The 72,089-nt window shown below is 47.3% G+C and overlaps 1 long non-coding RNA gene and 1 pseudogene across 1 annotated transcript; one reads left to right on the top strand and one right to left on the bottom strand.

Moving 5' to 3' along the window:
• Positions 1-30,711: 30,711 nt before the first annotated feature.
• LOC129514183 (uncharacterized) lies at positions 30,712-57,345 on the bottom strand. The gene is made up of 5 exons (XR_008665359.1): positions 57,268-57,345; positions 56,482-56,543; positions 47,290-47,409; positions 39,298-39,505; positions 30,712-34,434 (listed from the first exon to the last, which is right to left on the bottom strand). It is a non-coding gene; the product is annotated as an uncharacterized LOC129514183 (long non-coding RNA).
• Positions 57,346-59,218: 1,873 nt separating this feature from the next.
• LOC129514109 (ferritin heavy chain-like) lies at positions 59,219-60,897 on the top strand (annotated as a pseudogene).
• Positions 60,898-72,089: the final 11,192 nt, after the last annotated feature.

The following is a 72,089-nucleotide window of genomic DNA, read 5'->3' as shown; positions in this document are numbered from 1 at the left end:
GATCCAGGCGGTGTCCAGGCGCCCTTTGGGTCCCGGCGCCCTCAGCGGCACCCGCGGAGCTCGGGCACCTGCCCAGGGGCGAGGAACCGGGTCTCCCTGGCCCCGAGACCGAGACCGAGGAGCAGGGAGGACTTCGCTGGCCTAGTCTTGCTTGACAAGCGGGGTGGGCAAGGTGGGCGGCGTTGCGCTGACTCTGCGGGATGAGAGGTCCTGCAGGGCCGAGCGGTCCCCGGGCAGGGTACCCCCGCAGCCTCTGTCACCGGTCCCGCCCTGGGGTGCCGTGGGGCCCGTGCCCGGACTCTGATTGGCGAGCCGGGCGCGAAGCCCAGCCCGGCACCACCGAGCTAGGGGACGCCCGCGTGACCCTCCCTTGGCGCGGCCCCGTGCCCCGCCATCGACCGTCGGGGCGGTCGACTTGTGTGGGAGCCGGACCCTTCCTTGCCAGGGCGGCGCGCGCCCCTTCGGGGTCCTCGGTGGAGGACCGCCTGCTTGTGGAGGGTGTTCGGACCTGGGCTTCGTGGTCAGAAGGGAAGCCCCAGGGAGGCCGGTAGGCCTCGGGGAACGGACACTCGGTGGGGGGGTGGGGGGGGTGGCTTGGAGGCCCGGGCAGTCGAGGGCGTCCGCGATGGCCCTTTGGAGCTGAGTCAGGCCCGGGCCTTCCTTGCAGGGGTCAGGAGAGGCTAAGTGAAGGCGGCGGGGGGGGGGGGGGGGGGGGGGGGCGGCGCGAAGGCGACCCGAGACCGGCAGTGGAGGCAAGTCACCCTCACCCTCAGGCCGACCACCCGCCGCTTCTAGCTCCCTTCCCGTGGGCCCGGGAGGCGGACGGCCCGACAAGAGTTGCCTGGACCCGTGCTTCGGACTTTGCCCGTGCGGGCCTGTCTTGGGGGAAACGTGTCCCTTTGCGGGGCCTCTTGGCTCCAGGTTTAAAGATCACGCCCCCCGCCCCCACCCCCACCCCCCCACCCCCACTCCCACCCACCCCCCAGCGTCTTCTTGCTCAGTCTGGTCTGCCGCCGGCCCCAGCTCTCGGGTCGTGAATGGGATTTGTGTCCAGTGGGGCGTCGTTCAGCCAGGCTTCGTAGAACTGAAACGTGGGAAGCGCCACCAGAGGGACCCTCTGGAGGTGTTGGGGGGTGGGGGTGGAGTTGCATGCCACAGATGGGACCGGGACATCCCTCCCTGCCCTAGGAAGCATGAGGTCGTGGGCCTCTTGGGAGAAGCGGCCTCTCCCGTTTGCCAGAGGGCAGAAAGCACACCTGTTCCCCGAGGGTTGACGTTGGAGGAGCCTCGAGCCATTCGGGAGCGTGGAGAGGGTTCCCCGTGCGTGACGGGAGCACCGTTACACCCTTGGGGACGGAATCGGGGTCGAAACGGACACTGTCATCCACCCATTCGGGTGCTTGCTGTGGGGTGTGTGGGCCACCTCCTGAGGTTTTGAGAAGGGTGACCTCCAAGTGTGGTCTCCCAGTGTTTGGGTTTTGGGGGGGTGGTGGTGCGGGGAGAGTGAGTGTATCTGCTGGAATATGTGTGTTCACGTGAATGAGCGTGAGCGGCCGTGAGTGAGAGACCGTGTGACCGTGTGTGGGGGAGGGTGGGGGGGTGGCGGGGGCGTATGTGGTTCTTCTGGCTTCTACTGGGGCCCTGGCACAAGAGGCGGGTTGTCAGGGTGCGCCCGTGATAGGGCCCTGAGGTGTTCTCCGTAGGATCTGGGCCGATTGATGGGCAAGAAGGGGCAAAGAGCAGCAGCGTCCGGCGTGTGCTGGCCTGAGCCCGCTAGGCCGTGACGGGCACGGGTCCCCGGGAGCCCGGGCACACGCGTGGGTGTGTTCCCCCCTCGCTGGGCTTCCTCCCGTCCCTTGGGAGCTGTCCAGAGGGGGCGCCTGCACCGGGCACGGGGCCGCTTTGGCGTCTGTGCTGCGGCTCCGGGCTGCCCTCCACAGTGACCCGAGTGGGCCTGGATCCACGCCTCAATTCCCGTGGCGGCTGGGGGGGGGGGGGGCATCATGGGCGAAGGGCCGAGTCCTCGGGACCCCTCCGTCCCCTGGCCGCGGGACGTGGACCTCACTGTCGACCCCACGGCCAGAGCCGACCTTTTCGTCCGGCCGCTGGAGGCCTGAGGGGTGAGGCTGGCCTCTCGGGGGAGTCCTGATCCGGGATCGGGCGCCCGCTGAGCCGGGGCCAGGCCGGGCCGGGGGCAGGGCTCTGGCCCCACCACCAGACCGGTGTGTCTCCCGAGGGCGCCCGAGGGCCTGCGGGGGTCCTGAGGGCGCCTGGCGCCTCGCAGGGTCCCGGGGCCGCCGCCGAGGGAGGCCCACGGCGGGCCCAGCCGGGCCCCGCCCGACCGTTGCGATCCCCAAAGCCGGCCGAGGGGAGGCCGAGGGCACCGAGGCTCCGCTGGGCTCCGCTCCAGGGGGCCTCAGATGCCTCAGGAGCCTCAGGAGCCTCAGAAGCCTCAGAAGCCTCAGAAGCCTCAGAAGCCTCAGAAGCCGGCGCGCTCCCCTAAAGCGAAAGCGGCCCAGACACGGGAGCCGCCATGTTGGAGCCCGGGTGGCCAGCGCTTGGCCTTTTTTCTTCGGCAAAGGGCGGAGGGAGAGGCCCTGGGGGAAGGGCCGGTTGGCATTGCTGGTGCAACACTGCCATCAAGCGGAATGCGTTGGCGATCCCCTGAGCCGCCGCCCGGTGGCTTCCGGGGGACGACTGGGCCCTGGGTGAAGTCAGAAGGGGCCGTTGGCGATCGCCAGGCGCCTGGCCCTTTTGGCAGGCGCTCCACGCTGGTCCGTTGACGACCAGCTCTGGAGCGAGCGTTGGCATTGGGACGCAGAGGCAGGAGTCAGGCAGCCGTTCCTTGACTGTCGTTGCCCTGAGGGCTGTGGTGGGACGTTGGAGAAGGTGGCCCAGAAAGGGAAACGGGGCGAGCTCAGAGGCCTGGCCCGGCCCGGGACGGGACGTGGCGGGGGTGGCGGTGGTGGTGGTGGTGGTGGCGATGGTGGCGGGAGCCGGCGGGAGCGGGCGGGAGCGGCGGCAGCTTGGCCTGGACTTGGCTGAGGGAAATGGGGGCACTGGGACCAGGCCTCCGCCAGAGAAGGGAAAGCCGCGGGACGTGGCAGTGCCGCTTCCCGGTACCCGTGTCAGGCAACAGCCTCTTGGTGGGCCCAGGCCGGGTTTTGGGCGGGGGGCGCGGGGGCAGGCGGCGGCGGCGGTGGCGGCTGAGGAGGAGGAGGAGGAGGAGGAGGAGGAGGAGGAGGAGGAGGAGGAGGAGGAGGAGGAGGCCGCCCGCTGGTGCTGCTGCTGCTCCGGCTCCCATCGGGGCCCGTCCGTCCCGGACTCTCTGCTCCTCCTGGGGAGCTCCGCCACCACCTCCTCCCCCGCCCCTACCCCTCCGCCGCCGCCTCCCAAGACCGCGCCTCAGGCTCAAGGCCCCCCCCCCCCCCCTTGACACCGGGTGGCCCGGCTCCACACCCGTTCCCCTTCCCGGGATCCGGACACGGGGACATCAGGGTCCCCGCCTCCGTCCGCACCAGCAGTGGCGGCAGTCCTCCAGGTTCCCGTGCGCGTCCTGGCGGGGCTGCAGGGGGCACGCGGCCACAGGCCCGGCACCCCCTGGCCCGGCCCGGGTGTCTGAGTCACCCCGCTCCAGTCCCGCCCAGACGTGGCTTGGGGCTTCCCGGGCCCGACCGGCCAGGCCCCCAGGCCCCCGGACTGGACTCCCTCCACGTCACTCCCGGGGCCCCTCCACGCGGGACAGAGAGCACGGCGCCGGGCTCCCGGATCCCCTCGAGAAGTTTCCGCTTGATGGCAGTATTGCACCGCGAATGCCAGCCGGCCCTTCCCCCAGGGCCTCTCCCTCCGCCCTCTGCCAGAAGAAAAAAAGGCCACGCCAGAGAACTCGGCAGCCAAGCCAGTGTCCGCTGTCCCTCGCCCCAACATGGCGGCGCTCGTGTCAAGGGCCGGGCCCCTCGGGGTGAGGGTGGAGGGGTGGCGGGTGGCGGGTGGCGGGTTCGGCCGCGGGCCAACGGGCCCGCGGGCGAGCAAGCAAGCACCCCCGCTTCTGAGGCTCCCGGGATCGGAGCCCCGTCCCCTGGGCTGGGGGGCCCAGCTCCGTTTGCCCCCGTGGGCCAGTCAATAGTCAGGCACGCATCTGCCAGTCCAGTGCCCCGAAGGAGGCTCCCGCTCTGGCTCTGGATCACGCGGACCGACCTCCGTGGAGGCCCCGGCTGTCCCGGTGGCCCACACACGGGTGGAAGAAGGTCCGGGATGGGTCGTGCCTTCCCGTCCACACGCGTCCACGAGCAGCCCCCGAGCGTCCGCGGGTGACTCCCCGCGCCGCCGCCGCGTGCCAAAGGCAGCGTGAGCGTGTTGCCCCTTCCCCTCACACACGTCAGCTTCCCGGAAGGCCCCTTAGTTTGTGGGGGACGGGGGTGGCACGAGGGGCTGTGCACGCTGTCCCCTTCCTTGGTCAAACCTGGCCCCGGGGCACCGAGGAGGCGGGCTGCATCTCCTGTCCCCGGTCTCCCTCCGATCCCCCCCCCCCCCCCCACGCCTGAGATCCAGGCGGTGTCCAGGCGCCCTTTGGGTCCCGGCGCCCTCAGCGGCACCCGCGGAGCTCGGGCACCTGCCCAGGGGCGAGGAACCGGGTCTCCCTGGCCCCGAGACCGAGACCGAGGAGCAGGGAGGACTTCGCTGGCCTAGTCTTGCTTGACAAGCGGGGTGGGCAAGGTGGGCGGCGTTGCGCTGACTCTGCGGGATGAGAGGTCCTGCAGGGCCGAGCGGTCCCCGGGCAGGGTACCCCCGCAGCCTCTGTCACCGGTCCCGCCCTGGGGTGCCGTGGGGCCCGTGCCCGGACTCTGATTGGCGAGCCGGGCGCGAAGCCCAGCCCGGCACCACCGAGCTAGGGGACGCCCGCGTGACCCTCCCTTGGCGCGGCCCCGTGCCCCGCCATCGACCGTCGGGGCGGTCGACTTGTGTGGGAGCCGGACCCTTCCTTGCCAGGGCGGCGCGCGCCCCCTTCGGGGTCCTCGGTGGAGGACCGCCTGCTTGTGGAGGGTGTTCGGACCTGGGCTTCGTGGTCAGAAGGGAAGCCCCAGGGAGGCCGGTAGGCCTCGGGGAACGGACACTCGGTGGGGGGGTGGGGGGGGTGGCTTGGAGGCCCGGGCAGTCGAGGGCGTCCGCGATGGCCCTTTGGAGCTGAGTCAGGCCCGGGCCTTCCTTGCAGGGGTCAGGAGAGGCTAAGTGAAGGCGGCGGGGGGGGGGGGGGGGGGGGGGCGGCGCGAAGGCGACCCGAGACCGGCAGTGGAGGCAAGTCACCCTCACCCTCAGGCCGACCACCCGCCGCTTCTAGCTCCCTTCCCGTGGGCCCGGGAGGCGGACGGCCCGACAAGAGTTGCCTGGACCCGTGCTTCGGACTTTGCCCGTGCGGGCCTGTCTTGGGGGAAACGTGTCCCTTTGCGGGGCCTCTTGGCTCCAGGTTTAAAGATCACGCCCCCCGCCCCCCACCCCCCCCCCCACCCCCACTCCCACCCACCCCCCAGCGTCTTCTTGCTCAGTCTGGTCTGCCGCCGGCCCCAGCTCTCGGGTCGTGAATGGGATTTGTGTCCAGTGGGGCGTCGTTCAGCCAGGCTTCGTAGAACTGAAACGTGGGAAGCGCCACCAGAGGGACCCTCTGGAGGTGTTGGGGGGTGGGGGTGGAGTTGCATGCCACAGATGGGACCGGGACATCCCTCCCTGCCCTAGGAAGCATGAGGTCGTGGGCCTCTTGGGAGAAGCGGCCTCTCCCGTTTGCCAGAGGGCAGAAAGCACACCTGTTCCCCGAGGGTTGACGTTGGAGGAGCCTCGAGCCATTCGGGAGCGTGGAGAGGGTTCCCCGTGCGTGACGGGAGCACCGTTACACCCTTGGGGACGGAATCGGGGTCGAAACGGACACCTGTCATCCACCCATTCGGGTGCTTGCTGTGGGGTGTGTGGGCCACCTCCTGAGGTTTTGAGAAGGGTGACCTCCAAGTGTGGTCTCCCAGTGTTTGGGTTTTGGGGGGGTGGTGGTGCGGGGAGAGTGAGTGTATCTGCCTGGAATATGTGTGTTCACGTGAATGAGCGTGAGCGGCCGTGAGTGAGAGACCGTGTGACCGTGTGTGGGGGAGGGTGGGGGGGTGGCGGGGGCGTATGTGGTTCTTCTGGCTTCTACTGGGGCCCTGGCACAAGAGGCGGGTTGTCAGGGTGCGCCCGTGATAGGGCCCTGAGGTGTTCTCCGTAGGATCTGGGCCGATTGATGGGCAAGAAGGGGCAAAGAGCAGCAGCGTCCGGCGTGTGCTGGCCTGAGCCCGCTAGGCCGTGACGGGCACGGGTCCCGGGAGCCCGGGCACACGCGTGGGTGTGTTCCCCCCTCGCTGGGCTTCCTCCCGTCCCTTGGGAGCTGTCCAGAGGGGGCGCCTGCACCGGGCACGGGGCCGCTTTGGCGTCTGTGCTGCGGCTCCGGGCTGCCCTCCACAGTGACCCGAGTGGGCCTGGATCCACGCCTCAATTCCCGTGGCGGCTGGGGGGGGGGGGCATCATGGGCGAAGGGCCGAGTCCTCGGGACCCCTCCGTCCCCTGGCCGCGGGACGTGGACCTCACTGTCGACCCCACGGCCAGAGCCGACCTTTTCGTCCGGCCGCTGGAGGCCTGAGGGGTGAGGCTGGCCTCTCGGGGGAGTCCTGATCCCGGGATCGGGCGCCCGCTGAGCCGGGGCCAGGCCGGGCCGGGGGCAGGGCTCTGGCCCCACCACCAGACCGGTGTGTCTCCCGAGGGCGCCCGAGGGCCTGCGGGGGTCCTGAGGGCGCCTGGCGCCTCGCAGGGTCCCGGGGCCGCCGCCGAGGGAGGCCCACGGCGGGCCCAGCCGGGCCCCGCCCGACCGTTGCGATCCCCAAAGCCGGCCGAGGGGAGGCCGAGGGCACCGAGGCTCCGCTGGGCTCCGCTCCAGGGGGCCTCAGATGCCTCAGGAGCCTCAGGAGCCTCAGAAGCCTCAGAAGCCTCAGAAGCCTCAGAAGCCGGCGCGCTCCCCTAAAGCGAAAGCGGCCCAGACACGGGAGCCGCCATGTTGGAGCCCGGGTGGCCAGCGCTTGGCCTTTTTTCTTCGGCAAAGGGCGGAGGGAGAGGCCCTGGGGGAAGGGCCGGTTGGCATTGCTGGTGCAACACTGCCATCAAGCGGAATGCGTTGGCGATCCCCTGAGCCGCCGCCCGGTGGCTTCCGGGGGACGACTGGGCCCTGGGTGAAGTCAGAAGGGGCCGTTGGCGATCGCCAGGCGCCTGGCCCTTTTGGCAGGCGCTCCACGCTGGTCCGTTGACGACCAGCTCTGGAGCGAGCGTTGGCATTGGGACGCAGAGGCAGGAGTCAGGCAGCCGTTCCTTGACTGTCGTTGCCCTGAGGGCTGTGGTGGGACGTTGGAGAAGGTGGCCCAGAAAGGGAAACGGGGCGAGCTCAGAGGCCTGGCCCGGCCCGGGACGGGACGTGGCGGGGGTGGCGGTGGTGGTGGTGGTGGTGGCGATGGTGGCGGGAGCCGGCGGGAGCGGGCGGGAGCGGCGGCAGCTTGGCCTGGACTTGGCTGAGGGAAATGGGGGCACTGGGACCAGGCCTCCGCCAGAGAAGGGAAAGCCGCGGGACGTGGCAGTGCCGCTTCCCGGTACCCGTGTCAGGCAACAGCCTCTTGGTGGGCCCAGGCCGGGTTTTGGGCGGGGGGCGCGGGGGCAGGCGGCGGCGGCGGTGGCGGCTGAGGAGGAGGAGGAGGAGGAGGAGGAGGAGGAGGAGGAGGAGGAGGAGGAGGAGGAGGAGGAGGCCGCCCGCTGGTGCTGCTGCTGCTCCGGCTCCCATCGGGGCCCGTCCGTCCCGGACTCTCTGCTCCTCCTGGGGAGCTCCGCCACCACCTCCTCCCCCGCCCCTACCCCTCCGCCGCCGCCTCCCAAGACCGCGCCTCAGGCTCAAGGCCCCCCCCCCCCCCCCTTGACACCGGGTGGCCCGGCTCCACACCCGTTCCCCTTCCCGGGATCCGGACACGGGGACATCAGGGTCCCCGCCTCCGTCCGCACCAGCAGTGGCGGCAGTCCTCCAGGTTCCCGTGCGCGTCCTGGCGGGGCTGCAGGGGGCACGCGGCCACAGGCCCGGCACCCCCTGGCCCGGCCCGGGTGTCTGAGTCACCCCGCTCCAGTCCCGCCCAGACGTGGCTTGGGGCTTCCCGGGCCCGACCGGCCAGGCCCCCAGGCCCCCGGACTGGACTCCCTCCACGTCACTCCCGGGGCCCCTCCACGCGGGACAGAGAGCACGGCGCCGGGCTCCCGGATCCCCTCGAGAAGTTTCCGCTTGATGGCAGTATTGCACCGCGAATGCCAGCCGGCCCTTCCCCCAGGGCCTCTCCCTCCGCCCTCTGCCAGAAGAAAAAAAGGCCACGCCAGAGAACTCGGCAGCCAAGCCAGTGTCCGCTGTCCCTCGCCCCAACATGGCGGCGCTCGTGTCAAGGGCCGGGCCCCTCGGGGTGAGGGTGGAGGGGTGGCGGGTGGCGGGTGGCGGGTTCGGCCGCGGGCCAACGGGCCCGCGGGCGAGCAAGCAAGCACCCCCGCTTCTGAGGCTCCCGGGATCGGAGCCCCGTCCCCTGGGCTGGGGGGCCCAGCTCCGTTTGCCCCCGTGGGCCAGTCAATAGTCAGGCACGCATCTGCCAGTCCAGTGCCCCGAAGGAGGCTCCCGCTCTGGCTCTGGATCACGCGGACCGACCTCCGTGGAGGCCCCGGCTGTCCCGGTGGCCCACACACGGGTGGAAGAAGGTCCGGGATGGGTCGTGCCTTCCCGTCCACACGCGTCCACGAGCAGCCCCCGAGCGTCCGCGGGTGACTCCCCGCGCCGCCGCCGCGTGCCAAAGGCAGCGTGAGCGTGTTGCCCCTTCCCCTCACACACGTCAGCTTCCCGGAAGGCCCCTTAGTTTGTGGGGGACGGGGGTGGCACGAGGGGCTGTGCACGCTGTCCCCTTCCTTGGTCAAACCTGGCCCCGGGGCACCGAGGAGGCGGGCTGCATCTCCTGTCCCCGGTCTCCCTCCGATCCCCCCCCCCCCCCCACGCCTGAGATCCAGGCGGTGTCCAGGCGCCCTTTGGGTCCCGGCGCCCTCAGCGGCACCCGCGGAGCTCGGGCACCTGCCCAGGGGCGAGGAACCGGGTCTCCCTGGCCCCGAGACCGAGACCGAGGAGCAGGGAGGACTTCGCTGGCCTAGTCTTGCTTGACAAGCGGGGTGGGCAAGGTGGGCGGCGTTGCGCTGACTCTGCGGGATGAGAGGTCCTGCAGGGCCGAGCGGTCCCCGGGCAGGGTACCCCCGCAGCCTCTGTCACCGGTCCCGCCCTGGGGTGCCGTGGGGCCCGTGCCCGGACTCTGATTGGCGAGCCGGGCGCGAAGCCCAGCCCGGCACCACCGAGCTAGGGGACGCCCGCGTGACCCTCCCTTGGCGCGGCCCCGTGCCCCGCCATCGACCGTCGGGGCGGTCGACTTGTGTGGGAGCCGGACCCTTCCTTGCCAGGGCGGCGCGCGCCCCCTTCGGGGTCCTCGGTGGAGGACCGCCTGCTTGTGGAGGGTGTTCGGACCTGGGCTTCGTGGTCAGAAGGGAAGCCCCAGGGAGGCCGGTAGGCCTCGGGGAACGGACACTCGGTGGGGGGGTGGGGGGGGTGGCTTGGAGGCCCGGGCAGTCGAGGGCGTCCGCGATGGCCCTTTGGAGCTGAGTCAGGCCCGGGCCTTCCTTGCAGGGGTCAGGAGAGGCTAAGTGAAGGCGGCGGGGGGGGGGGGGGGGGGGGGCGGCGCGAAGGCGACCCGAGACCGGCAGTGGAGGCAAGTCACCCTCACCCTCAGGCCGACCACCCGCCGCTTCTAGCTCCCTTCCCGTGGGCCCGGGAGGCGGACGGCCCGACAAGAGTTGCCTGGACCGTGCTTCGGACTTTGCCCGTGCGGGCCTGTCTTGGGGGAAACGTGTCCCTTTGCGGGGCCTCTTGGCTCCAGGTTTAAAGATCACGCCCCCCGCCCCCCACCCCCCCACCCCCACCCCCACTCCCACCCACCCCCCAGCGTCTTCTTGCTCAGTCTGGTCTGCCGCCGGCCCCAGCTCTCGGGTCGTGAATGGGATTTGTGTCCAGTGGGGCGTCGTTCAGCCAGGCTTCGTAGAACTGAAACGTGGGAAGCGCCACCAGAGGGACCCTCTGGAGGTGTTGGGGGGTGGGGGTGGAGTTGCATGCCACAGATGGGACCGGGACATCCCTCCCTGCCCTAGGAAGCATGAGGTCGTGGGCCTCTTGGGAGAAGCGGCCTCTCCCGTTTGCCAGAGGGCAGAAAGCACACCTGTTCCCCGAGGGTTGACGTTGGAGGAGCCTCGAGCCATTCGGGAGCGTGGAGAGGGTTCCCCGTGCGTGACGGGAGCACCGTTACACCCTTGGGGACGGAATCGGGGTCGAAACGGACACCTGTCATCCACCCATTCGGGTGCTTGCTGTGGGGTGTGTGGGCCACCTCCTGAGGTTTTGAGAAGGGTGACCTCCAAGTGTGGTCTCCCAGTGTTTGGGTTTTGGGGGGGTGGTGGTGCGGGGAGAGTGAGTGTATCTGCCTGGAATATGTGTGTTCACGTGAATGAGCGTGAGCGGCCGTGAGTGAGAGACCGTGTGACCGTGTGTGGGGGAGGGTGGGGGGGTGGCGGGGGCGTATGTGGTTCTTCTGGCTTCTACTGGGGCCCTGGCACAAGAGGCGGGTTGTCAGGGTGCGCCCGTGATAGGGCCCTGAGGTGTTCTCCGTAGGATCTGGGCCGATTGATGGGCAAGAAGGGGCAAAGAGCAGCAGCGTCCGGCGTGTGCTGGCCTGAGCCCGCTAGGCCGTGACGGGCACGGGTCCCCGGGAGCCCGGGCACACGCGTGGGTGTGTTCCCCCCTCGCTGGGCTTCCTCCCGTCCCTTGGGAGCTGTCCAGAGGGGGCGCCTGCACCGGGCACGGGGCCGCTTTGGCGTCTGTGCTGCGGCTCCGGGCTGCCCTCCACAGTGACCCGAGTGGGCCTGGATCCACGCCTCAATTCCCGTGGCGGCTGGGGGGGGGGGGGCATCATGGGCGAAGGGCCGAGTCCTCGGGACCCCTCCGTCCCCTGGCCGCGGGACGTGGACCTCACTGTCGACCCCACGGCCAGAGCCGACCTTTTCGTCCGGCCGCTGGAGGCCTGAGGGGTGAGGCTGGCCTCTCGGGGGAGTCCTGATCCCGGGATCGGGCGCCCGCTGAGCCGGGGCCAGGCCGGGCCGGGGGCAGGGCTCTGGCCCCACCACCAGACCGGTGTGTCTCCCGAGGGCGCCCGAGGGCCTGCGGGGGTCCTGAGGGCGCCTGGCGCCTCGCAGGGTCCCGGGGCCGCCGCCGAGGGAGGCCCACGGCGGGCCCAGCCGGGCCCCGCCCGACCGTTGCGATCCCCAAAGCCGGCCGAGGGGAGGCCGAGGGCACCGAGGCTCCGCTGGGCTCCGCTCCAGGGGGCCTCAGATGCCTCAGGAGCCTCAGGAGCCTCAGAAGCCTCAGAAGCCTCAGAAGCCTCAGAAGCCTCAGAAGCCGGCGCGCTCCCCTAAAGCGAAAGCGGCCCAGACACGGGAGCCGCCATGTTGGAGCCCGGGTGGCCAGCGCTTGGCCTTTTTTCTTCGGCAAAGGGCGGAGGGAGAGGCCCTGGGGGAAGGGCCGGTTGGCATTGCTGGTGCAACACTGCCATCAAGCGGAATGCGTTGGCGATCCCCTGAGCCGCCGCCCGGTGGCTTCCGGGGGACGACTGGGCCCTGGGTGAAGTCAGAAGGGGCCGTTGGCGATCGCCAGGCGCCTGGCCCTTTTGGCAGGCGCTCCACGCTGGTCCGTTGACGACCAGCTCTGGAGCGAGCGTTGGCATTGGGACGCAGAGGCAGGAGTCAGGCAGCCGTTCCTTGACTGTCGTTGCCCTGAGGGCTGTGGTGGGACGTTGGAGAAGGTGGCCCAGAAAGGGAAACGGGGCGAGCTCAGAGGCCTGGCCCGGCCCGGGACGGGACGTGGCGGGGGTGGCGGTGGTGGTGGTGGTGGTGGCGATGGTGGCGGGAGCCGGCGGGAGCGGGCGGGAGCGGCGGCAGCTTGGCCTGGACTTGGCTGAGGGAAATGGGGGCACTGGGACCAGGCCTCCGCCAGAGAAGGGAAAGCCGCGGGACGTGGCAGTGCCGCTTCCCGGTACCCGTGTCAGGCAACAGCCTCTTGGTGGGCCCAGGCCGGGTTTTGGGCGGGGGGCGCGGGGGCAGGCGGCGGCGGCGGTGGCGGCTGAGGAGGAGGAGGAGGAGGAGGAGGAGGAGGAGGAGGAGGAGGAGGAGGAGGAGGAGGAGGAGGAGGCCGCCCGCTGGTGCTGCTGCTGCTCCGGCTCCCATCGGGGCCCGTCCGTCCCGGACTCTCTGCTCCTCCTGGGGAGCTCCGCCACCACCTCCTCCCCCGCCCCTACCCCTCCGCCGCCGCCTCCCAAGACCGCGCCTCAGGCTCAAGGCCCCCCCCCCCCCCCCCTTGACACCGGGTGGCCCGGCTCCACACCCGTTCCCCTTCCCGGGATCCGGACACGGGGACATCAGGGTCCCCGCCTCCGTCCGCACCAGCAGTGGCGGCAGTCCTCCAGGTTCCCGTGCGCGTCCTGGCGGGGCTGCAGGGGGCACGCGGCCACAGGCCCGGCACCCCCTGGCCCGGCCCGGGTGTCTGAGTCACCCCGCTCCAGTCCCGCCCAGACGTGGCTTGGGGCTTCCCGGGCCCGACCGGCCAGGCCCCCAGGCCCCCGGACTGGACTCCCTCCACGTCACTCCCGGGGCCCCTCCACGCGGGACAGAGAGCACGGCGCCGGGCTCCCGGATCCCCTCGAGAAGTTTCCGCTTGATGGCAGTATTGCACCGCGAATGCCAGCCGGCCCTTCCCCCAGGGCCTCTCCCTCCGCCCTCTGCCAGAAGAAAAAAAGGCCACGCCAGAGAACTCGGCAGCCAAGCCAGTGTCCGCTGTCCCTCGCCCCAACATGGCGGCGCTCGTGTCAAGGGCCGGGCCCCTCGGGGTGAGGGTGGAGGGGTGGCGGGTGGCGGGTGGCGGGTTCGGCCGCGGGCCAACGGGCCCGCGGGCGAGCAAGCAAGCACCCCCGCTTCTGAGGCTCCCGGGATCGGAGCCCCGTCCCCTGGGCTGGGGGGCCCAGCTCCGTTTGCCCCCGTGGGCCAGTCAATAGTCAGGCACGCATCTGCCAGTCCAGTGCCCCGAAGGAGGCTCCCGCTCTGGCTCTGGATCACGCGGACCGACCTCCGTGGAGGCCCCGGCTGTCCCGGTGGCCCACACACGGGTGGAAGAAGGTCCGGGATGGGTCGTGCCTTCCCGTCCACACGCGTCCACGAGCAGCCCCCGAGCGTCCGCGGGTGACTCCCCGCGCCGCCGCCGCGTGCCAAAGGCAGCGTGAGCGTGTTGCCCCTTCCCCTCACACACGTCAGCTTCTTGCATGTCTGAGTCTACTCTCCCTGGCTTTCTTTCTCATTATCTGGCCTTTTTTTCAAAACCCTTATAGTTAATGCTTGGTTTTTTTTGTTTTGTTTTTTTACATTATGCTTTATTTTCCTTAATTTTAGAATAGTTTTAATATTCATGTTTTTCTGGTTTCCTGGGTCTGGAATTGGTGTAATTGGCCTTTCCTTCTGGCTCTGAATTTTACTCTGTTGTTTTTGTAATCTGCCCCTTCCTTAGGTGCTCAACATTTTGGCCTTGTAGTTTTCATGGCACTTCAAGCATTATTTATGTTCATCTCAGAATGTTTGTAGAAATTATCTGACTTTTGTCAACAAGTTAGTTGGAGTAAGAAGAACTTATTTTGTTTGAATCATATGTGTCCTTTATTCTTTCCCCATACTTGATTTTCTTTGCTATGTGTCTAGAGTGTTCACTTTCACGAGGCATATAGTCAATTATTCAATTTTTTTGGTACTCCCTTTTTGTGTCCAGACTGTGTCTTGTGTGCTGTTACTTATGCCGGAACCTTGGAGGCCTCCTGAGACTAATGGCATGTCTTTCTGGTCATTCGTCTTCTTCACAGGGTTGTTGGACTTCTTGTTTGCACTCTTGTTATTGGTCCCAACGTACTTGTGCCTGCTTTTTTGAGGCTTTGTGATCAGACTGGCCTTTCAGTGACTTCTTATAATTTCCCTTGTTCATAGTCCTCAACTAGGTTTGGTGGTAACTACAATACTGTGCTTACAGTCAGCATTTTTTCTTGAGGTCTTAGGAAACCTAGAATGTAAAGAATTTTCTGCAGTTCGGTTCTTGTAGATTTCCCTGGTGTCTCAATGGGGACTAATTGCATTTTTTTCATGAAGGGAGGCTAGGTGATTTTTTTTTTCTTAGCTATAGGTAGAATGAGAGGGCATTGAATGGAGAGATAGTTTGGCATTTCTGTTGCAATACTGCTCCCAATAGAAAGCATTGGATATCACAATAACCTTGCTCCTGGAGAGCATTGATAAGAATGAAGTGTGAGCCAGTGAAGAGAGTCCCTAGGATGCCAAGAGCTCTACTAGGCACTGGGGAAAGCAAAACCCGAGGCCATGGGGACTCCAGAGACCGGCACAATGAAAATCACAGAGCGTGGGTTCTTGGCTACCATAACATGGGAAGCCAGGCTTCAGGACCCTTGGGGCTGCCATGTGTATGCCAGTCTAGAGGAGTTCTCTCAGACGGAGCCCTGGCCAGCATCTTTGGTCACATTAACCTTTCGGTCAGTGCAAAAGCAACTTTGGCCTGTGTGTGGGCACAGTGTGTTGGATGTCTCTCTTGGAACTTGAAAGCCAAGCCAAAATGTACAGAGTGCTGTAGAGTGGGACTTCCTTTGCCAGTGTAGAGACAGGCCAATTGACAAACATTTTTTGAACTCAGGATTAGATATGGAGCCTAACTTCCCAGTGCCAAAGGGACCTGATACAGAATGAGAGCCCTCAGAGGCCAGAATAAAACTTCCCTCAGGAGTAAGGATTCGGGGTTGAAGGCATCCTTCTGCTGAGCCTAAAATGGAATCAACACTGATATATCATCACCTGGTGTCTCCAAGCATTCTAGTTCGGGCCTGGCTCCAGGGTCCTGGAGCTACCTCCCTAGGAGCAGAAAACAGGAAAGGAGCAGAGTAATGAGGACACCCTGGCTGGTCATTTGCATTCTTTGCTTTTCTTAGCCACCTTCCCCAAGAAGTCCTGAGTCTCACTGTGGAATGGGAAAAAATGGCCCTGGCTTCCATTCATCCTGGCTCTCCAGGCCTAAACCCTATGCTTGCCCTCACAGCTGGAGAATCAACAAGAGGTCCTAAGACACTGCCTAAAACTCAGAGCTATTGGATTGAGAGAACCCAATCCTCCTCTTCCCGCAGTGGGCCACAGATCAAGCATGTCTGCCCAGGACACAATCGAGGCTCATACTCCCAGGCACACAGCCTTTTCTTCTAAACCCTGATTGTCCTTACAGTCCACTTCGGGAAGAAACTCTGAGGTGGTTCATGCCCTTTACTTTTAGCTCTTACCTGTTGGATGTCAGTAGGGGAGCAAGTCTCCAGGTACTACTTCTCCCTCCACACATACTCCTTGTTTTCACCCCTGCTGGAAGTGTACCGAAACCTCCTTGCCTCTTCATTTTATGCTTGCAAGTCAGTTGAATGTTTGTCTAGTTGCCCTTATGTGGGCTTGTGCTTTTGGAATCAACCTTCTTTGCCACGCCTTGCATCTACATCTCAGCTTTTGATCTGATTGGTCCCCAATTTAAAGTGGTCTTGGGGAGCCTGGCTAGGTCAGTCAGTAGATTATGCAACCCTTGATTTCAGGGTTGTGATTTTGAGCCCCACCTTGGGTGCAGAGCTTAGGGCCAGGGGTGGGGGGGCGGGGGGAGGAAAATGTCCTTAGTGAGCTCCTCTGGACAGGGCCAATGGCTGCACCCACAAAACGTGGACCATGTGTGGGAAGTCTCAGGAGTCTTTTCAAGGAAGAGGACCTGAGTCATATACCCATACTCTGGGAGGGAGGCCAAGGAATAGGGTGCTTCTAGGCTACAGCATTTCTGACAACTAGTGCAGAAAAGAAATCTGGATCCACCCAGTCAAGGAAATGATATACTAAAACTTGTCCCATCTACTCCTCTCCCATTCCATCATATCCTGAGTATCTACACCCTGTGTCACATATGACAAGTTAGGCATTCTCAGGTACTATGGAGCATGGCACCCAGGCTATTTTAAATCAGGAGACAAAAGACAAAAAATATAACTCTAGCTCTAGCCTGCAATCTGAATTGCTCTTCCTTGTCTGGTTCTAATACCAAATAATAAACTTTTCCATCTGGCCTGCAAAATGCTGCCCCTGAGAGGGTGGCCACCTGCTACCCTTTCCCCAGTTAATGTGTTTTTTGAGCCTGAAGCTTCCAGTCCTAGGTTTCCCATGGCCCTGAGACCCCACACTGACGTGCTCACCTCTGCATCAAAGGCAAGGCTCCACAGGCTACACGTCTTGGAAGTAGGAGCCTCAACTCTTTGTTCTCTTAACATGGCAGCTCTTGAGGCCACGCTCCCACTGCCTGGGGAAGACTAGAGGCCTGAGGTAGACAGCCTGGAGCACTGGGGCTCCTAGTTAGGTGAGCCCAGCTCCATCTACCCTGTGTTGCTTCACCACCAATTCTGGAGGTGTGCCCATTCCCTATGTCCAGCCCAGAATCTTGTGGGTGCCCCAGACCCATCCTTCCTCCCATCACAGGCCTTTCTGAGCAGAAACATAGACTGATGCTACAAGCTTTGCTCAAAAAGATTCCACCTGATGACACTGTTGCTCCAGAAATTCCATCCCTGGTTGCTTTGGGGCCTTCCCTCCCCTCTTTAAATTCACAAAGAGGGTTCATGGAAACCCAAAAGCCATCTAACCCTAAATATGGTTGCTGTACTGGGGTGTTGGGAGGTGGTGTCTTTTCCTTTTGGGCTTATTGGTAGTAGGAATGTACCTATAATGATGGCCAGAGGAATACGCATGTGTGTAGATCCAGTTCCACAACTCTCTGGTTTTTTTTTTTTTTTTATGATAGTCACAGAGAGAGAGAGAGGCAGAGACACAGGCAGAGGGAGAAGCAGGCTCCATGCACCGGGAGCCCGACGTGGGTTTCCATCCCGGGTCTCCAGGATCGCGCCCTGGGCCAAAGGCAGGCGCCAAACCGCTGCGCCACCCAGGGATCCCTCTCTCTAGTTTTATATGCACGTTTCCTGGGAGCAGGGTCTTGGGGCTTGTTTTTCTCAGTACGCTTGCAGATGGACAATGTAAATGGATGAATGTAGACAGAATCCCCACTTTCCAAGGATATTGATTTATAGCAGTAGGGACCTGCATGGTCCCTTGTTCTCCTTAAGGTATTGCCTCTTTTCTGGTGCTTATCCAGGTACTGCATCCAGCTTAAGGGCTCAGGAGCAGGCCCTAGAGGGAGGAGGCCATTGTGGCAGCAAGAGGAACTGACAGGGTCCAGGTCTGGTTGGAAGAAGGGAGGTGGATTGCACAGACTTACCTCCAGGAGCCTCGGGCAGTCACACTGGCATTGTGTGTGCCAGGATGGTTATGGGCAGGTGCTGGGTATTGGGGTCCATGAGACAGGTGGAAAGCCCAGTGACTCCATCCACATAGATCACCTGGATGAGAGGGGCATTTTTCAGTAGACCCTGCTGGGAAGCCATCCTTGGTAGTGGGTATTTCACTCTCGGTATTCATACTCCCCATTCATTCATATATATATGTATATATGTATACATTTGATCCTTGAAGAACCTGAGTTTGAACTGCATTGAAACTGAATTGTAGGGCCCCATTTAAATATACAGATTGTTTTAAATAAATACAGTCTGGGGGGATCCCTGGATGGCTCAGCGGTTTAGCGCCTGCCTTTGGCCCAGGGCGTGATCCTGGAATCCCGGGATGGAGTCCCGCGTCAGGCTCCCGGCATGGAGCCTGCTTCTCCCTCCTCCTGTGTTTCTGCCTCTCTCCCTCTCTCTCTCTCTATCATAAGTAAATAAATCTTTAAATAAATAAATAAATAAAGTCCAGTACTGTATATGTGTTTTCCCTGTGATTTTTTTAATTTTTTAAACATTAATTCCAGTATAATTAACATACAGCATTATATTAGTCTTAGGTGTGCAGTAGGGTGATTGGACAATTCTATATATTACTCAGTAATGTAAGTGATAAGTGTGCTTTTAATCCCCTCCACCTATTTTGCCCATCCCTCCACCTACTTCCCTTCTGGTAACCATCAGTTGTCTATAGTTAAGTGTCTGGGTTTTTTTTTTTTTTCTTTGTTTTGTTTCCTAAATTTCACAGATGAGTAAGACCATATTATCTTTCACTAATATATTTTACTTAGCACTGTACCTTCTAGATCCATCCATGATGTTGCACATGGCAAGATTTCATTCTTCTTTATGACTGAGTAATATTCCAGGGTGTGTGTGTGTGCGCGCACATGCGCGCGCATGCACCACCTCTTCTTTATCTATTCATTTTATCAGTGGACACTTGGGCTGCTTCTGTAATTTGCCTATTGTAAATAATGCTGCAGTAAACATAGGGGAGCACATATCTGTTCGAATTCGTGGTTTTCTCTATTTTGGGTAAATACCTAGCAGTAGAATTACCAGATCATATGGTAATTCTATTTGTAAATTATTAGGAGCCTCCACACTGTCTTCCACAGTGGCTGCACCTGTTTGCATTCCCACCAGCAGTGCTTGAGGGTTCCTTTTCCTCCACATCCTCACTTTTTCTCCCCCTGTATTTTTGTTTTTAGCCATTCTTACTTGTGCAAGGTGATACCTCATTGTGGTTTTGATTTGCATTTCCCTGATGATGAGTGATGTTGAGCATCTTTTCATCTATCTGTTGGACATCTGTATGTCTTTTTTTGAGAAATGTCTGATCATGTCTTATGGCCATTTTTAAGTTGGATTATTTAGGGGTTTTATGTTGTATAAGTTTTTTATATTTTTAAAATACTAACCCTTTATCAGGTGTGTCATTTGCAAGTATCTTCTCACATTCAGTAGGTTGTCTTTTAGTTTTATTGACTGCTTACTTTGCTGGGAAGAAGCTTTTTATTTTGATGTGGTCTCATTAATTTTGCTTTTGTTTCCCTTGCCTCTGGAGACATATCAAAAAAAAATGTTGCTACAGTGGATATTGGAGAGATTACTGCCTGTGCTATCTTCTAAGATTTTTATGGTTTCAGGTCTCACATTTAAGTTGTTAATCCACTTTGAGTTTATTTTTGTGTATGGTGTAAGATGGTGGTCCAATTTTCCCAACACCATTTGTTGAAGAGACTTACTGTCTTTTTCCCACTGCATATTCTTGCTTCTATTGTCAAAGATCAATTGACCATATAATCATTTATTTCTGTGCTCTCTATTCTGTTCTAGGGATCTATGTGTATATTTTTATGCCAGTGCCATACTTTTATTGTTGTTGTTTTTGTTTGTTTTAGAGAGGAGGAAGGGGGAGAGAGAATCTTAAGCAGGCTCCTGGCCCCAATGTGGAGCCTGATGCAGGGCTCATTCTCACAATCCTGGGATCATGACCTCAGCTATTTAACCAACTGAGCCACCCAGGCACCCCAGTACCACACTGGATTACTGCAGCTTTTTGTAGTATATCTTAAAACCTGGGATTTTGATATTTCCAGTTTTGTTCAATTTTTTTCAAGATTACTTTGGCTATTTGAGATATTTTGTGGTTCACAAATTTTAGGATTATTTGTTAGCTCTGTGTAAAATGCTCTTGGGGGATACCTGGGTGGCTCAGCGGTATAGCACCTGCCTTTTGCCCAGGGTGTGGTCCTGGAGTCCCGGGATCAAGTCCCGTGTCAGGCTCCCTGCATAGAGTCTCTCTCTCTCTCTCTCTCTCTCTCTCTCTCTCTCTGTGTCTCTCATGAATAAATAAATAAAATCTTTAAAATAATTTTTTTAAATGCTGTTGATATTTTGATAGGTATTATATTAAATTTGTAGAATGTTTTGGGTAGTATGGACATTTTAATAATATTTCCCATTCTGTGAGATGGAGTACCTTTGCATTTGTGTCAATTCCTTATGATTTTCTTTTTTAAATAATAAATTTATTTTTTATTGGTGTTCAATTTGCCAACATACAGAATAACACCCAGTGCTCATCCCGTCAAGTGCCCCCCTCAGTGCCCGTCACCCATTCACCCCCACCCCCCGCCCTCCTCCCCTTCCACCACCCCTAGTTCGTTTCCCAGAGTTAGGAGTCTTTATGTTCTGTCTCCCTTTCTGATATTTCCTACCCATTTCTTCTCCCTTCCCTTCTATTCCCTTTCACTATTATTTATATTCCCCAAATGAATGAAAACATATGTTTGTCCTTCTCCATGATTTTCTTAAAACATTTTTTTCCAAAAAAAATAATTTTTTTCTAGTCTATTGTAAGTAACACATGTACAGAATATGTGTTAACTTATTGTTTATGTAATTGGAGAGATTTCTAGTCAACAATTGTTGTTAGTAAGGTTTTTAAGGAAGTAAAAAGTCATATCTGGAGTTTCAACTCCAGCGGTGGGGAGATGGGTCTGTGCCCCTAACCCTGAAGTTATTCAACAGTCAACTATGTATAAAATTTTCGTTCTGTATTATACACTCTAATCGCTTTGGAAATACCATTGTGGAAGGAAATTTCTCCCAGTCAAACCAGAAGCCCTTACCATTGAATGATGACCACTCTCAACTTGTCTCTCTGCCTTCCAAATTCCTCTGCACAGTGGGAACCACATGTAATATATGTCGTGTGGTTTGGGGGTTGAATACAACAAATGAAATCTAACAAATGTACATGGCATTCTCCATTTCCCCTGCTCTGATCCCATAAGGCTCCTGTGGTAGTAATAGTAACACTCTTCTGCATTTGGTTGCTCTCACAGCCCCGTAAATTCCCTGGCTTTGACACATTTGTACAGAGTAAATATTCTGTTTCATGTCCTTTTTTCTCTTGACAAGTATCCAGTGTGGGCACCCTGGTTTCCTCGTGGGGGCACAGGCCTCCATTATTTCACTTGTCCCTTCTCTTTGGAGACTAGGTTCTCTTCTATTCAACTTGGAATTTTGACATCTGTGATAGAAGGCTTGGCTACCCTCCCATCTCCCATGTATACCACTGTCTACACCTGAACTGGGGTCTACCACTTGAGAAGAGCTAGATCCTCAGGTTCTGTATATCATCTGTCTCAGGGTAGGTGACTCACCTCCTCTTGACTCCATTGCCAATGCCACTGGTCTGCCACAGACCTTTGTGTCTGCCTGCTTGAGGTTTCCGCATTCAGAGTTACCTCTCCAGTGACCAGGAAGAATGTCCAGGAAACATAGACCCTGCTGGGCACAGGTGGGAAATGGATCTGCCTCTGCACACATGCTCAGTGTTTCCCAAAGTCTAAGGCAATCATGGAGTGCTAAGGATGTAGCTATGGATACTTTCAGGTCCTCTGCTAGGGTGCTTAGATGGGCAGTCACTGCTTTTTGGTCACGAGGACAGGCTAAGAAGATGGTAGACACCAGGCTCTGCTGGATGGAGCACCTGACTTTGAAGTGTGACTCCAATCCCATGTGGTCAAGATGCTAAACTACCTCTGTGAGCCAGGTTAGACAAAGATTGGTGGTTTTTCTTTAGGAGAGTGTGGAGGGGTGGAGGAGTAGGTTGACATTTCTGGTGCAATACTGCCATCAAGAGGGAATACTTTACAGATTCCATGAACTGTGTATCATCACTTCCTGGGGAAGAGTTGAGTAGACAAGAGAGAGTATTCCAGGGAGGTCAGGAGATTGACTAGTCACAGAGGTAAGCATGGCATAAGGCTGAGTAGGGCCTTATGGAAGTTCCAGAGATAGGCACTAATTCAAGGATCATGGTCTAAGAGCCTAGTGGGTCTAGCACAGGAAGCCAGGGTTTGGAACTCTGGTGGCCACCATGTCTGAGCAGTGCTAGAGGAATTTACTTTAAAAGATCCTAGGCCAGGAGGCTATGGGCATTTGGCCACATGTCCCAATGACTCCTAGAGAAATCAGGTTTGATCTGCTTGAGCCCAGGGTCCTGGAAGCCTTATTGGGCATGGTGACACACAACCACAGCCCACCACTGGAGTCCTGCTGCCATTGGCAGCCATAGAGACTGGTTGAATGACAGTCCTCTGACCAGCTTAGAAATAGGATGTGGAATCTGGCTGCCCAGTGACAGCACACAGATTCCAGAAGAGAACTGCCCTCACTGGGACAATGGTGTGAGGGTTGAAAGAGACCTTCTCCAGAGCCTAAGATGAAACCAGCTATGGGGCTATCTCCTGGGGTCCCAAAGGACTCAGACACAGGCCTGTCTCCAGGGCTTCTGAACCTTCCTCACCAGCAGCAGAGAGGAACATTGCTGAGCAGAACAATGCAGACACCCTGGCCATTCATTTGCATACTTCAACTTTCTTGGCCACTTTCCCCAAGAGTCCCTGAAACTGACTTCTGCAATGGGAAGGAATGGCCCTGGCTTCCATTCAAGCCTAGTGCTACAGATTGCAACCCCATGCCTGCCCCCACAGCCAGAAAATCAACAAGAGGTCTAAAGACACTGCCTAAAACACAGAGCTGTTGGTTTGAAGGAACCCAACCCTTCTCTCCCCCAAAATGGTCAAAAATCAAGCATGTCTGCCAAGGACAGATTGAGGTGCATTCTTCCCGGCACACATTCTTCCTTTTCTTCTAGACCCTGAATGTCCCTATAGCCGACTTCTGGAAGATCCTCTGGGGTGGCTTGTGTCCGTTGCCTAGCTCTTACCTGTTGGCCATCAACAGGGGAACAAGTCTCTAGGCTCAGCTTCTCTCTCCACACACACCCTTTGCTTTCACCCCTCTTGGAAGCTTGCTGAAACCCGCTCCCTGCCCCTTAATTACATACTTGTGAGTTGCCCAAAAGTTTATCAAGCGGGCTCACCTGTTGTGGTCAGCTGTCCTTGCCAGGCCCAGTGTTCAGGTCCCAGGTCCCGACTTACATGATCTCATTAGTCTTCATTGTTAAGGCGGTCAAGGTTTGTGCTTGTGGCCAGAGCCAAAGGCTGCACCCATAAAACGTGGATCCTGTGGGGGAAATCGAAAAGGATCCAAGTCCTACACCTCTATACTGGGAGGGTGGCCAAGGAGTAGCATTTCTGGGCTGCTGCAACATACCTGACAAGTAGTGAGGAAAGCTGACCTGTATCTTCTCCATCTGGAAGATGATATCCATTTCAACATACTGATCCTTGTTCCATCTTCTGTCCTATCCTGAGTGGGTAACCATACCCTCTGTCATATAGGACTTGTAGGGCTTTTTTTTGGTGGGGGGCACTGTGGGACCTGGCATCCAGGCTCTTTTAAGTGGGAGCCAAAGTACAAAAAAAACATAACTCGCTCTAACCTGCATTGCACCTGAATTGCTCTTCCATGTCTGGGTCTGGTACCACATAATCAGGAAACTCTCCATCTTGCCTGAAAAATGACTCTGAGAGGGTGGCCACCACCTCCTCTTTCCCATTTCTTTGGTGGCTCGGCACCTTGGAGCCTGTGGTTCTTGGTTCCTAGTGGCCCTAAGACCCTAGCAACCCCACTGACCAAACTTGCCTCTGCACCAAGGGCAAGGATCCACAGTTATGAAGGCCCCTGAAGTTGGGGCCTCAGCGACCCCTGCAGCCTAGAAAGGCCTGCATCCCAGCAGCCTACTGTTTTTTTTTTAATACGTTTTTTATTGGTGTTCAATTTACCAACATACAGAATAACACCCAGTGCTCATCCCGTCAAGTGTCCCCCTCAGTGCCCGTCACCCATTCACCCCCACCCCCCGCCCTCCTCCCCCTCCACCACCCCTAGTTCATTTCCCAGAGTTAGAAGTCTTTATGTTCTGTCTCCCTTTCTGATATTTCCCACACATTTCTTCTCCCTTCCCTTATATTCCCTTTCACTATTATTTATATTCCCCAAATGAATGAGAACATACACTGTCCTTCTCCGATTGACTTACTTCACTCAGCATAATACCCTCCAGTTCCATCCACGTTGAAGCAAATGGTGGGTATTTGTCGTTTCTAATGCCAGCAGCCTACTGTTACTGGTTGGTGGAAACCATTTCCATCCACCCTGTGTCACTTTACCGCTAATTCTGGAGGTTTGCCCATTCCCTATGTCCAGTCCAGAATCTTGTGGGTGCCCCAGATAGGCACTGCAGGCTTTGCTAATAGAAGTTTCTTTTGATGGCACTGTTTTGGGCTCCAGAAATGCCAACCATGCTTGCTTTTGGGGCCTTCCCTCAGCTTCTGTGGATCAAAAAAGGCCTATGAAGGCTCAAGAGCCATCTAAGCCCCCAAGTGCAGTTGGCTCTTCTGGGGTATTGGGGGAGGTGGTATTTCTTCCTTTTGAGCTACTTGTTGGCAGTAGCTCATGCTACTTCATCCAGCTTAAGGGCTCAAAGCAGGCTCTAGAGGTTACAGGCCATTGTGGCAGCAGGAAGAAATGACAGGGCCTGGGTCTGGTTAGAAGGGAGGTGGCTTGCCCAGGATCACCTTAGGCAGTCACTCTCCTGTTGTGTGCCCCAGGATGGTTGTGGGCCAGTGCAGGGTGTTGGGGTCCACAGGACAGGTGAAAGAGCCCAGTGACTCCACCCACACAGTCAGATGACCTGGGTGAGGGCCAGGAGGCCCTGCTGAGAAGCCATCCTTTGGAGTATGTCTGTATTCCACTCACAAAACCCACATTCATTTACCCTTCATTTGTTCATTCATAAATACATACATCCACACAGAAGTGTGTGTGTGTGTTACAACTGTATATAGTTGATAATTGAAGAACTTGGCTTTGAACTACATTGATCTGAATTGTATAGGACACTTAAGTATGCAGATATGGGGATCCCTGGGTGGCGCAGCGGTGGGGCCCCTGCCTTTGGCCCAGGGCGCGATCCTGGAGACCCGAGATCGAATCCCACGTCGGGCTCCCGGTGCATGGAGCCTGCTTCTCCCTCTGCCTGTGTCTCTTGCCTCTCTCTCTCTCTCTCTCTCTCTCTCTCTCTCTCTCTCTCTCTCACTGTGTGCCTATCATAAATAAATAAAAATTTTAAAAAAAGTATGCAGATATGTTTCAACAAATGCAATACAGCACTGTAAATGTGTTTTCCGTAGGCTTTTCTTAAAACATTTCTTTCCAGCTTACTTTATTCTAACAATAAGTGACACAGATTGCTACAAAATAAGGTTTAATTGTTTATGTAATTGGAAAGACTTCTGGTCAACCATTGTTATGAAAAGTTGTACATGGATTTTCAACTAAGCGGGGGGCTTGTTGGCTTCCAACCTCCGTGTTATTCAGCGGTCACCTGCATTTAAAATTTCTCTTCTGTACTTTTCCTTCTGTCTTGGAGATGCTAGTGTGGAAAGAAATTTCTCCAATCAAAGCAAAAATCCTTATCTATGTGTGAGGACCGCCCCCAAGTTGTCTCTCATCCTCCTTCCCACAGTGGGGACCACATGTAATTTTTTTCATGAATTTTTTTGGGTTCAATGACAATAAAACCCAATGGACTCAGAGGGCATTCTCCATTTCCTCTGCTCTGACACCATAAGGCTCCTGTAGTAATACACTCTTTTACATCTGACTGCTCTCACAGCCCATTAAGTCCCCTGGCCTTGGCATATCCATACACAGTAAATGTCCTGTTATGCTTGATCCTTTATATTTCTTATATAATAATACCCAGTCTCAGGTGCCTTGGATTCTTCCTAGGGGCAGAAGCATAGGCTATTTCAGTTGTCCTTTCTCTTTGGATGCTAGATTCTCTTTTCTTTCTTCTCTCTTCAGCCTGGAGCTTTAGCATCTGTGGTACAGGGTCAAGCTGCCCTCCCATCTGACCTGCATTTGTCACCGTCCACTCCAGAACCTGGAGGGCATCACTGGAGAAGAGCTAGGTCCTTAGGCCTTGCCCATTGTCTCTCTTGACTCCACTGACAGTGGGCTTTGTGTCTGGCTGCTAGGTGTCTCCCATTTAGACTGCCTTCTCAGTGACTGGGGAGAATGTCCTGAAAGTATGTGCTCTGTTAGGCACTGGCTGTGCCTCTCTTCCTACCCTCATTGTGTTTCCAGATGTCGGAGACAAACATGGAGTGCTAAGGAAATAGCCATGGATACCTTTCAGATCTACTGCTAGGGTGCCTAGGTGGGGAGTCATTGCTTTTATGTCATGAAGACAGTCTAGGAGGATGCTTGAGGGAGCAAGCCTTGCAGGATGGAGTGCTGGACTTTGAAGCTTGTGCCCCTTTACCCCAAAATGGGCAAGATGGTGAGCCACCTTGTGTTAGGCTGAACACATGTTGCCAGTTTTTCTGTTAGCAAAGGGCAGAGGGAGGGGACTGGGATTGGAGCAGATCCACATTTCTGGTGCAATACCGCCATCAAGAAGAAATGCTTTTGTAAATCTTGCAAACCTTGTACCATCACTTCCTGGAGAGGAGTGACAAAGGAGTGAAGTATGAGAGAACAGTGTCCCAGGGAGGTTAAGATGCCCACTAGGCACAGGGGTAAGCATGACACAAAGTTGAGTTGGGCCACAGAAGCATCAGAGACAGGCACAAATGCAGGATCTTGGTCTCCAAGCCTGGAGGTCTGACTGGGAGTGAAGGTTTTTAGGACCCTGGTGGCTGCCATGTCTGGAGAGGGCTAGAAAAATTGGCTTTAAAAAAGCCAGGCCAGGGGGCTGGGGGTATTTGGTCACTTGGCCACATGTCCCTTCCATTAGATGACAGAGCACATTTGGCCTAGGTAGGCCTAGGGGATTGAACTTTTTGTACTCAACCTTTTCTCCTCACCTTGGGGCCAGAGCCTAACTAATCTATATGGTCTGATTTCTCCCTAGCTTAAAGTGGTCTCCATCTGGGGCACCTAGGTGGCTCAGTCAGTTAAGCATCCAACTCTTGATTTCGGCTCAGGTCACGATCTTGGGGTTGTGGGATCAAGCCCCACCTTGGGCTCTGTCCTGGGTGTGGAGCCAGCTTAAGATTCTCTCCCTCTGCCCCTTCCCCACCCCATTCCTGTTCTTTCTCTCATGCTCTCTCTAAAAAAAAAAAAAATTTTTTTTAGATTTATTTATCCATGAGAGACACACAGAGAGAGGCAGAGACACAGGCAGAGGGAGAAGCAGGCTCCTCACAGGGAGCCTGATATGGGACTCGATCCTGGACCCTGGGATCATGCCCAAGGGCAGACGCTCAACCGCTGAGCCACCCAGGTGTCCCTCTAAAAAATAAAATTTTTAAAGATTCTCTGCTCCTGTGGCAGGCCAATGGCTACACCACAGAACATATACCTCGTATGGAAAATCCCAGGAGTCTTCACAAAGAAAAGGATCCAGTTCATACACCCATATATTGGGAGGTTGCCATGGAATACCATGTTCCTGGGCTGCAAAGTTTCTGAGGTGTGTGAGGAAAATAGCTTGGATTCTTTCACTCTGGGGGACAGTGTCCACCTTAAGGTACTAATCCTGGTCATGTCTGCTCCCGTTCCCTTCCATATTCAGTATGTATCCATACCCCTTGTCATGAGACAGGTAGAGCTGTCTGGGATACTGTGGGCCCTGGGACTTAGATTCTTTTTAGCATGAACCAAAGTAAACAAAACAACCCCTACTCTAACTTGTGGTGCACCAGCAGTACTCTTCCTCATCTGGGTCTAGTACCAAATAATCGGGAAATTCTTTACCCTGTCTGCAAAATGCTGCTCTGACAAGGTGGCCATCGCCTCCCTGTTCTACTCCTGTGGTGGCTTGGCCTGGACACTCCAGTCCTGGGTTCCTTGTTGCCCAGAGATCCTAGGAACTCCACTGGCTGAACCTACTTGGACTGAAGGTAGGATCCTTGGCTCCCAACACAGATGCTACTGGGACCACGCCCCACAGCCTGGGGAAGCTAGCATTCTTGCAGTCACAGCTGGGCTCCATGCATCCTGTGTTGTTTCCTCATTGATACTGGAGGTTGCCAGGCTGCTGGATCTGGTCCAGAATATTCTGGTTGCCCTAGTCCCTCCTCCTTCTCATCAGGGGATCCACAGACAGCTTCTGCAGACTTTGCTTTAAAAACTATCCACTTGATGGCATTGTTGCTCCAGAAATGCCAACACAGGCTTCCAAGTGTGGTCTCAGTCTTGGGAAGTCTCAGAGGTTTGAGTCATCCATGCTCTTCAAGTGGGGTTGATTCTATTGGGCTGTTGGGGCATGTTTTTTTCTTTTGGGTTTCTTGCTGGCAGTAGGAATGTACATATAGACACCCAAGAAATACATCCATCACCACATCTCAGTTTTAAGTCTGCATTTCCTGGCAACAGGGACCCTGTTGTCTGTGCATTCTTGTGTAATTACATATGGGTCTTCTAGGGCAGAATCCTAGTTTTCCAAAGATTAATTTATAGCAATGGGTGTCACAATGAACTGGATGGTACCCTGTTCTTCTTGAGGTATTGCCTCTGTTATTTGCTCGGCCAGGTACGACGTCTACCTTAATTGAGGGCTCAGAAGCCGACCCTAGAGGGAGTAGGCAATTATGACAGCAAGAGGAACTGATAGAATCCAGGTCTGGTTAGAAGGGGAAGTGGATTGCCCAGGCTCACCTCTGGGAGTTTCAGGCAGTCACTCTGCTATTGTGTGCCCCACTCTGCTATTGTGGGTGGATGGGGGGTGCTGAAGTCCATGAGACAGTGGCCCCATGGCTCCATCTACACAGTTGACCTTGATGAGGAGCATTTGTTCAGCAGCCTTTTCTAAGAAGCTGTTCTTCAGAGAACGTCTGTATTCTACCCTCAGATAGACCCCCAGTCATTCATTCATTTGTACATATGTATGTTCAAGCACTAATACTTGTATCATGTGTATATGGAAATATCTATTTCCGAATTCCTATACTTCTCTGTAACTGCCTTGGAGATGCTACTGTGGGTAGAAATTTCTCCCAATGAAAGCAAAAGCTCTCACCATTGCTCAGTGATTGCTCCAGTTTGTCCATCTTCTAATCCCTTTATTGCATTGGGAACCTGTTTTGGTTTTTCATTGTGTATTGGTTAGTGTTGAATGCAAACAACAATGATTGAAAGCAGTGCGACCCAGAGGGCCATCTACATTTTACCTACCTTTGTCCCCACAGTACTCACAGAATAATAAACATTCTTTTGTCTTTGGCTGCTTTCCCAGCCTAATAGGTGGCCTTGGCACATCTGTACCAGCCAGAGTAAATGTCCTGTCCTGCTTAAAATTGTCCATTTCTTTTCTTCCTACTACTCTGGGCAGGGTGCCTGTGTCTCTGCCTGACAGAGGGCAGGAACATAGATTATTTCATGTGTCTCTTCTCTTTGGACATTAGATTTCTCTTTTCTTCCTCTTCTGTGACAGGAGTGGCTCTGAGGCGGTGTATACATTTCTATTTACCAGAGTTCGAGGGTGTATAACAGGGATACATTTTCCAGTGTCATTTCCCAAGTAGAGGAAATCAGTTGGTCAAACTGTAACTCAGTCACATCAGAGTAAATGCCTTTATCACCAGAAAGTCAGTGTGGTGGTTCTGTTTGGAGCCAAAGTTGGTGCCCACTTACCCATGTGTCACATGAGCTGCTGGTAGGTTGAGGATCTGTCACTACATTTGTAGAGGAGGATCCCTAAGGATACACCACTGATAGGGGGGTAGGAGGGTAGGTCTTGTTTTGTTTCTCTGCCTAGCTTACTTAAGCTTGTAGACTGGTACCTAGAAAAAGATAAGCCTTCAGCTGAGATGGAGCTTGCAAGCTGGTTCCAAAGGAAAATGGCCCTCATCATTACGAGCCAGTGTTTGGTGCTTGAAATGTCCATATCGTTTGTGATAAAATTGGGTTGGTAGGAAACGGGAAAACTTGGTAATGAGTCCGGAGAGGGGCGAGGCATTTCTTTCTGTCATGATGAAAATGTTCTAAAATTGATTTTGCTGATGTCTACACAACTCTGAATATGCTAGAAACCGTTGAATTTTTCACTTTAAAGAAGTGAATTATATGGTATATACTTAGTGAAAACAGCATTCAGAGGGAATTGTAATTGCATGAACATGTATTGTTAAAAAGAGGAGACCTTAAATCAACCTAATTGTTGATTTCTAACCTTAGAAATCAGAAGATCAGCAAACTAACACAAAACAAAAGCAGAAAGGAAATAATTAAGGCAGGGATAAAGGAACTACAAAATAGAAGAAGACTAATAAGAGTTCTTTGAAAAGATTAATTAAATTCTTAGCTAGACTGAATAGAGAAAATAGAAATAACTGAAGTTAAAAATATAAGGCAAGGCAAAAAAAAATATAAGGCAGGAAGACATGAACTATTTGAGAAGTGAGATGGGTGATTGAATTGTGTTCTGAACAACTATACCCAACAATTAAACAATAAAGTTATTAGAAACAAACAAGTTACCATAGATGACTCAAGAAGATATAGATGATCTTTTTTTTTTAAGATTTTATTTATTTATTCATGAGAGACACACAGAGAGAGAAGCAGGCTCCATGCAGGGAGCCCGATGTGGGACTCGATCCTGGGACTCCAGGATTACACCTTGGGCCGAAGGCAGGTGCTCAACCACTGAGCCACCCAGGCGTCCCCAGATAGAGATGACCTTAACAGACCTATAGTAATTACAAGTTTTGATTAAGTAATTAAAATCTAGCACATACAATTCCAGGACGATATATCATCATTGGTAAATTTTACCACTTAAAGAGGAATTGGCACTAATCCTCAAATCTTTACTAATAAATTGGGAACACATCTGTATCAGAGTTCCCCAGAGAAAAGGAACCATATACAGAGGAGGAGATACTTGTTTTATGAAATTGGCTCATGTGATAGTGGAGGCTGAGAAGTACAAACTCTACATAGTAGGCTGGCATGCTTGAGATCCATGAGATGGAGTGTTACAGCAGTGTGGAGATAGAAGTCCCTCTTCCTTGTGGGACTTCTATCATTTTTCTCAGATGGCCTTGAACAGATTGGATTAAGCCTACCTGTCTTGTAGATAGTAATCTGATTTAATTGCTGAAATGTTAATCTCATCTAAAAATGCCTTCACTTATACTGTCATTCATTTAGACTGGTGTTTGACCAAACGTCTAGGTGCCATAGCTTAGCCATGTTGGCACACATAAGACTAACTGTCATAACATCATAACATCCTATGTCATTCCTTGAGACAGCATTATTCTGATACCAAATTGGCCAGGCAAAAGTAACACAAAATTACAGACCAATATCTTATACGACTATACACATTAAAATCCCCAGCAAGATACTAGCAAACATAATCCAAGCATATATTTTAAAATTATACACCAAGAACAAGTGAATTTTACTCCAGGGATGCAAGGGGGGATGAACATAAGGAAATTGACCAATGTAATATTCACATAAATAGAATGAAGCTGAAAAAACTACATGATCATCTCAATTGGTGCAGAATAACCACTTAACAAACCCTTTTATGATAATAAGATAGGAATTTCCTCAGCATGATAAAGGACATATGTAAGGCAGCTCAGCAGTTTAGCGCCGCCTTCAGCCCAGGGCGTGATCCTGGAGACCCAGGATCGAGTCAGGTTCCCTCCATGGAGCCTGCTTCTCCCTCTGCCTGTGAAAACCCCACAGCCAATGTCATACTTAATGGTGAAAGACTGGAATCGTTCCCATGAGGAACAGAAAGATGCCCATTATTGCCACTTCAAAATTTTACTGGAAATTTTAGCCATAGCAAAATTAGGTGAGAAAAATAAAAGCCATTCAAATTGGAAAGTCTTTTTGCAGATGACATGATTCTAAGAACATGGAGTATCCCAAGAATACACACACATAAACTAGAGCTAAAAAATGAATTTGAAAAAAAATAAATAAATAAAAAATGAATTTGGCAAAGGTGCAGAGCATAAGATCAATATGCAAACATCAGTTGTGCTGGCCATAAATGCAACCACTTGTATCTACTTGTGGCAGAGGGAAGTTTACACACAGACACTAGGAAAAGAAGGCAATGCAAAGACAGAACAGAGATACGTGGCAATGAACCAAGGGATGCCAAAAGTTCTGGAAGGTGCAGAAGAAATTGTCTCCTATAGCCTCTAGAGAGTGTGGCCCTACCAACTCCTTGATTGTGGACTTCTGCCCTCTGGAACTGTGAGAAATTTTTATTATTACAAACCACTCAGTTTGTGGTAATTTGTTATGTCAGCCTTAAGGAACTAATACAATTATCCTTACACCACTTTAATTCCCTTTTACCTTCTACGTCAATTTCATAATCTTTGTGGAATTTCCAATTATTTAGATACTGTACTGAAATAGAAACATAAAATGGTGAGTTCATAAAGGAAAGGGAAAGAGTCAGCAATCATATTCTCTAATATAATACTGTACTTGTACAGAGTTATGCAGTTATTTGCACATTAATGACTACCAGTGGCTAGAAGATGCCAGAAACCCCTAGTTAGGGTTTCTGCCTTGGATTATTTGACTTTCTGTGGAGAATGTAGTACTGCTATTCAAGAACCAATACATAGGGCTCAGGTTTATACATTTATTTCTGCTTCATTTCATAATTTAGAGCAGATAATATGATTATGGAGCAGGAGATCCTCGAACAAAGATAATGGTGGTGGATATAGGATACCATTTAGTAGAGGTCAAGTAGTTGGAGGAAGAGGAGCAAATCCTATGGGTAGAGCTGGTGCTGGGGATGGCCCTCTATCTGCTATGGATGTGGTGGAGCAATCCTGGAATTTATGAGCAACCTGCAAGTCCGAGTCCATGTTCCCATAATATAAATACAGAATATACAGCTCAGAATGCATAGCAATAGACACTTGTGACTTTTTATAGATTATATACTGCTTATTTATCAGTGTTCAGTGATGGAACAGTATGTGCAAAGGACTTGATAGATATTTGATGAGCACTTTAAACAGTATACAATGACTATTTCTGCTAACACTCAGATACTAGGAGACTGGGCATCCTTATTAGAGACCTTGTGAAATAGTAGTCCAAAATAATGAAAACCTAGATTTCATGATAAACCTATGCAAAGGAGATTCCTCTATCTAGTTTGGACCCTTAGACTAGTTGGTTCCATATGGATAATACAAAGTCATGGGTTGATCCCTAAGGGAGACGAGCACCAAGATTCCGGGTCCACCAAGCAGCAGAGTCTGAACTGTTTTCCAATACCAATAACTAATAATAAGTGATATCCATTTGCATAAGAACAGTGCTTATCAAAAATTTTTCCTCACTTTTGATTCTCATTAGAAACCCACAACATGGTCAGGGTAAGGTAGTTTCGTCTCACTACTTACAGAAGAGTTACCAGACTCCAGAAATTTAAGTGACTGATAAAATGTCGTGGACTTAATCAGTTCTAAAGCTTAGAGCTCCTAATAAAGATTTTAAGTGTAATGGGATCTTTTGGCATAGATAACTTCACAGATCCACCTATCTTTTCTTTTATGAAATGATGGTAGTCAAGATTTAAAGAGGTGTAAAAAGCTTCTGGAATTATTAAAATTATTGAAGAATTCCTTTTTGTAAGGAAAGACCATGGACCCAATTTTTCAAATCATCAAAATTTCCTCTCAGCAGTTTTGCTTCTGTAACATATTCTGTCACAACATCTAGAGCAATTTAATGAGTTTTTTCCCCACCTGAAAAAGATATGTTGTTTTGAAAAATCTTACTTGTAGATTTATTGTCCGTAAAATGTGTAATTGCCACTAAGTCTGTTTGTGGTCACATTTTCCTTCTATCTGACAAGATCTTTTTCTTTAGAGATTTATTTTTAGAGTGAGAGAAAGCACATGGGTGCACAAGAATCTCATACTCCATGCTGAATGCATAGCCCCTACTCCATCTCAATGACCCTGAGATCATGACCAAAGCCGAAACCAAGTCAGATGCTTAACCTACTGAGCCGCTCAGGCGCCCATAGATTATTTTCTACCCTTGAACTCAACGTGACAGGACAAAAAAATCTATGTAGCTTCATTACCTTGGTCTGGTGATGCTGGAATTCTGTTCTAACATCTTTGAATTTTTATTCCTTGAAGCTCATCTTGAACTTGTGGCCAGGTTCTGAATTCTTCATTTCTCTGCAAAAATCACTACTATGAATGTACATGTAGTTTCAGGAAAGCGTCAGATAATATTATATATTAAATAAGTGTAGGATTATTTTTTTGCTTGCTGAATTCTCAACACTCAGAAGTTCAGAATTCTTGATTATTTTCGTAACAGTTAAGTTCTCTGTGGAGACAGTGGTAGCATGATGAAATATGCCCCTGACCTAAGGTAAAAAAAAAAAAAAATACTTCTCACTTCTGGAAAATAAAAACAAAAAAATGAGAGGACAGTAGTTTTTCTTAATATATCACAAACACATTTTTTGTTTTGCTGTTGAAAGTTAAGTCTTAGAAGTACAATCAATTAGAAACTGAATCATCATAATAACCCATTAACGCCAAATCACAGCAGGAACTCCCATTCATTCTCAGGGGCAATGCAAAATGTCACTTTAGGAGATAGTTTAGCACTTTCATACAAAAGTAAACATACTGTTAACATAAGATTCAGCAGTTGCCCTTGTTGGTATTTGCCAAAGTGAGTTGAAAACATGTTCGTACATATGAATGTTTACAGCAGCTTCATTTGTAATTGCCAAAACATGGAAGCAACCAAGATGTCTCAGTAGATGAATGGATAAATGAATGGTGGTACCTCCAGACAATGGAATGTTTGGAATAAAAGAAACGAACCGTCAAGCTACAAAAAGACATGGAAAACCCTTACATGCATGTTGCTAAGTGAAAGAAGCCGGTATTAAAAAAACAATGCATATTGTAGGATTCCAGCTATATGCCATTGGCAAGTAGGCAAAAACTGTGTGGATAGTAAAAAAAAAAAAATCAGTAGTTTCCAGGGATTCCACAGGAGGGATGAGATGAATAGGTGGAACACAGGTAATTTTTTTTTTTTAGGGCAGTAGTACTGTATGGTAATGTAATGGTGGATACATATCTTTATGTATTTGTGATGTGAAACCCATAGAAATACAATACAAATGTTGAACTTGAATGTAAACTATGGACCTCATTACCAATTGTAACAAGTGTACCACAGTAATGCAAAGTGTTAGTAATAGAAAAAAGGAGGGAGTAGGCGAGAGATTATATGTGAACTTGGTACTTTCTAGTCATTTCTTTGTAAACCTAAAACTACTCAGAAAATTTAATTTTTTAAAAAGCTATCAAGCAGTTCAATTTCTTAACTATATAGCTTTGAAAAGAGATTGTACTGATAAAATGCTTAAATGAATGGGCATTAATCCAAAAACAGGTGCTTCTTAGTGTAAAATAGTGTCTTCTCAGATGGCTAAAGCAAACCACTTGTATAAAATGTTATAAGAATAAAGGTGGAAGGTTAAAGTATAATACTATAATACTAAGCCAGAGAGACCATGTGATGGGAGTGACTGATTCCAGAATATACCACCCCAAAGTATGCCTCTTTGGATCAGGGACTGTTTTAAGCTAAAGGCCATTGTGAACCATAAGAAATGTTACAAAAACAGCACGAGCTTTCCTTCTTATAGGAAATTTCCATTGGTTAAAAAGTGTCTCTCGAGGGGGCAGCCCAGGTGGCCCAGCGGTTTAGCACTGCCTACAACAGCCCAGGGCGTGATCCTGGAGACCCAGGATTGAATCCCACGTCGGGCTCCTGGTGCATGGAGCCTGCTTCTCCCTCTGCCTGTCTCTGCCTCTCTCTCTCACTGTGTGCCTATCATAAATAAATAAAAATTAAAAAAAAAGATAGCGATTTTATTTTCTTCAGATAAATACCCAGTAGGAGCACTGAATCATATGGTAGCTTTATTTTTAATTTTTTGAGGAACTTCCATACTGTTTTCCCTAGTGGCTGTACCAATTTACGTTCCCACCAACAACATGTAAGGGGTCTCTTTTCTCTACATCCTTGCCAACACTTAATAGACATCTTTTATCAGCTTTTATCAATGCAGACAGCATGACTTAAATCTCTATTAAAATAAACTTTACTAAACAACCCTTGTTTACCATACTTTTCCTGGTTACCTACCCATACCTTGCCTCCACTCCTTTGCCCCTCACCAGAAACTCAAAATTCCTTTTCCTTGTTTAGCCTAGGGTGGTTTATAAGCCCAAATTTGAACCACCCCTTTGGGTTACTCATTGCTGGGTATTCCCAATGTGCACTTATGTTATTACATGTTACACATGCAATGAACATGTTAACAAAGTTCTATTTGTTTTTGTCTTAAGATTTTCCTCCACCAGGGACATTGATTGATCTGTTGCATCCTATCCCAACCCTTCCTCATCAGGCTTCTAAATAGGTTCAAAGAAGCCTGAAAACTTAGAGTGAACACACCCCAAAGCCTGGCTATATAAATAGAATTCTTCCATCTTTTTCCCCCTTTGTGTTAGACGTCACCCTGGGTCATTTTGGAAGGCTATACACACATGCCAGTGATGTGATTTCTGTTTCTAAAAGTGATACATCTTTGTAGGTTGAATTATCTGTAGAGTCTGTAATTATAAAAAGTCATTTAGATCCAACTCTAAAGAAAGATTGGGTGAGCAATATCGATAATAATAATGGTTGGGAGTCAAACCTAAAATATAATTGTTTCATCCATTCTTATTTGAGTCCCTGGAAAATATCCCACTTTAGTTTATCCAAATCTTCTCTAGTATATTTAAATTTCAAGCACTCTGAGGTCTTCATGGTCAGTGAAGAAGATGTGAGCTTGTTCAACAGCTTCAGTTATCTGTATTAAGATTTCTCTAAATCCATATCATATTCCCATCTCCCCTCCTAAAATTAGCTTCTCCTGTGCTTTTTGAGCGTAGTGCCCACACAAGAATACTGTCCATAATTTCCTTCTGTAAATGGTTTATTTGCAGGGAGGTGTGTAATCTACTTGTAATTTAAAATTAATCACACAGTCAGATTCGAGGTATGTGAGAAGAGGTCTTCTTAAAAGTCCACCAGTCTTATCCGCTCTTCTTAATGAAGCTAAGATCTAAGAAATATAAGTGACTTTTAAAACCACAACCAAATTGGTGGCTCAGATCTTACAATGAATTCCCATCATTTTATGACTTTTTTACTAGTTTAGATTGCCGCTTAAAAGGACTCAGAATAAGAGAAGGAATACAGATGGTCACTAGAAGAACCAGAAGTTCTTCCATTTGATAACAGAAAATAAAATACAGTAAACATTGCTAAGAGGATTATTTAAAATGGAGCCAGGAGGACATTGAAAAGTGGGACTTAATGTTTCCTGTCTCAAATTCTCAGAATTATTGCTGACCTCAACTAAAAGCCAAGGCATCTGCTGCATGTTAGAATTGAACATAAATGGGGGTGTCTGGATGCCTCAATCGTTAAGTGTCTGGCTCTTGATTTCAGCTCAGGTCATGATCTCAGGGTTCTAAGATTGAGCCCTGCCCTCAGCGGGGAGTCTACTTAAGAGAATCTCTCTTCTGGGCAGCAGCCCAGGTGGCTCAGTGGTTTAGTGCCGCCTTCAGCCCAGGGCCAGATCCTGGAGACCCAGGATCAAGTCCCACGTCAGGCTCCCTGCATGGAGCTTGCTTCTCCCTCTGCCTGTGTCTCTGCCTTTCTGTCTGTGTCTCTCATGAATAAATAAACGAAATCTTTAAAAAAAAAAAAAGAATCTCTCTTCCTCGGGCATCCCTGGTGGCTCAGCGGTTTAGCTCTGCCTTCAAGCCCAGGGCATGATCCTGGAGACCCGGGATCGAGTCCCGCATCGGGCTCCCTGCATGGAGCCTGCTTCTCCCTCTGCCTGTGTCTCTGCCTCTCTGTCTCTCTCATGAATAAATAAATGAAATCTTTGAAAAAAAAAAAGTTAAGATGTTCTGTTCATGGATACCCCAGTGTGAGTAACCATGGAAGTTGCCATTTATATAGAGTTTACTAGATGCCAGGAACGGGACTAGAGGGCAGCCCCGGTGGCGCAACATTTTAGCGCCGCCTGCAGCCCATGGCGTGATCCTGGAGACCCTGGATCGAGTCCCACGTCAGGCTCTCTGCATGGAGCCTGCTTCTCCCTCTGCCTGAGTCTCTGCCTCTCTCTGTCTCTATGAATAAATAAATAAAATCTTAAAAAAAAAAAAAGGAACGGGACTAGATGCTCTTCATCCTCAGCCTTGCCCTTTCAGATAGGTACTATTATGCCATTTTCTCTCTCTCTCTCTCTCTCTCTGAATAAATAAATAAAATCTTTAAAAAAATCTCTCTTCCTCTAACTCCACCCCCATCCCTACACACAGTTGTACACACACTCTATAAAATAAATAAATAAATAAATAAATAAATAAAATCTTTTTAAGAAGAATTTAACATAAATGGACTTTCCACCTAGCACTACTAGCAACCAATCACATTTCATTCAAAACAATTTATGTAAATTCCCTTTGTCTCTCCAGAGCACACCTGATACTAGTGACTCTATGTCTCCCAGATTGCAAACCCTAAGACCCCCAATAAACGTACAAATTTTATTTTACAGATTGCAGTTCTGCCTTTCAATATTGCATGGTGTCAAGAGTGGGATCCAAAGTGACCAGCAGTCATCTCCAGCACTTGCTGCCATCTCCAGCACTGCCATGGATTTGAGTAAGGTATTGCAAGAGTGGCTTTGGGTCATGGCAGTTAAGTCCTCTCGGCCTATAGTTGGGTGTTCTGTCTTGCTGGCTTCTGTCCTCATATTCAAGGAGAGGATTCTGTCTTCATGTTTCCTAGTGGAAGATTCTAGTTTAGTAGTCTGAGTACTAATTCTTGGGAAATTCTGCTTCTAAGAAGGGTTCTTATGTGCCACCCTCCTGCAGTTTTCTGCAGTTTTCTGCAGAAACTCCTGCAGTTTTCTGTTTAAAGAATATGGTCCTTCCTGCTGTAAATTTTTGCCCTGTTGGACTCCTATTACCTGGGATGATTGAAAACTCCACTGGCTGTGATGGGGCAAAAATTAGTTCACTTCTGTGCACAATTGGAAAAAAGGCTGTAAAACCAAACAAAGCCAGTGGAAAGCTTCTTTTAATCGGTATCTTAGAGGCCTCAAAAAAAAAAAAAAACTGAGAAGTTTGCTTACCTTTAGCCAGTTAGCTTCCAAAAGTTTTGAGTTAGGGACGCCTGGGTGGCTCAGTGGTTGAGTGCCTGCCTTTGACTCAGGGCAGGATCCTAGGATCCAGGATTGAGTCCCACATCAGGATCCCTGTGGGGAGCCTGCTTCTCCCTCTGCCTGTGTCTCTGCGCTCTCTCTCTCTCTCTCTCTCTCTCTCTCTCTCGAATAAAAAAATCTTTAAAAAAGAAAAAAACAAAAGTTTAGAGTTAATTCAGATCTTTCCAAGAGGCTTTCAGAATTAGAAAACTAGGCCAAACAGAAACAGACACATAGATCAATGGAACAGATTAGAGAATCCAGAAGTGGACCCTCAACTTTATGGTCAACTAATATTCGACAAAGGAGGAAAGACTATCCACTGGAAGAAAGTCTCTTCAATAAATGGTGCTGGGAAAATTGGATATCCACATGCAGAAGAATGAAACTAGACCACTCTCTTGCACCATACACAAAGATAAACTCAAAATGGATGAAAGATCTAAATGTGAGACAAGATTCCATCAAAATCCTAGAGGAGAACACAGGCAACACCCTTTTTGAACTTGGCCACAGTAACTTCTTGCAAGATACGTCCATGAAGGCAAGAGAACCAAAAGCAAAAATGAACTATTGGGACTTCATCAAGATATGAAGCTTTTGCACAGCAAAGGATACAGTCCACAAAACTAAAAGACAACCTACAGAATGGGAGAAGATATTTGCAAATGACCTATCAGATAAAGGGCTAGTATCCAAGATCTATAAAGAACTTATTAAACTCAACAGCAAAGAAACAAACAATCCAATCCTGAAATGGGCAAAAGACATGAAGAGAAATCTCACAGAGGAAGACATCGACATGGCCAACAAGCACATGAGAAAATGCTCTGCATCACTTGCCATTAGGGAAATACAAATCAAAACCACAATGAGATACCACCTCACACTAGTGAGAATGGGGAAAATTAACAAGGCAGGAAACAACAAATGTTGGAGAGGATGTGGAGAAAAGGGAACCCTCTTACACTGTTGGTGGGAATGTGAACTGGTGCAGCCACTCTGGAAAACTGTGTGGAGGTTCCTCAAAGAATTAAAAATAGACCTGCCCTACGACCCAGCAATTCCACTGTTAGGGATTTACCCCAAAGATTCAGATGCAATGAAACACCGGGACACCTGCACCCCGATGTTTCTAGCAGCCATGTCCACAATAGCCAAACTGTGGAGGGAGCCTCGGTGTCCATCGAAGGATGAATGGATAAAGAAGATGTGGTTTATGTATACAATGGAATATTACTCAGCCATTAGAAACGACAATTACCCACCATTTGCTTCAACGTGGATGGAACTGGAGGGTATTATGCTGAGTGAAGTAAGTCAATCGGAGAAGGACAGTGTATGTTCTCATTCATTTGGGGAATATGAATAATAGTGAAAGGGAATATAAGGGAAGGGAGAAGAAATGTGTCAGAAATATCAGAAAGGAAGACAGAACATAGAGACTTCTAACTCTAGGAAATGAACTAGGGGTGGTGGAGGGGGAGGAGGGCGGGGGGTGGGGGTGAATGGGTGACGGGCACTGAGGGGGACACTTGACGGGATGAGCACTGGGTGTTATTCTGTATGTTGGTAAATTGAACACCAATAAAAATTAATTTATAAAAAAAACAAAAAACAAAAACAAAATACTTGAACTGTGTAATAACAATCACTCTATTACTGTTGTATTTTTTTGTATATATTTTTTATTGGAGTTTGATTTGCCAACATATAGCATAACACCCCGTGCTCATCCCGTTAAGTGCCCCCCTCAGTGACCATCACCCAGTCACCCCAACCCCCAGCCCACTTCCCTTTCCACCACCCCTTGTTCGTTTCCCAGAGTTAGGAGTCTCTCCTGTTCTGTCACTCTCACTGATATTTCCCACTCATTTTCTCTCCCCTTTATTCCCTTTCACTATTTTTTATATTCCCCAAATGAATGAGACCATATAATGTTTGTCCTTCTCAAACTGATTTATTTCACTCAGCATAATACCCTCTAGTTCCATCCACATCAAAGCAAATGGTGGGTATTTGTAGTTTCTTTTTATATATATATATATAGATTTTTTAATGTATTTATTCATGAGAGACACAGAGAGCGAGGGGGGCAGACACAGGCAGAGGGAGAAGCAGGCTCCATGCAGGGAGCCTGACGTGAGACTTGATCCCGGGTCTCCAGGTTCATGCCCTGGGCCGAAGGCGGCGCCAAACTGCTGAGCCACCCAGGCTGCCCATATTGTCGTTTCTTTTTTTTTTTTTTTACTTGTTTTTTTAACTTTTCTTTTTGATATAAATTTATTTTTGATTGGTGTTCAATTTGCCAACATACAGAAAAACACCCAGTGCTCATCCCATCAAGTGCCCCCCTCAGTGCCCATCACCCACTCACCCCCACCCCCCACCCACCTCCCCTTCCACCACCCCTTGTTCGTTTCCCAGTTAGGAGTCTTTATGTTCTGTCTCCCTTTCTGGTATTATATTTGTCATTTCTAATGGCTGAGTAATATTCCATTATATATATAGACCACATCTTCTTTATCCATGCATCTTTCGATCAGCACTGAGGCTCCTTCCACAGTTTGGCTATTGTGGACATGACTGCTATAAACATTGGGGTGCAGGTATTTAAGTTTTCACTGCAACTGTATCTTTGGGGTAAATCCCCAGTAGTGCAATTGCTGGGTTGTAGGGTAGTTCTATTTTTAACTCTGAGGAACCTCCACACAGTTTTCCAGAGTGGCTGTAATACTAAATCTTAGATTCACTCCCAATGGGAGATACTCTCGCCCTTTGATATAATAACTGGAAAACCAGTGAGATTAGATCAAGGTGCATACGATCCCAGCTTTTAAAGGTAAGGTGATGACTTATAAGGGATTGATATAGACCCTTCAGAGAAATGAGAAATTGGTAGAACAGTCTTTTCACTCTGTGTTCCTAGGAGATAAAGACCTCAAACATCATGGCCTTTTCCTAGGAGATAAAGACCTCAAACATCATGGCCTTCAACCTGGAGACATGGTTGATTGGAAAAGACCTCCAGAAAGATTCATTCCAGCATTGCTATAGGGGAGCACGCCAGTCATGGTGCGGCTAAATTAGAAGGCATGTACTCATTGATTCATATTTCTCAGTTTAAAAAGGCTTCAGAATCTAACTGGACCACCAAACCTACCAGAGACCTCAAACTAACCGTTTCTTGGAAAAGGAAGCAGATGACATCTGTGTACACTACCCTCACAAGATTCAGGGTCAGGTCACTATTATGTTCATAAGATACTTCACATCAATTCTTATGAGGCTTATTTCTCTTCCCTTTCATTTTCACTTTTGATTGGGAAAGCAATGCTGTAATTTAATTATCACAGTCCCTTGCTACTTTTGGAAACCTTTCTATTGGATTTGTCACCATACTCCTACTGGGTCCTTTATTGATAATAATGACTCCATAATGTTACCTATATACAATTTCTCCATGGTCCCAAATATTTCCATTAGTTATAGCAAAACACCTTCCTCCATCACTTTTCATGTCAAGATATTCTTGCCTTAAGAAAACCTTCGATGTTTTATACTCACTCCCCCTAAATTAAAGACCACCTCCTGGGTCAACGGAACTTCGATTAGCAAAAAATGGAAATCCACTCCTTCCCTTCCTATGATTTCCTCTATACAAATTGTGTATCTCCCACCTGTTCTAACATAGAAATCTTTTCACCTGTCCATCTCCATTATGCCAAGTCTTTTGGATATCACTACTTGAATGTAACAACCCATCATGCATCAAACCTGATACTATCTTTCAACAACTCAGTGGTGCTCTTTTACAAGAAATATATTCCTTTAACCAAACAACTGGACATTCAAAGCTCTCTGATCCCTGCTTAGATGCTATCCCCCTTCTCCTTTATAAAACTGAGAGCTTGGTATTCCATGCACCCCCACAGTATATATCTTTGTTCATATACCAGTACTCTTCGGACATTTAATTGTTTAGATAGCTGGAGAATTAGTAGCCAAGGCCTTTTGGGCCACCTTATTTCCCCCCTTAAAATTCTCAGATCCCATCTGATCTCCCATCACATGAAAAAAAAGGGACTTATCCATAATAGATGAAGATCCTTCTGATTATGAAGATAATAGCTGCCCTGCAGGGTTTTCTGTCAATTATCAGTGACTGCTGTCTCTCCTTTGAGGTTTCTTTTTCTGGCTGGGGCTTGGTATTTTCCAACATAAGATCACATTGTAGAATTTAATTAGAATAAGTCTATAAATTGTATTATTGTTATTTTAATTTGTACCCTACTTATTATTTTCAAATTATGTCATACATTTCCCAGTGTTGTTCTACTCAAAATGTCAACATAACGGTTGCTAAAAGATTTGAAAATATTCATCAGGCCTACTCACTGACAGTGACAAGTGAAACTTCAGTTGACATAGCCTAAGCTCCACTTCCTTTAAACCTCCTTGTTGCTCAGAGGTAGCCTTAAGACTCTCACACAAAGATCTACCAACCAGGAGACTCTCTCCACCCCCACTCCACCCCGGGACTTGATGGACCTGGAGGAGGCTGTTGGCCACTCAGGCATCACATTGGGACTACAAAGCCAAGGTTGATTATAGAGAAAGATCTTGATTAGAAGGGGGGAATGATAATGAAGAGAATAAATTAGGAGCAAGCATTGATAAGAGGGTTATTTAATAATGGAACCAGGAGGACATTGAGGAAGTAGGATTTACGTCTCCGGTCTCAAATTCTCAGAATTGTTGCTGTCCTCAGCTAAAAGCCAAGGTATCCACAACATGGTAGAATGGTCATAAGGGGACTTTCTGCCTAGCACTAGTTCTAACAACCAATCAGAATATATTCTAACTGTAGCTATACCAGCACCAGTCACATTTTGTTTAAAACAACTTTAAAACTTTTTTGCTTTAAGAACCCTGACCTTCTGGGTCTCTCCAGAGCACGCTCTTGATTTCAGTTGACTCTGTCTCTCCCAAATTGGAATCCCCAAGACCCCCAAATAGAACAGACACATCTTATTTTGTAGACTGTGGTTTTCCCCTTCACTGATCAACACATTCTAAATGTTGGTGAGGGGGGTACTGAAATGTCTTTATTATTTTTAGTGTTGCTTTTGACAAAATATGTTTATAGAAAGCTTTGGTGGATAGATACATACAAGTGGATCAAATTGTGATTATCTGGTGAAAATGCCAGCCCAAAATTAAGTGGATTCTGAATTCTCAAAGGAAATTTTGAATGTGCTACTGCTTACAACAAGAACATTAGATACACATTTTTTCCACCAATGAAAGTGACAGCTTCCCACAAACATTTTATGTTCAAGGTCTTAGAATCTATTCCAGTAACAGGAAGAGCTAAGACATTTCTATAGAAGCCCTGAAGTAATTTCTGTGATGCTCTGTAATGTACGAAGTGACATAGGAAAGGTGATTATCTCATCTCCATGAAAAGTTCATTTTGAAGAGATAATACTTGAACTCTCTGTAAGTATGTAAGTACTTTATCTTCCTTCCTGTCATAAGACTAAAAAAAACTAGAGTTTTGATTTGTGCTTCAATCCTTCATTCCTCCCCACCAACAGAAAAGAAATAACTATACCAAAGTATTATAGAATATACAATGCAAAAGAATGAAACTTACCTAATTGCAGCTTATGTGAAACAAGCAAGCGACAATCTAAATGTAAGTAACATTAAGATACTCATAAAGCTGGCATTTCCTCAAAGGCATTTATCTAAGACATTAACACAGTATGCAAAGTCAATCTCCTGTTTCACCAAGCCTCTATGAAGGAGGAGTATCATTTTTAAAAAGTGAGGTAGAAAATTCAAAGAAACCAATTAAAGCTCACTCTAAGCAGAGAACGTGTGTGATTGCTACTTGGTTTTTGTTGCTATCAAGAAGACTGACTTTAGAGACCATAAAGCATAGGACTAGACCAGCCATCCCATGCCCTGTTACCAGCAAGTAAAGGCTGAAGGAAGGCAGTGGGGATTTACTGAAGTTCATTGCTTCTAGCCAGATCCCTCCTGCAACCTAATTTCATTAGTGGGCCAGTGTTTTTCTTCCATGTGTATTAGAGGTGATGAGGAAGGAATGGTAGATTATTATAGTAAGCTTATTATAATAGAAACAATATTTAAAAGATTTTGCAAAAGAGAAAGAAGATATGTGATTAAAGCTATTTTATCTGACATTTAATAAGCCTTGTCACTCTTGAAATTCCAACTGCTACTATTGCTTGCTTACTTTACCTTTTGCCTAGTCCACACAAGAATTGATCTAAATTAAACAAAACTGATTACAATCACATCAGATTCCATGCATTAGGTAGCCTCCATCCCATATTCTGTTATGCAGGATATTACTTTATTGTAGTACACTATACTGATGGAGTTTAAAACAAAACATGTTACCCCAAAATATGGAATCCTAGCATATTGAATATTTGAGGCTGAGTTTGAGAAAATGGCAGAAACAGGTTGGTCTCTGACCTCCCCCACAACCCTTGCCTTACTTCCCTGAAACACGTTGTAAAACTGCCATGTGATTGATAGATGCCCTCCCTCTAGCTGGAGGAGAAAAGCATCCTTAACTCTAAATAAGAAGGGATGCCGAAAAGAATCTGAACAAACAGGCCTTGCTAAAATTACCCCTGTTTATTACAAATAACTCATGCTCTTTGACCTGTAATATCATATTTTTGATAAACCCAGCATAAAAATACACAGCTCTAAAAAATATATACACAGCTCTAACCATTTCTTCACATCTTTATTTCCTTACAGAAGGCTCCTGTGTCCTGGATGTGCTCCTTATTTTGATTGCAGTGATCATTTCTCAAGTGTAATGTCAGTATTTCTCAATTGTACATTTAAATGGAGCAGTTTCAGGCAGCCTGGGTGGCTCAGCAGTTTAGCACCAGCTTCAGCCCAGGGCGTGATCCTGGAGACCAGGGATCAAGTCCCACATCCGTCTCCCTGCATGGAGCCTGCTTCTCCCTCTGCCTGTGTCTCTGCCTCTCTCTGTTTCTCATGAATAAATAAATAAAATCTTTTTAAAAAATTAAATAAATGGAGCAGTTTATGTTTTGTAAATGATATGCCTTTTGATAATATTTAAAATAAAAGCCCAAAACCTATGTGTCTGGGGCAAAGCAACCAACTAGCAAGTGGTCAGGGCAAAGACAAATTTAAAAAAAAAACAATTATGGCTTACTTTCTGTGCCCCAGCACTACAAGGGCTGGTGTGGATTTGTGGATTGTGGGCTCACTGAGGTCACAAGTTCCCCGTCAGCCAGATCCTGTTCATTGCTGACTATGCTTAGGTGTTACTGTTACTCTAATTTCAGTGTGAAATTGTTGCAGAGTTTCAGGCAGGGACCATTATGATTGATGATGAGTGATGGAAGACATGAGAATCACATGTATGTAAAATTGGAAGAGAAGTCAAGCACAGTAAGTACAAGTGCTCTAGAGATGTCCAAGATGCAAAGGATGAGCTCACCTCACCCCATGACAAATTGAGATAACAACAGATTATGTGAGAACAACCTGAAGACTGGCATAACAGATCTTCCACAGTCAATCATAGGAGCCCACATCAAAACAGGGTAGGAGGGCAGAGACATAGGAACCAGAGCACTGGTAAGACTGACCACAAATGAGAGGGACACCATGAGCACAGAAGAGTGAGGATGGGACCCCACACAAGTGCCCCAGGCATTACGGACCCATGCTGGGAAGACAAGTCCTTATAACATTGGGCTTTGAAAATCAGGGGGCCTTAACCTATTTTAATCCATGTGTTTTAATTATCGGGCTTAGCTCCTAGAGAGCCAGAGGGCGAAAGGAAACAGTCCCTTCCCTCAAAGAGCCACCTTTAACAACACGACCAAGACGTACCTTGAAGAAAGAGTTCGAAAAGCACTTGGAGAGGTGGCTCAGTTGGTTAAGCATCTGCCTTCAGCTCAGATCATGATCTCAGAGTCCTGGAATCGAGCACCGTCCTGGAATCAAGCAGTCCTGGAATCAAGCACCGTGTCAGGCGTCCTGCTCAGCAGGGAGTCTGCTTCTCCCTCTCCCTCTGCCTTTCCCCCTACTCATGCTTGCTCACTTGCTTTCAAATAAATACATAAAATCTTTTAAAATACACTTGGAGTATACCTGTTGAATATTTATTTACTAAAATGTGCTAGAGGGACAGGAATCTTTAGGAGACTTCTCCAAGAACAAAACTTTTGGCAGGCACCATTTCTCTTCCCTTACCGCATCCTAGATAGCTGGATTCTTTCAAACCAGCACAAATACTCTACCTATCTTAGGACTACACACCCTGTCCCCATGTTCCCTTGCGGACCAGCCCCATTAAAATCCACCCAAATTCTCAGGCATCTTTCCAAATAGGCTTCTACTCGGGGACACCCTACATGCAGCTTCAGCAGGAACTAAAGCCACTCCAAAAGTGACTCCTGTCCTGGGTAAGGGGGAAAGATAACCACACAAACCAGCATGCCATGAGTTCCAACAGCCGAGTCTTTTAGCTGACAGCACAAGGAGAGTGCCCTGCTTTTAGGTGCAACTACAGCCCCAGCAAAAGGACTGGGGTAAGTTACCTGGTCTGGCCACGCCCACCAACAGAAGCCACTTAGGGGGAGTACACTGCATTTCAGTGTGCATTCAACTGTAGCACAAGGATTTAAGTGCAGAGAGCTAACATGAATGCTGACACTGCCAAATCACAAGCCTATGGTGGCCTCAGGCCCCTCAACAGCACTGGACAACCCTGCCAGGTGTACCCATAGTGTGCAAAACAGGCCATTGCAGCCAGCTCCACAAACCACAAACATGGCTCAGCCACAACAATAGGGCACACTCAACCCATGTAAGAGACCCTAATGGAGCACCTGGCTCTGGTGACCATTGGCATTGTGCTACAGGGCACCACAGGACCACTTCTTCATAAGGTTGCTACTCTCAAGATCAGGAGACAGCAGATATTCCTAATATATAGAAACAAAAACATACAAAATAAGGAGACGGAAGAATATGTCCCAAATGAAAGAGGGAGACAGAATCACAGCAGAACTAAATTCTGAAATGGAGATAAGCAGTGTGCCTAATAAAGAATTCCAAGTGTAAGGGTCATGAACATACTGGACTTGAGCGGGAGGATCTCGGTGAGACCTTAAACAAAGAGACATAAAACATACTCTACCCCTCCGCCTTAAAAGCCCAGACAGGAACAGGGTCCAGATGCCATAACAGGAAGATCTAGTACAGTGATTCTGTGATCTCGGCAAGTCTTGGTTCATAAGCCAAACGCCAGTCCCAGTCACGCTGGGACACACACGCAAAAAAGCTACAATTTTTAAACGGCCTGAAAAAGGGGTGCCTGGGTGGCTCACTTGGTTAAACGTCTACCTTCAGCTCAGGTGGTGATCCCAGGACCTGGGATTGAGCCTATTCTCCTCTCTCTCCCTGCTCCTCCCTCTGCTTGTGGTCTCTCTTGGACAAATAAATAAAAACTTAAAAATAAATAAAAGGCCTGAAGAGCTGCAGGAACACTTTCTTCCCCTCTACCTTAAAACCGGAGACCAGAACAGGACCTGGCTGGCAAGGAGCTTGCGACCTCAGTGAGTCCACAGTCCACAAGCCCACACTAGCCCCTATAGTGCTGGGGTACTGAAAGTAAGCCACAGTTTTTTTAATTTCTCGTTTTCATTTCTCTTATTTTTTGTCTTTACTCTTTTTTCATTTTTTTCTCAAATTGTATTTTTATTATAATTACTTTCAGTAAGAAGCTGTGGTTTAGAACAACTAGCATATATAGCCACAATTCCAGTCAGCCAGCAAAATTCACCAGGCTGTGTCCATTCGAGACAATTCCTTCAGGGACACTTGGGTGGCTCAGTGGTTGAGTGTCTGCCTTGGGCTCAGGTCATGATCCTTGTGTCCTGGGATTGAGTCCCGCATCGAGCTTCAATTTTAGGAGAAGTAGCTGTTCCATGTAATCTGTACAAATACATAAAGTCAAGCAAAATGGGGAGACAGAGGAATATGCTCTAAAACAAAAAAGAAAAATCTCAGAAAAGAACTAAATGAAGCAGAGATAAGTAATATACCTGATAAAAAGAATTTAAAGTAGGGACACCTGGGTGGCTCAGTGGTTGAGCATCTGCCTTTGGCTCAGGGTGCAATCCCGGAGTCCCAGGATCTAGTCCCGCATCAGGCTCCATGCATGGAGCCTGCTCTCCCTCTGCCTCTGTCTCTGTGTCTCTCATGAATAAAATAAATCTTAAAAAAATAATTTAAAGTAATGATTGTAAAGATACTGGACTGGAGAAAAGAGTGGATGAACTGAGACCCTCAAAATAGGTAGAATACAAAAATGCACCATTCAGGGTTTAAGCATAGAAAAACAAAAAAACACTGGAAAGAATCAACAATAGATTAGCTACTGCAGAAGAATGTATCAGCCATTTGGAAGGTAGGCAATGGAAAGCACACTAGTTCAACAGCAAAGAGGAAAACAAATTTTTAAATGAGGATAGGTTAAGAGATCTCTTGGACACCATAAAACAAACTGCATTATAGGTGTCCCACGAAAAGAGAGGAAGGTGTAAAAAATGTATTTGAAGAAATAACTGAAAACCTCCGTAACCCAGGGGAAGGCAATAGACATCCAAATCCAAGAAGCACAGATAGTTCCAAACAAAATGAGTCTAAAGAGGTCCACATCATGACACATAAAATGACAAAAAGTAATGATAGAGAATTTTAAAAGCAGCAAAAGAAAACAAATTACATACAAGAGAAATCCCAGAATGCTGCCAGCTGATTTTTCACCAGAAACTTTGCAGACCAGAAGGCAGTAGCAGGATATATTCAAAGTACTAAAAGGAAAAGAACTACAACCAGGAATACTCTACAAGCAAGGTACTCATTCATATTTAAAGGAGAGATAGTGTTTCCCAGACCAAAGATAAACACCACTAAACCAGCTTTAGGGATGTTAAAGGGACTTCTTTTTTGGTATTTTTTATTTAAATTCAATTAAATCGCACAGCCCTGGTGGGCAGCGGTTTAGCGCCGCCTGCAGCCCAGGGCCTGATCCTGGAGACCTGGGATCGAGTCCCACGTCGGGCTCCTGCATGGAGCCTGCTTCTCCCTCTGCCTGTGTCTCTGCCTCTCTCTCTCTCTCTCTCTCTCTCTGTGTGTGTGTCTATCATAAATAAATAAATAAATAAATGAATAAATAAAATCTTTAAAAATAAATAAATTCAAGTAAATCAACATACAGTGTATTATTAGTCTCAGAGGTAGGATTTAGTGATTCATCAGTTGCATATAACACCCAGTGCTCATTCTATCAAATACCTTCCTTAATGCCCATTACCCAATTATCCCTTCCCCAAACCCACCTCCCCTCCAGCAATCCTCAATTTGTTTCCTGTAGTTAAAGAGTATCTTATGGTTTCTCTCCCCTTCTGATTTCATCTTAATTTATTTTTCTTTTTTTTTAAATTTTTTTTTATTTTTATTTATTTATGATAGTCACACAGAATGAGAGAGAGAGGCAGAGACACAGGCAGAGGGAGAAGCAGGCTCCATGCACCGGGAGCCCGATATGGGATTCGATCCTGGGTCTCCAGGATCGTGCCCTGGGCCAAAGGCAGGCGCTAAACCGCTGCGCCACCCAGGGATCCCTTAATTTATTTTTCTAAAGGGACTTCTTTAAGTGGAAAATAAATAGCCATAATTAGACACAAGAAAATGGTGAATAAAAATATAAAATATTACAACATGTACATAAAATGTGAAGGAAGGAGTAAAAACAAGAAGAAGGGGAAAAATAAAAGATTCTTTGGTTTGTTTTAAGAATTTTTTTAAAGACCTATTTATTCATGAGAGAGAGAGAGAGAGAGAGAGAGAGGGAGAGAGACAGGCAGAGGGAGAAGCAGACTCCATGCAGGGAGCCCAACATGAGACTCAATCCCGGGTCTCCAGGATCGTGCCCTGGGTTGAAGGCAGCGCTAAACCGCTGAGCCACCCGGGCTGCCCCAAGAATGTTTTTATTTTTTTTATTTTTTTAAAGATTTTATTTATTTATTAATGAGAGATACAGAGAGAGAGTGAAAGAGTGCAGCAGAGACACAGGCAGAGGAAGAAGCAAGCTCCATGCAGGGAGACCTACGTGGGACTCGATCCCGGGTCTCCAGGATCAGGCCCTGGGCTGAAGGCGGTGCTAAACCGCTGAGCCACTGGAGCTGTTCCAACCAAGAATGTATTTAAATGACCTTCAAATTAATATGGACTCCAGTGTGCTTATGATGTTATATAGGAGCCTCATGGTAACCACAAACCAAATTCTGTAATAGAAACACACACACACAAAAAAAGCCAAACAACACTATAGAACCCATCAATCATGAAGAGAACAAAGAAGAACTACAGCCAGAAAACAAGTAATAAAATGGCAATAAGTACATAACTACCTTTAAGTGAAATTACCTAAATACTCCAATCAAAAGACAAAGGGTGGTGTGAATGGAAGAAAAAACACAACCCATACAGCCTACAGGAGGCTCATCTCAGACCTAAAGATGCATACAGACTGAAATTCAAGAGATGGAAAAATATTCATCATGCAAGTGGAAACAAAAAGCTGGGTAGCAATGTTTATACCAGACAAAATGTACTTTAAAACAAATTCCATAACAGGAGACAAAGAAGGGCATTACATAATGATAAAAGTATCAACCCAACATGAGGATATAACAGTTATCTATACACTCAACCCCAGAACACTTAAATACCTAATTACCTAATAGACATAAAGAAATTGATGGTAATACAATGTAACACTACACTTACATCACTAGATAAATCATTCAGGCAGAAAATCAATAATCAATGTCTATTAAGGGCACCTTGGTCCAAAAGAACCTAACAGACATACAGAACATTCCGTCCAAAAACAACAGAATACACTTTCTTTCCAAGTGCACATGATCCAGAATAGATCAAGTATGAGGCCACAAAACAATCCTCAGTAAAGTTAAGAAGATTGAAATCATACCATGCATTTTTTTTCTGATCACAGCAGTATTAAAACAAGAAATTACAAGGAAAAAATTGTAAGAAATAAACATATGTAGACTAAATAACATGAAACTAAATAACCAAAAGACCAGTGATGCAATCAAAGAAATTTTAAAAAACACAGGGGCAGCCCAGGTGGCTCAGCGGTTTAGCACAGCCTTCAGCCCAAGGCGTGAGCCTGGAGACCCAGGATTGAGTCCCATGTTGGTCTCCCTGCATGAAGCCTGCTTCTCCCTCTGCCTGTGTCTCTGCCTCTCTGTCTGTCTGTCTCCCTCTCTCTCTCTGTCTCTCATGAATAAATAAATAAAATCTTTAAAAAAAATAAACACATACATGGAGACAATGAAAAAGACAGTGGTCCAATGTCTTTGGGACCTGTGTAAATGAAGCACATAACAATACAGGCCTACCTCAAGAAACTGGAAAAAGCTCAAATAAACAATCTACTCTTACATCTAAAGGAACTAGAAAAAGAATGAACAAATCCCCAGATAAGAAAGGAAATTAAAAAAAAAGAAAAGGGATCCCTGGGTGGCGCAGCGCTTTGGCGCCTGCCTTTGGCCTGGGGCGCGATCCTGGAGGTCCGGGATCGAGTCCCACATCGGGCTCCTGGTGCATGGAGCCTGTTTCTCCATCTGCCTGTGTCTCTGCCTCTCTCTCTCTCTCTCTCTCTCTCTCTCTCTCTCTCTCTGTGTGTGTGTGTGACTATCATAAATAAATAAAAAAAATTAAAAAAAAAGAAAAAGAAAGGAAATAAAGATCACAGCAGAAATAAAGTACAGAGAGGCTAAAAAAACAATTCAATGAAACCAAGAGCTGGTTCTTTGAAACGGTAAACAAAATTGACAAACCTTTAGCCAGATTTACTAGGAAAGAAAGATAAAAGACCCAAATAAGTAAAATCAGAAGCAAGAGAGAAGTAACAACTGACACCATAGGAACACAGAATTAGCATATTATAAAAAATTAAATAACAGCAAATTGAAAACCTAGAATAAATGAATAAATTCCTAAAAACATAAAATCATCCAAAATTGAGCCAGGAATAAGTAGAAAATCTGAGCATACTGATTACAAGTAATGAAACTGAATTGGTAATCAAATGCCTTACAAAAAATTTGGGATCCCTGGGTGGCTCAGCAGTTTAGCGCCTGCCTTCAGCCCAGGGTGTGATCCTGGAGTCCCGGGATCAAGTCCCACATCGGGCTCCCTGCATGGAGCCTGCTTCTTCCTCTGCCTGTGTCTCTGCCTCTCTCTCTCCTTGTGTCTCTCATGAATAAATAAATAAAATCTTCAGGACCACCCAGGGATCCCCCAATAAAATCTTTAAAAAAAAAAGCCTTAACAAAAAATAAAAGCCCAGGATCACATTGATTCACAAGTGAATTCTTCCATACATTTAAAGAAGAGTTAACACCTATTCTTTGTAAACAATTTCATAAGTGAGAATAGGAAAGAAAGCTTCCAAATTCATTATACAAGGCCAGCATTGCTGTGATACTAAAAGCATAGACAGACACTACAAAAAAGAAAACTATAGGCCAATATCTCTGATGAACATAGATGGAAAAATGCTCAATATTAGCAAATTGCATACACTACATTAAAAGGATCATTCACCACGATCAATTAGGATTTATTTCAGGAATGCACAGATGGTTCAATATTCACAAGTCAATCAACACGATACATCAATAAAATGAAGACTAAAAATCATCAATAGATGCAGAAAAGCACTTGACAAAGTTCATCATCCATTCATAATAAAACTCAACAAAGTGGGGTTAGAGGGAACATACCTCAACATGATAAAGGCTATATATGAAATACAGCTAACATCATACTCAACAGAGAAAAACAGATTTTCCACTAATATCAGGAATAAGACAAGGATGTCCACCTAGCTACTTTTATTCAACATAGTACTAGCTGAAGAAATCAGACAAAAAGAAGTAGGCATCCATACTGGTAAAACAAACCAAAAAAAGTGCCACTATTTGCAAACAACATGATAATATACACAGAAAATCCTAAAGACTCACCCAAAAAACTACTAGAAGTAATAATCCAGTAAATTTGCTGGATTAAAAAAAATGAATACCCAGAAAATGGTAGGATTTCTATATGCTAAAAATGAAGCAGCAGAAAGAAAAATTGAGAAAATAATCCCACTTATAGTTGTACTACAAAGAATGAAATACCTAGGAGCAAACTTGAGAAAATCCTGTACTTTGAAAACTATATCAAAGAAAGGAATTGAAGACGACAGAAACAAACATAAAGGTATACCATGCTTGTGGATTTTAAGAACCAATATTGTCGAAATGTCCATCCTACCCAAAGGAATCTACAGATTTAATGCAATTGCTATCAAATTACCAACAGCATTTTCCACAGAACTATTACAAATAATACGAAAATTTGTATGGAACAACAAAAGACCTTGAATAGCCAACGCAATCTTAATGAGGTATAAAGCTAAAGATATCAACATCCCAGATTTCAAGATTTATTACAAAGCTTTGCTAGCCAAAACACTATGGTACTGGCACAAAAACAGACACATAGACCAAAGGAACATAATAGAGAGCTCAGAAATAAACCCATGCATATGTGGCCAAATAACCTAATAAAGGAGGCAAAATGTACAATGGTTGCCACAGAGCCAGGATAGTTGGAGGCCACGATATGAAGAAAGACTGGAATCTCACTGAATTTTAATATAGGGGACGGGGGGGCAGGGCTGGGACTTGGTCTCAGTCTCATTGGCTGTCTCACTCAGCTTTTATTAAGAGAGCTAGCAGATTGGCTATAGGAATGATTAACTTTGGGAAGCAGAGAAAAACATGTTTACTTCAAAGGTAAAAGAATAAGCTATTAACTCAAGGAAGGGAAGCAGAGGAGCTGTATCTGGAGAACAATGTGGTCAAGAGAGTCCATCTGCCGACTCAGGACCTCACAGAGGAGCTGTATCTGGAGAACAATGTGGTCAAGAGAGTCCATCTGCCGACTCAGGACCTCACATATCCCCAGTGTGCCAAGGACTCAGATTCAGTTCTCAGATAAGCTCCACGGCTGGGTCCCCACAAATGGTGAAAAGATAGTCTCTTCAAACTAATGGTGTTGAGAAAACTGGACAGCTATGTGCTAAAGAATGAAACTTTACCACTTTCTTACAGCATAAACATAAACTCAAACTGTATTAAAGACCTAAATTGTAAACCTGAAACCATAAAACTCCTAGAAGAAAATATAGTCGGTAATTTCTTTGACATCAGAGGTAGAAACATTTTTCCAGATATATCTCCTAAGACAAGGAAAATAAGCAAAAATAAACTCTTGGGACTAGACTTAAGACAAACAACTTTTGCATGACCAAGGAAACCATCAACAAAATGAAAAGATGACCTACAGACTGGTAGGAGATATTTGCAAATGATATATCTGATAAAGGGTTAATATCTAAAATATATAAAGAACTAACAGCACCAAAAAAAACCCCCACAAGTAATCCAATTAAAAAATGGACAGAAGCTCTGAAAAGACATTTTTCCAAAGAAGACATACAAATAGCCAACAGACACATAAAAAGATGCTCACCATCACTTATCAGGGAAAGGCAAATCAAAATCACAATGAAATAACACCCTACACTTGTCAGAATGCCTATGATCAAAAACACAACAAAAGACAAAGTACTGTCGAGACTATAGAGAAAAAGAATCCTTTTGCACTATCGAGAATGCAAATTGGTGTACCTACTGTGGAAAACAGTATGGAGTTTTCTCAAAAAATTAAAAATACAAATACCATAGGATCCAATAATACCACTACTGGGTATTTACCCAGAGAAAACAAAAACAGTAATTTGAAAAGATATATGCACTGCTATGTTTATTGCAGCATTATTTGTAGTAGCCACAATATGGAAACAAACCAAGTGTCCATATATAGATGAAAGGATAAAGATGTGGTGTATGTATATATACATACCATGAGTTATTATCCAGCCATTATAAAATGGGATCAATCCATTTGTAGCAACATTGATGGACCTAGAGGGTATTATGCTGAGATAAGACAAAGACAAATACCATATGATTTTTAATCATATGTATAATTTAAGAAACAACAAATGAAAAAAGAAAAAAAACCAGACTCTTAAGAGAAAAAAAAAAAACTGGTGATTGCAATAAGGGAGTTGAGTGGGGGGTGGGAGAAACAGATAAGGGGGATTAAGAGGGATAAACTTCTAAATAACTAAGTCATAGCAATGAAAGTACAGCATAGAGGATGTAATCACTAAGAGTTTAATAATTGGTGAAGATGGTGACTTCACTATGCTGAGCACTGAGTAATGTATAAAATTGTTGAATCACTATATTGTGTACCTGAGGTTAATACAACACTGTATTTTAATTATACAATAAAAAATTTCTTAAAGAGATGTAGAGTTTTCTGTATACTTCCTGTGGTATCTACTAAATTCTGCACATGTTCATTTTTAAAAATTAATTTCCAGACAGCCCACGTGGCTCAGCAGTTTAGCATCGCCTTCAGCCCAGGGCCTGATCCTGGAGACCCGGGATCGAGTCCCACATCGGGCTCCTGCATGGAGCCTGCTTCTCCCTCTGCCTGTGTCTCTGCCTCTCTCTCTCCCTCTCTGTGTCTCGAATGAATAAATAAATAAATATTTTTTAAAAAAAAATAAATAAATATAAATAAATAAATAAATAAATATAAATAAAAATAAAAATTAATTTCCACACTATACATCACCTTCTTGAAAACGTCGTTGACCAGGCATTTTTAAGAAATTTTCACTTAATTGACCCACGTATTAGTTGAAGATCAAAACCTAAAGAAGAAAAGAGATCTGTTCAAAATCAGATAGCAGGTTGATGAGATCACAGGGGTGTTTTGGTACTGCCTACCCTCTCTACCTGCTCTCCTCTTTCCCTACTCTAACCACTGATTCACAGAACTTAGGAGCTGGCATGCAGTACACGAAGCCAGTGTCTCCTGAACTTTGGCCCACTAACCATGTCAACAGGAGGGAGTGTGCCAAGGGTATGGTCCATAAGAGGTAATGAGCCAGTATAACCATTAGAAAAGAGTCTCTTAGGACTCCTTCATCAAACCTGTATATCAGGGGTACCTTGGTGACTCAGTTAAGCATTTGCCTTTGCCAGAGGTCATGATCCCAGGGTCCTAGGATGGAGTGGGTTCTCTACTCAGCAGGGAGCCTGCTGATCCCTCTCCCTCTGCCTTTCCCCTTGCTGGTGCTCTCTGTCTCTCAAATAAATAAATTCTTCAAAAGAAAACTTCTTTAACGTTGAAAACCACTTATGTGTTACTGTTAAAATCATAAAAGAATACATCATTAAAATAAGCTGTTCGTCTTTCACTATTATTCTGAGCCTGCCCTGTGCCACAGACCAAAAGAGTAATGTAGAATTGGCATTTGACAAGTTTTCGTCTTACAAAGAAATGACAAGCAAGTTCATGCTTGATCCTCCCCAACAGAGATTCTGATTATGTATAAACAAAACGGCTAAGTAGAAGGCCCTCTAGCAGACTACATTTCACAAGGGAAGTTTCAGCATCGTCGTTTTTTTTTAAAGATTTATTTATTTATTTATGATAGAGAGAGAGAGAGAGAGAGAGAGGGGCAGAGACACAGGAGGAGGGAGAAGCAGGCTCCATGCGGGGAGCCCGATGCGGGACTCGATCCCGGGACTGCAGGGCCGCACCCTGGGCCAAAGGCAGGCGCTAAACCACTGAGCCACCCAGGGATCCCCAGCATCATCGTTTAGATCCAACATACAGTAACAAGTTCTGTTCCTCAGCAATCTAGGGAGACCAACAGGATCATCTCAAATCTTTCCTAGTTCTCAGGTTAATCAAACGATCAGGCTACTCTACTTTTAAAGCTAAAAGGACTCAAGTTGGGATCCCCGGGTGGCGCAGCGGTTTAGCGCCTGCCTTCAGCCCAGGGTGCAATCCTGGAGACCGAGGATCGAGTCCCACATCAGGCTCTCTGCATGAAGCCTGCTTCTCCCTCTGCCTGTGTCTCTGCCTCTCATGAATAAATAAATAAAATCTTTTAAAAAATGAAATAAAAATAAAAGGTCTCAAGTTACTGAAATAATACTGCCTTTCTTTGCTCAATCTTGAGCACTAATAACCTAGCTATACTATTACTGGAAGTCTAATGTACACGTGATTTCTAGAAAACCTCCACGGCACCAGTATAAACTGGATTAAAACATTGCAGAAAGTCATGCGTGTAAATATCAAGGGGATAAAACACAAGGTGCAACTTACATCGCACACCTACCAGACGCACGAAATCAACTCTAGTCAAATCATGGCCTTTTCTGGGCTTTGAGTTTGAAATTACCAGAAGGGATCATACTATTTCCAATCCCCGAGGCGGAGCTCTCATGATCATCATGATGAACCATTAGGGAGACCGAGCATACATGGCCACAGTGCTAACCAGATATATACAGAGGAAGTTCAGGGAGAGGCCTACTTTGAAAAAGGAGCCTATGGACAGAAGAGGGTAGCACAGAATCCAAGTACAACTGAGCTAACTTACCTATCAGAAGTATGAAATCAATGCCTGCCCTTTGTCTGTGCTTGAACTCTGCTTCTATGGTGCTTGGATGGAACCATCGCTCGTTCCCCGCCCCCGGCCGCCTGGAGCCAGCCCTCTGCCATCCCCATGCGGCGCTCTCGGACCGCTCCAGCGCCGCCGCGCAGCCGCCGCCCTGATGACCGCGTCCCCCTCGCAGGTGCGCCCCAACTACCACCAGGACTCAGAGGCCGCCATCCACCACCAGATCAACCCGGAGCTCTATTCGTCCTACGTCTACTTGTCCATGTATTATTACTTTGATCGCAATGATGTGGCTTTGAAGAACTTTGCCAAGTATTTTCTTCACCAATCTCATGAGGAGAGGGAACATGCTGAGAAACTGATGAAGCTGCAGAACCAACGAGGTGGTTAAATCATCCTTCAGGATATTAAGAAACCAGGCCATGACGATTGGGCAAACGGGCTGAATGCAATGGAGTGTGCGTTACATTTGGAAAAGAGCGTGAATCAGTCACTACTGAAACTGCACAAACCGGCCACTGATAAAAATGACCCCCACTTGTGTGACTTCATTGAGACTTTTTACCTGAACGAGCAGGTGAAATCCATCAAAGCGTTGGGTGACCATGTAACCAACCTGCGCAAGATGGAGGCTCCCGAATCTGGAATGGCAGAGATCTCTTTGACAAGCACACCCTGGGAAACAGTGATAGTGAGAGCCAAGCCTTAGGCTGTCTTCACATAGCCACAAGGGGGACTTCCCTGGTCACCGAGGCAGTGGATGCATGTTGGGGTTACCTTTACCTTTTCTATAAGTTGTACCAAAACATCTACTTCTTTCATTTGTATCATTCCTTCAAATAAAGTAATTTGGTACTCAAAAGAGAGAGAGAGAAAAAAAACTACATGTTTTACTAGCTCTGTAACAGAAATCCTTTCTGCCACCACACACCGTTAAGAGAAATAAGCCTAGGCCTAAAGATGGTCTGGGCTTTATATGCTGCAAACCCATTGTGATGTAATCAACTGTGACCATTTAGTGACTTTACACTAATTTGGTAGGATTCAGGCTTATGGACAAACATACTGATCAACCATTTCTGCTTACTTAAACTACTGTCCCTGCATTGAATTGAATCACTTACTAGCCGTATATCAATTAATGTAGAAATGTTTTCCCACTTGTAGCTTAATAATTCTAATGAGAGATGAGTATCCTAGCACTACGTGGCAAGGGACACTTTGGATTTTGTACAAGCACTGTGACTCAGGTAACACCTTACAAAAGTGGACTGAGCCTCTTAAGATGGTAAGCAAGGTTGGAGGACACCTGGCTGGCTCAGTCAGTAGAGCATGTGACTCAATATCAGGGTCGTGAGTTCAATACCTGCATTGCTCCTAGAACTTACTTAAAAAAAAAAAAGCCACAGATGTTAAGAAAGGAACAATTTTTATATGTATTCCAAAGTGATCCATTTTATAGAAGCATACACACTTAGCGTCTCTCACTAAAGCCTCAAATTATTAAAAGTGGAAAAGGTTTTCAACCATATCCTAATGATGTAAACCATCAGGGTAATCAATCCTGGCCCTAAACCTGACCACTTGCATCCTACCAAAGTATAACATAGCACCTGTTGCATCAAAAATGGAGGGAAAATGACTGTTGGTCAGTGGCTAAAAGATCTGACAGAATAACAGCAGGAAGAGGTACAGGATATTCCCTCTTGTTGCAGCTTTCATCCCCAGATCTCCACGGGGCTCTCCCCCTACTTCCTTCAGGTATTATGTCACCTTGTCAGTGAGGCCTTCACTGTACAACCTACCGAAAGTGCAGGTCCCCCAGCCTCCCTGTGGCTGACTCCTGTCCCTGCCTTTGTGTGCTGCATAGGACAGATCATTATCCATTATGGTATATACCTGTCTCATCAATCTTATTTTTTTCAATTTCCCCCACCAGAATGTGAGCCCCATGTGAGCAGAGATAAATTTGTATCTTTAAAGGCTGTGTTTCCATTATTAAGAACAGTGTCGGGCAGCCCCGGTGGCTTAGCAGTTTAGCACCTTCAGCCCGGGATGTGATCCTGGAGACCCGGGATCGAGTCCCACATCAGGCTCCCTGCATGGAGCCTGCTTCTCCCTCTGCCTCTCTCTCTCTCTCTAATAAATAAATAAATCTTAAAAAAAAAAAAAGAACAGTGTCTGGCACACATTAGATTAGCAAATAATGATTCACTTATGACCAGGAGTCCTAAACTTCCTGCCATTCCCAGAGTTGACCCTGTTAATTGTGTAGTCTACGCCTTTCAGGATATCCTACTCTGTATTTGCAATCTCCTACAAAAAGTCCATTAAATATAGATACATTCACTTTAAGATTTTCAATATTTCTTGGGTGACTGGGTGGCTCAGTCAGTTAAGCATCTGCCTTAGGCTCAGGTCATGATCCCACAGTTCTGAGATCAGGCTCCCTGCTGAGCAGGGAGTCTGCTTCTCCCTCTGCCCCTCTCCCTGCTCATTCATTCTCTCTCTCTCTCTCTCTCTCTCTTTCTCTCTCTCTCACACACACACGCACACACACACGCTCTCTCTCAAATAAAGTCTTAAAAAAGATTCTGAATGTCTTCAACATGTTATACAAATAATTACCTGCTTCCAGTTCTAGCAACTACAGAACAACTACAGCTCTATAAATCTAACTATAATCAACTCTTGGTTATTGTATTTTCTCCCATATTTCTCAGATACTCAAACGTGATTTCTTTGGTCAGTTTTGGTTGGGAATCTCGATCAAGATGGTAGAGTAGGAAGATCCTGCACTTACTTCTTCCTGTGGATACACCACCAAGGCTACAACTACATATAGGGCATCTCTCTGAAAACAACCTGAATACTAGCAGAAACTATTCAGACCTAAACATACATAGAAGAAGCCACATCAAGAAGGGTGGGAGAGGTGAAATGCAGTCTTTTCAGGACCTACGCTCCTTATCACTGAGTGGGAAATAACTGATGCACATGACCTTCCCTGAGGAACAAGGGTATTAAGGTCCACATCAGGCATGCCCCCAACCCTGGGGACCTGCACCAAAAAGATGAAACCCCATAGTGTCTGTATTTGAAATCAGCTGTGCGTAAGTCCAGGCATGGGACTTCACTCTGGGAGAGCCAGGGGGCGATGGGAAACCAAGAGTCTGCTTTTAAAAGGCAGATGCACAAACTCACTTGCTCTGAGACCCCAGCACTTTGAAAAGTGCCTGGGTCATATGTGAAGATTTTTTTAATATTTATTTTTATTTATTTATGATAGACATAGAGAGAGGCAGAGACAGGCAGAGGGAGAAGCAAGCTCCATGCTGGGAGCCCGACACAGGACTCGATCCCGGGACTCCAGGACCGCACCCTCGGCCAAAGGCAGGCACGAAACCGCTGAGCCACCCAGGGATCCCCCATATGTGATTTATTACATAATGTTAGGGTATATACAGAAGGGGTAGGGATCTATAGGAACTTTCTCCAGTAATGGGAGCATTGGTGGGTGCTATTTTTCTTGCCCCCCTGCCTAGCTGGCCTGACATGAGGGAACATCAGTTATGTCACTCTCCATCTACCTTGTTTAAAACCACTCACTCTACCTAAAGCAGCCCTTCCAAGCAGCTCCTGCTCCATCAAACTTATCATTAGCCATGTCTGGAGAAGCAGCCCCCTCAATGCAGCTGCCACTCCGACACATCTGGCGGGCAGCCTTAGCTAGGACTGGTAGCCCTCCAAAACACCTCCTATCTTTATAAGTCTGGCTAAAGGTCTATCAATTTTTTTTATCTTTTCAGAAGGTATCCGGGGGTTTTTATGAGATTTTCTGTGTTGACCTGAAATGGGAAAATTTCAATAGTCTGACCAGGAAAAAACCTCTTAGGGTCCTAGTTGGCTTTCCCTGCTGCCCCAGAAATTCCCACCCAACTGTGCTCAAACAAGGGAATGGGTATAAAAAAGGGCTGTGAATCAGGACTAAAGGCAAGGCTGGGAGTAGCCCAATGTCACTGGTCAGGGTGGGGGTGCTGACCTGTACAGGTCCTCTGGAAGAGTGGTATGGAGGTAGGAGATTCAGGGATATTAGAAGTGGCCAAAAGGGCAGTTGTGTTGCCATGGGGTTGATGCCATCTGTGCATTCCTTTTTCTTTTAAATTGAAGTTTAATTAACATACCTCTTATTAGTTTTAGGTATACAATATATAATGATTCAGCAACTTTATACATTACTCAGTGATCATCAAGATAAATGTACTCTTAATCCCTTTTTTTTAGTTTTTAGGTTTCAGGTGTATAATACTATGATTCAACAATTCCATACAACACCCCATGTTCATCACAACAAATGCACTCCTTAATCAGCATCACCTATATATTTTTAAGATTTTATTTACTTATTCATGAGAGACACACAGAGAGAGGCAGAGACACAGGCAGAGGGAGAAGAAGGCTCCACGCAGGGAGTCCAACATGGGACACGATCCCGGGTCTCCAGGGTCACGCCCTGGGCTCAAGGCAGCGCTAAACCGCTGAGCCACCTGGGCAGCCCATCGCCTATTTCACCCAACCACTACCCACCTCCCCTCTGTTAACCATTAGTTTGTTCTCTACAGTTAAGTCTTTTGGGGCACCTGGGTGACTCAGCGGTTAAGCGTCTGCCTTTGGCTCAGGTCATGATCCTGGTCCTGGGATGGAGCCCTGGCATCTGGCTCCCTGTGGGGGGCCTGCTTCTCCCTCTGCCTGTGTCTCTGCCTCTCTCTGTGTCTCTCATGAATAAGTAAACTCTAAAAAAAAAAGGGGGGAATCCCTGGGTGGCGCGGTTTGGCGCCTGCCTTTGGCCCAGGGCGCGATCCTGGAGACCCGGGATCGAATCCCATGTCGGGCTCCTGGTGCATGGAGCCTGCTTCTCCCTCTGCCTGTGTCTCTGCCCCTCTCTCTCTCTCTGTGTGACTATCATAAATAAATTTTTTTTAAAAAGTGTGTTTCTTGGTTTCCCTTTCTTTTTTCCCCATCGCTCACTTGTTCTTTTTTTTTTTTTAAGATTTTATTTATTCATGAGACAGAGAGAAAGAGACACAGGCAGAGGGAGAAGCAGGCTCCATGCAGGGAGCCCGATGTGGGACTCCATTGAGGGACTCCAAGATCATGCCCTGGGTCAAAGGCAGGCATTAAACCACTGAGCAACCAGGGAACCCCCAGCTCATTTGTTTTCTTAAATTATGTGAGTAAAATCATGTGGTATTTGTCTTTCTCTGTTTATTTCATTTAGCATAACACTCTCTAGCTCCATCCATGTCAATGCAAATGGAAAGATTTCATTAGTTTTCATGGCTGAGTAATATTCCATGATGTATATATACCACTTATTCTTTATTCACTCATCAGTCAGTGGACACTTGGGCTGTTTCCATAATTTGGCTCTTGTAGGTAATGCTGCTATAAATATTAGAATGTGTGTATACCTTTGAATTAGTATTTTTGTATTCGTTGGGTAAATACCTAGTAGTGCAACTGCTGGATCATAGGGTATTTCTATTTTTAACTTTTTGAGGAACCTCCATACTGTTTTCCAGAGTGGCTGCACCAGTTTGCAATCCTACCAACAGTGCAAGAGGGATCCCCTTTCTCCATATCCTTGCCAAAACCTGTTTTTTTTTAAGATTTTATTTATTCATGAGAGAGAGAGAGAGAGAGAGAGAGAGAGAGAGAGACAAAGAGAGAGAGAGGCAGAGACATAGGCAGAGGGAGAAGCAGGTTCCATGCAGGGAGCCTGATGCAGGATTCGATCCCAGGTCTCCAGGATCGTGCCCTGGGCTGAAGGCAATGCTAAACCGCTGAGCCACCCAGGCTGCCCGGTATTAACTCTTCTTTAAATGTTTCGTAGAATTTGCCTGTGAAGCTATCTGGCTCAGGACCTTTGTTTGTGGGGAGATTTTGATTACTAATTCAATTTCTTTGCTGGTTCTCAGTCTGTTTACATTTTCTACGTCTTCCTGTTTCAGTTTTGGTGATTTATGTATTTCTAGACATTTATCCATTTCTTTTAGGTGGTCCAATTTGTTGTCATACAGCTTTTCATAATATTCTTAGAATTTTGTATTTGTTTTCATTTTATTTTTCAAAATTTTATTAATTTTTTCAAAGAACCAGCTCCTGGTTTCATTGATCTGTTCCTATTGTTTTTTTTTCCGTATCATTTATTTCTGCTCTAATCTTTATTGTACATCCTTCCTTCTAGAGGCTTTAGGCTTCATTTGTTCTTTTTCTAGGTGTACAAACAGGTTGTTTGAGATTTTTCTTGCTTCTTGATGGAAGGCTTGTATTGCCATATACTCTCCTCTTAGGACGGCTTTTCCTGCATCTCCATAGTTTTGGTCCATTATGTTTTCATTTTCACTTATTTCTGTGTTTCATCATTTTTTTTCTTTGATTTCCTGGTTGACCAATTCATTGTTTAGTAGCATGTTGTTTAACCTGCATGTATTTTTGGTCTTTCCAGATTTTTTGTGGTTTATTTCTAGTTTTCATAGTGTTGTGGTCAGAAAAGGTGCATGGAATGATTTCAGTCTGTTTGTATTTGTTGAGACCTGTTTTGTGACCTAATATGTGATCTATTCTAGTGAATGTTCCATGTACACTTAAAAAGAATGTGTATTCTGAGGTTTTAGGATTTAATGGTCTAAATATATGTTAAGTCCATCTGATCCAGTGTGTTACTCAAAGGCATTGTTTCCTTGTAGATTTTCTGCTTAGATATGTCCATTGATGTAAGTGGGGTAGTAAGGTCCTCTATTATTATGGTATTATCACTGAGTTCTAAGTTCCTTTATGTTTATTATTGTTTTATATGTTTACAATTGTTGTATCTTCTAGGTGGACTGCCCCCCTTATTATATAATGCCCTTCCTGGTCTCTTGCTACAGTCTTTGTTTTAAAGTCTAGTTTATCCCATGTAAGCATTGCTACTCTGGATTTTTTTTTTTTTGACATTTATTTGCATGACTCATGTTTCTCCATCCATCCCCTTTCAATCTACAGGTGTCTTTAGTTCTAAAATTAGTCTCTTGTAGGCAGCATATACATGGGTCTTGTTTATCTATTCTGACACCCATTGTCTTTTCACCCATTGTCTTTGATTGGAGTGTTTAATCCATTTACATTCAATATTATTGATATATATGTATTTATTGCCATTTTATTACTAGTTGTTTCTCAATATTTTCTGATCCTTTTTTGTGTTTTCTCTTTTGCTGATCTTCTGTAGTAATCTATTTTGATTTTTTTCTCTATTCTTTGCATGTCTTTTGGTAGTATTTGGTATATGGTTAACTTTAGGTTTGTATATAACCTTTTCTGCATATGGTAATCTATTAAGTTGATGATGGTTTAAGTTTGAACCCATTCTTTTCTCCTCTTCCCCATGTTTTAGGTATAAGTTATATTTTATATCCTTTTTTTTGTGGGTTCCTTGTCTTGATTTTTAACAGAAATGTTCATTTTTTACTGCATTTGTATTTCTTACATTTATACTGTCCTATTTGGTCTCCTTTCCACTCAAAGATTACCCTTTAAAATTTCTTGCAGGGCTAGCTTAGTGATCACAAACTCCTTTAGTTTGTATTTATCTGGGAAACTCTTTATCTGTCCCTTTATTCTCAATGATAGCTTTGTTGAGGTAGTATTCTTAGCTGCAGATTTTTCCCATTCAGCACTTTGAATATGTCATGGCACTGCTTTGTGGCTTGCAAAATTTGTTTTAAAAATCTCCTAATTGGGAACCGTCTTGCACTGTTGGTGGGAATGTGAACTGGTACAGCCACTCTGGAAAACTGTGTGGAGGTTCCTCAAAGAGTTAAAAATAGAACTACCCTATAAACCCAGCAATCGCACTACTGGGGATTTACCCCAAAGATATAGATGCAGTGAAAAACCAAAATACCTGCACTCCAATGTTTATAGCAGCAATGCGCACAATAGCCAAACTGTGGAAGGAGCCTCGGTGCCCATCGAAAGACGAATGGATAAAGATGTGGTCTATATATACAATGGAATATTACTCAGCCTTTAGAAACGATGAATACCCACCAGTGGCTTCAACATGGATAGAACTGGAAGGGTATTAAGCTGAGTGAGGTAAGTCAATCAAAGAAGGCCAAACATTATATGGCTTGATCCATTTGGGGAATATAAAAAATTAGTGAAAGGGATTAAAGGGGAAAGGAGAGAAAAGGAGTGGGAAAAATCGGAGAGTTTGACAGAACATGAGAGACTCCACTGGGGAACGAATAAGGGGTAGTGGAAGGAGAGGTGCGCAGGGGGACGGGGTGACAGGGTGACTGGGTGACGGGCACTGAGGTGGCCACTTGACAGGATGAGCACTGGGTATTACACTATCTGTTGGCAAATTGAACTCCAATAAAAAAAATGTACAAAAAGGGATCCCTGGGTGGCGCAGCGGTTTGGCGCCTGCCTTTGGCTCAGGGCGCGATCCTGGAGACCCAGGATCGAATCCCATATCGGGCTCCCGGTGCATGGAGCCTGCTTCTCCCTCTGCCTGTGTCTCTGTCTCTCTCTCTCTCTGTGTGTGTGTGAATATCATAAATAAATAAATAAATTTTAAAAAAAATGTACAAAAAAAAACAAAAACAAAATCTGCTAGCCTTATGGGTTTTCCCTTGTAAGTTATGGACTTATTTCATCTTCCTACTTTAATTTTTTTTTTATTAAAAAAAGATTTTTTTTCTGTATCATTATATTTTGTGATTTAGTTACAATGTCTTGCTGTGGGCTTGCTCTTGTGGATTTTGATGGGAATTCTCTGTGCCTCCTGGATCTGAGTATCTGTTTCCTTCTCCAGGTTAGGGAAGTTTTCAGCTATTATTTCTTCAAATAAATTTTCTCCCTTCTTTTCTCTCTTCTGGGACTCCTACAGTACAAATGTTTTTATGTTTGATGGAGTCCCTGAGTTCCCTAAGTCTATTCTCATTTTGCATAATGCTTTTTTTCCCTCTTTTGTCCAGCTTCATTGCTTTCCCTTACATTGTCTTCTAGGTCATTGACCTGTTCATTGCATCAAGCCTGTTTCTTTTTTTTAATATAAATTTATTTTTTATTGGCGTTCAATTTTCCAACATATAGAATAACACCCAGTGCTCATCCCATCAAGTGCCCTCCTCAGTGCCTGTCACCCAGTCACCCCACCCCCCGCCCACCTCCCCTTTCACCATCCCTAGTTCATTTCCCAGTTAGGAGTCTCTCATTTTGTCTCCCTTTCTGATATTTTCCACTCATCTTTTCTCCTTTCCCCTTTATTCCCTTTCACTATCCTTTATATTCCCCAAATGAATGAGACCATACAATGTTTGTCCTTCTCTTATTGACTTATTTCACTCAGCATAATACCCTCCAGTTCCATCCACGTTGAAGCAAATGGTGGGTATTTGTCATTTCCAAGCCTGTTTCTAATCTTGTTTACTGCACTCTTCATCTGTGACTGATTCTTAACTCCTTTGTCTATGGTAATGTCTTCCATTCTTTTCTCAAGTTCCTTATGATCATTGTTTTAAATTTTCCATGAGGGATCCCTGGGTGGCACAGCGGTTTGGCGCCTGCCTTTGGCCCAGGGCGCGATCCTGGAGACCCGGGATCGAATCCCACATCGGGCTCCCTGCATGGAGCCTGCTTCTCCCTCTGCCTGTGTCTCTGCCTCTCTCTCTCTCTCTGTGACTGTCGTAAATAAAAATTTAAAAAATAATAATAATAAATTCTCCATGAGGCATGTTACTTATATCTGTTTTGCTCAGATCTCTGGCCATGGCCTTATCTTGTTCTTTCATTGGGATAAATCCTTCTCTCTCTCTCTCTCTCTCTGCTTCCTTCTCTGTGTTAGAAAAGCCAGTCATGTCTTCTGCTTCTGAAAATAATGGCCTTATAAAGAAGAGGTCATGTAGTGCCTGGGGCCTGGTGCTTCAGGTAGTGTTTCCAGTATGTTTTGCATGTGCTCTGCTCTTGTGTTTTTTTTTTTTTTAAGATTCTATTTATTTATTCATGAGAGACACAGAGAGAGGCAGAGACACAGGCAGAGGGAGAAGTAGGCTCCCTACAAGGAACCCACAAAAAAAGGATATAAAATATAACTTATACCTAAAACATGGGGAAGAGGAGAAAAGAATGGGTTCAAACTTAAACCATCATCAACTTAATAGATTACCATATGCAGAAAAGGTTATATACAAACCTAAAGTTAACCATATACCAAATACTACCAAAAGACATGCAAAGAATAGAGAAAAAAATCAAAATAGATTACTACAGAAGATCAGCAAAAGAGAAAACACAAAAAAGTTGAGAAACAACTAGTAATAAATAAATGAGGCCTGCCTCTTCTCTGAGTGTGTCCCTGATAGTGTTCACAAAGACACCTCTCCTGGAACAAAGAAGCTGGCTGGTGCCATTTCCTTCCTCTGTATCTCAGCATAAACACAGAGCCTCAAGTGGGAAGCAGTGCAACAGGGACAGTGGCTGCCTAACAGGCTTACACTAAGCTCTACCTTCCTGCAGTCTGGCAGGACTGTCCCTCTCAGACATGTTTACCCAGCACGGCAGGCTCTTCCCACAAAAAATCTGGAAAGACCAAAAATACATGCAGGTTAAACAACATGCTACTAAACAATGAATTGGTCAACCAGGAAATGTTTTCATTTTCACTTATTTCTGTGTTTCATGGATTTATCTCTGGGCTCTCTATTCTGTTCCACTGATCAATTTTTATGCCAGTACCATAAATAAAATAAGAGCTTTGTATCATAGCTTCAAATATGGGACTGTGATACCTCCAGCTTTGTTTTCAATAATTCTTTCCTTCTTAGCTATGGATTACTTTGGAAAGAATATCTTTATTTTTTAAAAATAAAAAATTTATGTATTTATTTGAGAGAGAGAGAGAGCACAGGCAGGGTGAGGAGCAGAAGGAGAAGCAGACCCCTCACTGAGCGGGGAGCCCAATGTGGGCTCAGCGGTTTAGCATTGCCTTCAGCCCAGGGCACGATCCTGGAGACCTGGGATCGAATCCTGCATCAGGCTCCCTGCATGGAACCTGCTTCTCCCTCTGCCTATGTCTCTGCCTCTCTCTCTCTTTATCCAATTCTTTTAGAGGGTCCAATTTGTTGTCATACATTTCAGTCTTTTTGTATTTGTTGAGACCTGTTTTGTGACCTATGAAATCTTTCCATTTGCATTGACATGGATGGAGCTAGAGAGTGTTATGCTAAATGAAATAAATCAACAGAGAAAGATCCCCTTTCTCCATATCCTTGCCAAAACCTGCTTAGATATGTCCATTGATGTAAGTGGGGTAGTAAGGTCCTCTATTATTATTATGGTATTATCACTGAGTTCTAAGTTCCTTTAGAAAGGAGGTTATTTCATTGCACTGTTGGTAGGATTGCAAACTGGTGCAGCCACTCTGGAAAACAGTATGGCAGGAGACTGATGAGTGAATAAAGAATAAGTGGTATATATACATCATGGAATATTACTCAGCCATGAAAACTAGGTGTACAAACAGATTTTTTTTCTTGCTTCTTGATGGAAGGCTTGTATTGCCATATACTCTCCTCTCCATAGTTTTGGTCCATTATGTGTGCCACTGCCACACAATGTCTTTCAACCAGAGAGTTCTGCAGGGCCTCAGTTCTGGTGGGGGTAGTGCTTATATAGTCCATTAGCCTATGACCACGGAGGCAAGAATATACAGTGGCTAAAGCAGGCATCCTTGTCTTGTTCCTCATCTTAGGAGGAAAGCTTTTTGATCTATTCTAGTGAATGTTCCATGTACACTTAAAAAGAATGTGTATTCTGAGGTTTTAGGATTTAATGTTAAGTCCATCTGATCCAGTGTGTTACTCAAAGGTCATGTAGGTAATGCTGCTATAAATATTAGAATGTGTGTATACCTTTGAATTAGTATTTTTGTATTCGTTGGGTAAATACCTAGTAGTGCAACTGCTGGATCATAGGGTATTTCTTTTTTCTTTTTTTTTTATAAATTAATTTTTATTGGTGTTCAATTTACCAACATACAGAATAACACCCAGTGCTCATCCCGTCAAGTGTCCCCCTCCGTGCCCGTCACCCATTCACCCCCACCCGCCGCCCTACTCCCCTTCCACCACCCCTAGTTCATTTCCCAGAGTTAGAAGTCTTTATGTTCTGTCTCCCTTTCTGATATTTCTCACACATTTCTTCTCCCTTCCCTTATATTCCCTTTCACTATTATTCATATTCCCCAAATGAATGAGAACATACACTGTTTGTCCTTCTCCGGTTACTGTGGCCAAGTTCAAAAAGGGTGTTGCCTGAGTTCTCCTCTGGGATTTTGATGGAATCTTGTCTCACATTTAGATCTTTCATCTATTTTGAGTTTATCTTTGTGTATGGTGCAAGAGAGTGGTCCAGTTTCATTCTTCTGCATGTGGATGTCCAATTTTCCCAGCACCATTTATTGAAGAGAGTGTCTTTCTTCCAGTGGATCGTCTTTCCTCCTTTATCGTATATTAGTTGACCATAAAGTTCAGGGTCCACTTCTGGGTTCTCTGTTCTGTTCCATTGATCTATGTGTCTGTTTTTGTGCCAGTACCACACTGTCTTGATGACCACAGCTTTGTAGTACAACCTGAAATCTGGCATTGTGATGCCCCCAGATATGGTTTTCTTTTTTAAAATTCCCCTGGCTGTTTGGGGTCTTTTCTGATTCCACACAAATCTTAAAATAATTTGTTCTAAGTCTCTGAAGAAAGTCCATGGTATTTTGATAGGGATTGCATTATACGTGTAAATTGCCCTGGGTAACATTGACATTTTCACAATATTAATTCTGCCAATCCATGAGCATGGAATATTTTTCCATCTCTTTGTGTCTTCCTCAATTTCTTTCAGAAGTGTTCTATAGTTTTTAGGGTATATTTTG

This window comes from Nyctereutes procyonoides, unplaced genomic scaffold, assembly GCF_905146905.1.
Source record: "Nyctereutes procyonoides isolate TBG_1078 unplaced genomic scaffold, NYPRO_anot_genome, whole genome shotgun sequence".
In the NCBI taxonomy this organism is placed as follows: domain Eukaryota; kingdom Metazoa; phylum Chordata; class Mammalia; order Carnivora; family Canidae; genus Nyctereutes; species Nyctereutes procyonoides.
The sequence above is the reverse complement of the archived record's forward strand: the minus strand, read 5'-3'. Positions and strand labels throughout refer to the sequence as shown.